The sequence below is a fragment of the Bombina bombina genome, chromosome 1 (assembly GCF_027579735.1).
Source record: "Bombina bombina isolate aBomBom1 chromosome 1, aBomBom1.pri, whole genome shotgun sequence".
NCBI lineage: Eukaryota > Metazoa > Chordata > Amphibia > Anura > Bombinatoridae > Bombina > Bombina bombina.
This window is the reverse complement of record NC_069499.1, coordinates 369323778-369395866: the sequence shown is the minus strand read 5'-3', so window position 1 is coordinate 369395866 and position 72089 is coordinate 369323778. Positions and strand designations below refer to the sequence as shown.

Sequence of the window (72089 nt, the reverse complement as noted above, 5' to 3'; positions counted from 1 at the left end):
CCTCTCCCTCGACTCCCCTTTAGATTCTCGGCAATGTGCAGCCTCAAAATACAGAAACGATGCCAAACTTTCTTACCGCTCTCAGGAAGATTCTCTCCGTGCCTCCATGGTATCTCTGATCACCGCTGTAGTAGGATGCCTAACCCGATCTCTTGCGGGACGTAGCTGGCTCTCTGCCTGCTCCTACCTCGTACAGCTCGTAGATCTGATACCGTCCACAGCACACTTCCGGTGGCGTCCTCGTTGGGGGAGGAGAGGGAGACAAATCAGTGTCTGGGTGGTACAACGGTCCTCCGTTGCATGATACGAATCTTGACTGGATCACGTAGACAAATAGGAAGAAGACGATTCGATCCTCTGATATAAAAACATCCTTTATTGAAAAATTTTCTTAAAAATATGGACAAAGCTTGCAAAGCAGACGTGTGGGGTTAGGCGCAGCACTGGCGGTTTACGCGTTTCGGCTATAGAGCCGTAATCATAGCCTGTTAGTGCTGTGCTAATAGCACCTATTTAAGACAGAAGTAATGTGCCAATTGGCTGTTTTAATTACCTCTCACCTGTGGGCTTTAAAAACAAAGCAATAAACGCCTAACACACTTTGTAGTAGGACTTCCTGACAAAACTTAATGCCGTTGTTCAACTACTATAATTAATGCTACTTACATAAAATTCTAAATTCAGCCTAAATTGTAGAACTAAAGTTTTATACAAATCAATAATAGTTGTAAAAACAAAATTTATGCTTACCTGATAAATCTCTTTCTCTTGTGGTGTATCCAGTCCACGGGTTCATCTATTACTTGTGGGTATTCTCCTTCCCAACAGGAAGTTGCAAGAGGACACCTACAGCAGAGCTGTCTATATATCTCCTCCCCTAACCCCCACCTCCAGTCATTCGACCGAAGACAAGTAAGAAAAAGGAGAAACTATAGGGTACAGTGGTGACTGTAGTTTAAAAAATAAAAACACCTGACAGGGCGGGCCGTGGACTGGATACACCACAAGAGAAAGAAATTTATCAGGTAAGCATAAATTTTGTATTCTCTTGTAAGGTGTATCCAGTCCACGAGTTCATCCATTACTTGTGGGATACCAATACCAAAGCTTTAGGACACGGATGAAGGGAGGGACAAGGCAGGCACTTAAACGGAAGGCACCACTGCCTGTAAGACCTTTCTCCCAAAAATAGCCTCCGAGGAAGCAAAAGTATCAAATTTGTAGAATTTAGAAAAAGTATGAAGCGAAGACCAAGTCGCCGCCTTACAAATCTGTTCAACAGAGGCCTCATGTTTAAAAGCCCATGTGGAAGCTACCGCTCTAGTAGAATGAGCTGTAATTCTTTCAGGAGGCTGCTGGCCAGCAGTCTCATAAGCTAAACAGATTATGCTTCTCAGCCAAAAAGAAAGAGAAGTTGCCGAAGCCTTTTGGCCCATCCTCTTTCCAGAGTAGACAACAAACAATGCAGATGTTTGACAAAAATCCTTAGTAGCTTGCAAATAAAACTTTAAAGCATGAACCATGTCAAGATTGTGTAACAGACGTTCCTTCTTTGAAGACGGATTAGGACACAGTGACGGAACAACAATTTCCTGATTGATATTCCTATTAGATACTACCATAGGAAGAAACCCAGGTTTGGTACGCAAAACTACCTTATCTGCATGGAAGATCAGATAAAGGGAATCACACTGTAAGGCAGATAACTCTGAAACTCTTCAGCTGAAGAGATAGCTACTAAAAACAGAACTTTCCAAGATAAAAGCTTGATATCTATGGAATGCAAGGGTTCAAATGGAACCCCTTGAAGAACTTTAAGAACTAAATTTAAACTCCATGGCGGAGAAACAGGTTTAAACACAGGCCTGATTCTAACCAAAGCCTGACAAAATGACTGAACGTCTGGAACATCAGCCAGACGCTTGTGCAAAAGAATAAACAGAGCAGAAATCTGTCCCTTTAAGGAACTAGCCCCTTTTCCAATCCTTCTTGGAGAAAGGATAGTATCCTAGGAATCCTGACCTTACGCCACGAGTAACCCTTGGATTCACACCAATGAAGATATTTACACCATATCTTATGATAGATTTTCCTGGTGACGGAGAAACTCCGTTTTGATAAAATCAAGCGTTCAATCTCCAAGCAGTCAGACGCAGAGAAACTAGATTTGGATGATTGAATGGACCTTGGAGTAGAAGGTCCTGCCTCAGCAGCAGAGTCCATGGTGGAAAGGATGACATGTCCACCAGATCTGCAAACCAAGTCCTGCGTGGCCACGCAGGTGCTATCAAAATCACAGAAGCTCTCTCCTGCTTGATCTTGGCAATCAGACGAGGGAGGAGAGGAAATGGTGGAAACACATAAGCCAGGCTGAAGGACCAGGGCACTGCTAGAGCATCTATCAGCATTGCCTGGGGATCCCTTGACCTGGACCCATAACGAGGAAGCTTGGCATTCTGACAAGATGCCATCAGATCCAGTTCTGGTTTGCCCCATAGTTGAATCAGCTGGGCAAATACCTCCGGAGGAGCTCCCACTCTCCCGGATTGAAAAGTATGCCGACTTAGAAAGTCCGCCTCCCAGTTCTCTACTCCTGGGATATGGATAGCTGAGAGATGGCAAGAGTGAACCTCTGCCCATAGGATTATCTTGGAAACCTCCATCATTGCCAGGGGACTCCTTATTTCCCCCTTATGGTTGATATAGGCTACAGTCGTGATATTGTCCGACTGAAATCTGATGAATCTGACCGCAGCTAGTTGAGGCCAAGCCTGAAGAGCATTGAATATCGCTCTTAGCTCCAGAATGTTTATCGGAAGGAGGGCCTCCTCCTGAGTCCACGGACCCTGAGCCTTCAGCGAATTCCAGACTGTGCCCCAGCCCAGAAGGCTGGCATCTGTCATCACTATAGTCCACTCTGGCCTGCAGAAACTCATTCCCCTGGACAGATGTACTCGAGATAACCACCAGAGAAGAGAATCCCTGGTCTCTTGATCCAGATTTAACAGAGGAGACAAATCTGTGTAGTCTCCAACCCACTGATTGAGCATGCAAAGTTGAAGTGGTCTGAGATGTAGGTGGGCAAACGGAACTATGTCCATTGCCGCTACCATTAGGTCTATCATTTCCATACACCAAGCTACTGACGGCCGAGAAGTGGAATGAAGAGCATGGCAAGAAGTTAGAAGCTTTGATATCCTGACCTCTGTCAGAATTTTTTTTATTTCTACCGAATCTATCAGAGTTCCTAGGATGGAAACTCTTGTGAGAGGAGAGAGTGAACTCTTTTCTCGGTTCACCTTCCACCCGTGAGACCTCAGAAAGGCCAGAACAATGTCCGTATGGGACTTGGCGATTTGAAAAGTCGACGCCTGGATCAGGATGTTGTCTAGGTAAGGAGCCACCGCTATGCCTGCGGCATTAGAACCGCCAGTAGAGACCCTAGAACCTTCGTAAAGTTTCTTGGCGCCGTGGTTAATCCGAAGGGAAGAGCCACAAACTGGTAATGCCTGTCTAGGAAGGCGAACCTGAGGAACTGATGATGATCTCTGTGAATAGGAATGTGGAGATAAGCATCCTTTAAGTCCACGGTAGTCATATATTGACCCTCCTGGATCATAGGGAGGATGGTTCGGATTGTCTCCATCTTGAAAGATGGGACCCTGAGAAATTTGTTTAGGATCTTGAGATCCAAGATTGGTCTGAACGTTCCCTCTTTTTTGGGAACTATAAACAGGTTTGAATAGAAACCCTGCCCCTGTTCCTCCCTTGAAACTGGGTGGATCACTCCCATAACCAGTAGGTCTTGAACGCAACTTAAGAATGCCTCTCTCTTTATCTGGTTTGCAGATAGTTGTGAGAGGTAAAATCTCCCCTTTGGAGATGAACCTTTGAATTCCAGTAGATATCCCTGGGAAACAATCTCTAGTGCCCAGGGATCCTGGACGTCTCTTGCCCAAGCCTGAGCGAAGAGAGAAAGTCTCTTCATGCTGTCTTAGAGGCAGCAGCAGGTGTTTTGGCCTGCTTCCCCTTGTTCCAAACCTGGTTAGGTCTCCAGACTGGTTTGAACTGGGCAAAATTTCCCTCTTGTTTTGTATTAGAGGAAGCTGAAGCTGCGCCACTCTTGAAGTTTCGAAAGGAACGAAAATTATTCTGTTTGGTCCTTAACTTATTGGACCTATCCTGAGGAAGGGCGTGACCTTTTCCTCCAGTAATATCAGAAATGATCTCCTTCAGATCAGGCCCGAATAGGGTCTGTCCCTTGAAGGGGATGTTAAGAAGCTTAGACTTTGAAGTAACGTCTGCTGACCAGGACTTAAGCCATAGCGCCCTATGCGCCAGAATGGCAAAACCTGAATTCTTAGCCGTTAGCTTGGTTAAATGAAAAACGGCGTCAGAAATAAAGGAATTAGCTAACTTAAGAGCTTTAATCCTGTCTAAAATATCATCTAATGGGGTCTCCACCTGTAGAGCCTCCTCAAAAGACTCAAACCAAAAAAACGCTGCAGCAGTAACTGGGGCAATGCATGCAAGAGGCTGGAGAATAAAACCTTGATGTATAAAAATTTTCTTAAGGAGACCGTCCAATTTTTTATCCATAGGATCTAGGAAAGCACAACTATCCTCGACGGGGATAGTTGTACGCTTAGCTAGGGTAGAGACTGCTCCCTTCACATTAGGGACCGTCTGCCACGAGTCCTGTATGGCGGCATCTATGGGAAACATCTTTTTTAAAAGCAGGAGGGGGAGAGAACGGCACACCTGGTCTATCCCATTCCTTAGTAATAATTTCCGAAAACCTTTTAAGGAATGGAAAAACATCAGTGTAAACAGGCACTGCAAAGTATTTGTCCATCTTACACAATTTCTCTGGAACTACAATGGGTTCACAGTCGTCCAGAGTTGCTAAAACCTCCCTAAGCAATAAGCGGAGGTGTTCGAGCTTAAATTTAATTGCTGTCATTTCAGAATCAGACTGAAGCAACGCCTTCCCTGAATCTGAAATGTCACCCACAGATAGAAGCTCACCTGCCTCGGCTTCTGAGTATTGTGAGGGTATATCGGACACAGGTATTAAAGCGTCAGAAAGCTCTGTATTAGTTCTAGCCCCAGAGCTGTCTCGATTTCCTTGTAACCCTGGCAGTTTGGACAATACCTCTGAGAGAGTAGCATTCATAACTTCCTGTAAGGTAAAAGAATTAGACGTGCTAGATGTACTTGGCGTCACTTGAGCGGGAGTTATAGGTTCTGACACAATGGCTTCCAAACATATTGAACAAGTAGTTTCCTCTATGTCAAACATGTTTAATAGACTAGTAATGAGACAAGCAAGCTTGGAAAACACTTTAATAAAGGTGAAACAGCAATTAAACAAAAACGTTACTGTGCCTTTAAGAGAAAAAAACTAACACTTAAACTGCAAAACAGTGTAAAAATATAGTAAAGCCGGGGGGCGTGTCCGGGCTTGGGCTGAAGATGGCCGCAAAACTGAGAGCTCTGGCAGATTAAACTACATTCCGTCATGTAATTAATATATAATGCCATATTAATATTTGATGCCATCCAGCATAGAAATTTGGATTATATGAAAGAGGATAGTTTGCTGGTTAAGGCAATATCTTTATTGTGTAATTAAGGGTCTCTCAGACCGGACTGCTGCAGTTTATTCTTGGTGGCCTCCACGGAGGGAATTTCTCAGCACCCCCCCCCCCCCCCCCCGGGGAACCGGGTATGCGGAGATATTTCTTAAATCTCCTGTTCTACTATCTATAAGTTTGATAATGGAAGATCTACTTGAGGCTATCCAGGGCTGGATGGCTGATTTCGACCGTACAATGCATGCAAGATGCGACCGCCTCTTATCCCACATGGCTGACTTTCATACTAAGATGGAGGTATCTGGGAGCGGGAGAGAGGCGAACAAGGAACACCCTAAGTCATGCAGCATTTGGATAAAGGACACAAACCGACATACTGCAAAGGATATGCCTGCCTGCGTGCAGCCGGGCCCTCGTGTAAGCTCCTTACCTACATCGGTCCCTAGCCAGGGAGAAGTGGCCAGCTCTCTGAGGTGGGACAGAGGTGAGGTGCGAGCAGAGTGGACGACGGAGGAAAGGCTGCATACAACGCTTGAGCTGCTGGCACTGGGACTTCACTATTTACTAGATATGGGGCTTTTGGTGCAGAGAGAAGGAGGGGGCTGGATTCGCTCACCGCCCGTTGTTTTCACATTACTAGTGGGAGCTGTTTTCTGGCTGCTCGCACAGGGCCAAGACATGTGTGTACATCGTGCCTCCCGGACCGGCATTGGGTAACCGGACATAGTCTCTGCCAGCATAGAGGGACAGCGGGGCAACTCTAGGTATCTGGTCTGGACTTAAACAAGAACTGCTTACACTGGGTCACTGTGTCCCGCTTATGGGGTTTAATGACAACTTACTGATCTGATGTTCTTCGTAGAGTTATTTTCCTTCAGTTTGTCTGACAGATCAGTGAAGAATGTTTGATGTTTTTAATATTATACTACATAGAAGGATATGTATTTACATATAAGTACTGCTGGATGTCCTCTCACAGGAAGTGTTTAATAACTGTGCATACATAAACTATTGCGGTTCTATTTCTAGACTGTATGATGTATGTTGTAGTGCATTTCTAGCATTATACCCCTTAATAGGCTACCACACAGACTCCTCTAGTGTATAGATTTAGCAATTTATCTAGACTTACTGGTCACAATAATTCCATAGTAACCTTATTTTACATAGGAGCTGTAGACAAGTTTTATAGAAGCACAAGCCAAAGAATATACAGTTTGAGATCTGGCAGAAGTGTATGATACTTTAGTAATCTAGAAAGTACTCTAAGAGATTAAGCACATCAGCTTGTAATTATATCCCTTACCTTAAGTGGGGTATGCTCTAAGGCCTAGATTTAGAGTTCGGCGGTAGCCGTCAAAACCAGCGTTAGAGGCTCCTAACGCTGGTTTTGGCCGCCCGCTGGTATTTGGAGTCAGTGATTAAAGGGTCTAACGCTCACTTTTCAGCCGCGACTTTTCCATACCGCAGATCCCCCTACGCCATTTGCGTAGCCTATATTTTCAATGGGATCTTTCTAACGCTGGTATTTAGAGTCGTTTCTGCAGTGAGCGTTAGAGCTCTAACGACAAGATTCCAGCCGCCTGAAAAAAGCAGGAGTTAAGAGCTTTCTGGCTAACGCCGGTTTCTAAAGCTCTTAACTACTGTACCCTAAAGTACACTAACACCCATAAACTACCTATGTACCCCTAAACCGAGGTCCCCCCACATCGCCGCCACTCGATTAAAATTTTTAACCCCTAATCTGCCGACCGCCACCTACGTTATACTTATGTACCCCTAATCGGCTGCCCCTAACCCCGCCGACCCCTATATTATATTTATTAACCCCTAACTTGCCCCCCACAACGTCGCCGCAAGCTACTTAAAATAATTAACCCCTAATCTTCCGACCGCAAATCGCCGCCACCTACGTTATCCCTATGTACCCCTAATCTGCTGCCCCTAACATCGCCGACCCCTATGTTATATTTATTAACCCCTAATCTGCCCCCCACAACGTCGCCGACACCTGCCTACACTTATTAACCCCTAATCTGCCGAGCGGACCTGAGCGCTACTATAATAAATGTATTAACCCCTAATCCGCCTCACTAACCCTATCATAAATAGTATTAACCCCTAATCTGCCCTCCCTAACATCGCCGACACCTAACTTCAATTATTAACCCCTAATCTGACGACCGGAGCTCACCGCTATTCTAATAAATTGATTAACCCCTAAAGCTAAGTCTAACCCTAACACTAACACCCCCCTAACTTAAATATAATTTTTATCTAACGAAATAAATTAACTCTTCTTAAATAAATAATTCCTATTTAAAGCTAAATACTTACCTGTAAAATAAATCCTAATATAGCTACAATATAAATTATAATTATATTATAGCTATTTTAGGATTAATATTTATTTTACAGGTAACTTTGTATTTATTTTAACCAGGTACAATAGCTATTAAATAGTTAAGAACTATTTAATAGTTACCTAGTTAAAATAATTACAAATTTACCTGTAAAATAAATCCTAACCTAAGATATAATTAAACCTAACACTACCCTATCAATAAAATAATTAAATAAACTACCTACAATTACCTACAATTAACCTAACACTACACTATCAATAAATTAATTAAACACAATTGCTAAAAATAAATACAATTAAATAAACTATCTAAAGTACAAAAAATAAAAAAGAGCTAAGTTACAGAAAATAAAAAAATATTTACAAACATAAGAAAAATATTACAACAATTTTAAACTAATTACACCTACTCTAAGCCCCCTAATAAAATAACAAAGCCCCCCAAAATAAAAAATTCCCTACCCTATTCTAAAATACAAAAATTACAAGCTCTTTTACCTTACCAGCCCTGAACAGGGCCCTTTGCGGGGCATGCCCCAAGAAGTTCAGCTCTTTTGCCTGTAAAAAAATACATACAATACCCCCCCCCCAACATTACAACCCACCACCCACATACCCCTAATCTAACCCAAACCCCCCTTAAATAAACCTAACACTAATCCCCTGAAGATCTTCCTACCTTGTCTTCACCATCCAGGTATCACCGATCCGTCCTGGCTCCAAGATCTTCATCCAACCCAAGCGGGGGTTGGCGATCCATAATCCGGTGCTCCAAAGTCTTCCTCCTATCCGGCAAGAAGAGGACATCCGGACCGGCAAACATCTTCTCCAAGCGGCATCTTCTATGTTCTTCCATCCGATGACGACCGGCTCCATCTTGAAGACCTCCAGCGCGGATCCATCCTCTTCTTCCGACGACTAGACGACGAATGACGGTTCCTTTAAGGGACGTCATCCAAGATGGCGTCCCTCGAATTCCGATTGGCTGATAGGATTCTATCAGCCAATCGGAATTAAGGTAGGAATTTTCTGATTGGCTGATGGAATCAGCCAATCAGAATCAAGTTCAATCCGATTGGCTGATCCAATCAGCCAATCAGATTGAGCTCGCATTCTATTGGCTGTTCCGATCAGCCAATAGAATGCGAGCTCAATCTGATTGGCTGATTGGATCGGCCAATCGGATTGAACTATATTCTGATTGGCTGATTCCATCAGCCAATCAGAAAATTCCTACCTTAATTCCGATTGGCTGATAGAATCCTATCAGCCAATCGGAATTCGAGGGACGCCATCTTGGATGACGTCCCTTAAAGGAACCGTCATTCGTCGTCTAGTCGTCGGAAGAAGAGGATGGATCCGCGCTGGAGGTCTTCAAGATGGAGCCGGTCGTCATCGGATGGAAGAACATAGAAGATGCCGCTTGGAGAAGATGTTTGCCGGTCCGGATGTCCTCTTCTTGCCGGATAGGAGGAAGACTTTGGAGCACCGGATTATGGATCGCCAACCCCCGCTTGGGTTGGATGAAGATCTTGGAGCCAGGACGGATCGGTGATACCTGGATGGTGAAGACAAGGTAGGAAGATCTTCAGGGGATTAGTGTTTATTTAAGGGGGGTTTGGGTTAGATTAGGGGTATGTGGGTGGTGGGTTGTAATGTTGGGGGGGGGGTATTGTATGTATTTTTTTACAGGCAAAAGAGCTGAACTTCTTGGGGCATGCCCCGCAAAGGGCCCTGTTCAGGGCTGGTAAGGTAAAAGAGCTTGTAATTTTTGTATTTTAGAATAGGGTAGGGAATTTTTTATTTTGGGGGGCTTTGTTATTTTATTAGGGGGCTTAGAGTAGGTGTAATTAGTTTAAAATTGTTGTAATATTTTTCTTATGTTTGTAAATATTTTTTTATTTTCTGTAACTTAGATCTTTTTTATTTTTTGTACTTTAGATAGTTTATTTAATTGTATTTATTTTTAGCAATTGTGTTTAATTAATTTATTGATAGTGTAGTGTTAGGTTAATTGTAGGTAATTGTAGGTAGTTTATTTAATTATTTTATTGATAGGGTAGTGTTAGGTTTAATTATATCTTAGGTTAGGATTTATTTTACAGGTAAATTTGTAATTATTTTAACTAGGTAACTATTAAATAGTTCTTAACTATTTAATAGCTATTGTACCTGGTTAAAATAAATACAAAGTTACCTGTAAAATAAATATTAATCCTAAAATAGCTATAATATAATTATAATTTATATTGTAGCTATATTAGGATGTATTTTACAGGTAAGTATTTAGCTTTAAATAGGAATAAGTTATTTAATAAGAGTTAATTAAGTTCGTTAGATGTAAATTATATTTAACTTAGGGGGGTGTTAGTGTTAGGGTTAGACTTAGCTTTAGGGGTTAATACATTTATTAGAATAGCGGTGAGCTCCGGTCGGCAGATTAGGGGTTAATAATTGAAGGTAGGTGTCGGCGATGTTAGGGAGGGCAGATTAGGGGTTAATACTATTTATGATAGGGTTAGTGAGGCGGATTAGGGGTTAATAACTTTATTATAGTAGCGCTCAGGTCCGCTCGGCAGATTAGGGGTTAATAAGTGTAGGTAGGTGTCGGCGACGTTGTGGGGGGCAGATTAGGGGTTAATAAATATAACATAGGGGTCGGCGATGTTAGGGCAGCAGATTAGGGGTACATAGGGATAACGTAGGTGGCGGCGGTTTACGGAGCGGCAGATTAGGGGTTAAAAGTGTAATGCAGGGGTCAGCGATAGCGGGGGCGGCAGATTAGGGGTTAATAAGTGTAAGGCTAGGGGTGTTTAGACTCGGGGTACATGTTAGAGTGTTAGGTGCAGACGTAGGAAGTGTTTCCCCATAGGAAACAATGGGGCTGCGTTAGGAGCTGAACGCTGCTTTTTTGCAGGTGTTAGGTTTTTTTTCAGCTCAAACAGCCCCATTGTTTCCTATGGGAGAATCGTGCACGAGCACGTTTTTGAGGCCGGCCGCGTCCGTAAGCACCGCTGGTATCGAGAGTTGCATTTGCGGTAAAAATGCCCTACGCTCCTTTTTTGGAGCCTAACGCAGCATTTGTTTGAACTCTCGATACCAGAGTTAAATTTATGGTGCGGCCAGAAAAAAGCCCGCGGAGCGTTAACAGCCCTTTTACCGCCGAACTCTAAATCTAGGCCTATGTTAATAGTCATAGACCCGGGGTGTTCCGAGTTCCTAATTACTATTATTAGTACTCTATACAAGTTTGGGCCCAAGAGTGGCCATATTATGCCTATTTCTGGTGCATATTACATACCAAGCTACGCAAATGTGGATTATCACACTCATAGGCTGCTATCTCTTATTACTATATTTAATGCTGTTATATTGCAGTTGGGGGTCCTCTGAGCCCTTGCTAAATACAATATTGACTCACTTGGAGGAGGTATTCTAGTTTACTTTATTTCATTTACCTATTGGTAACACAGAACCTAAATTCAAATGCGGTTGGGGGAGTAAGCTCAATTCAGGTGACTTGATCTAACTAGAATTCTATATACATACTCTACATGTGTCATTTTATTTAGTCATGAGCTATGATGAATGTATTATGGACAAGCTTAAGCCCGCATATACTAAGAATCTGCTACCGAAATCTAGGCTTAAGACTGGTTATTGGTTATATTATATGTTTTATGTCCGATAGAAAATGCAATTTTGGAAAAAGAGGTAATATTCATGGCTAGACAGTATATTCTCAGGTTGAGTCCTGAATAGGATATTTCGTCTTGAGGACATGTCTGTTTTATTGGATGTATAATCTTTACTGTATGTCATACAGGCATGTTGCCATGCTGTTTTTCCAAGAATTTGTTTATGTATGTTGTCTTACCTCAATAAAAACTATTTTAAAAAAAAATATATAGTAAAGCCTTCAAAATTTTTACAGTGTGTGTAAGGGACTAAAGCAACATTGCACCCACTTGCAAATGGATGATTAACCCCTTTAGCCCCCAAACCGGATTTTAAAAAACGTCAAGCACTGGTAAAAGACAGTTGAGCACCTTGCCACAGCTCTGCTGAGGCTCCTACCTGCCCTCAAATATGATTTAGAGAAGAAATAAAGCCTTTATAATGGTCCTCAAATGCCAGAGGACTCCTCTAGGGAAGCTGGATGTCTCAGTCTGAAGGAAACTGCGCATCTAGAGCGTGAAAATAGGCCCCTCCCACCATGTACTGGATGTCAGAGGGGCCTTAAGAAAATACTCCTAGGAGTATCTGACTAGCCATGTGGAAAACTAGGCCCCAAATAAAGACTTATCTCCCTCAGAGAAAAAACGTCCTATTTATGAAACATGTAAACGTTTTGTCACTAAGTAATATGAGTATTAACATGAGTATTACCCTGTTTTGTAAGCATAATCCCAGTCGTTGTTAAATCACTGCATCTAGCTTACCTCAAATACACAAGGCTCTGTCAGAATTTTCTAGAACTTATTCATCTCTCTAGAAATAAAAATACTGAACATACCTCAAAGCAAGTAATCTGCAGACCGTTCCCCCAACTGAAGTTTTCCCATACTCTTCAGTTATGTGTGAGAACAGCAATGGACCTTAGTTACAAACCGCTAAGATCATCCATCTCCAGGCAGAATTCTTCTTCTAATTTCTGCCTGAGAGTAAAACAGTACAACGCCGGTACCGTTTAAAAATAACAAACTCTTGATTGAAGGTAACACTACACTAAGTCACCACATATCTCTTGATACTTCCTATCTTGTCGAGAGTTGCAAGAGAATGACTGGAGGTGGGGGTTAGGGGAGGATCTATATAGACAGCTCTGCTGTGGGTGTCCTCTTGCAACTTCCTGTTGGGAAGGAGAATATCCCACAAGTAATGGATGCACCCGTGGACTGGATACACCTTACAAGAGAAATCTATATACAAATATATCCTTATATATGCTCAGAGTGTAATAAGTAGACATGATTTATATTAGGCAGTATTTACAAAATTCAAGTTATTAGGATATTCATCCACACATCTATAGGATTTTCAGTGAGAAATTAAATATGAAATACCTAAAATCCTACTTTAAAAATCTAGAGCAAATGTACAACTGCATATCAATATATAGAAAATTAATACAATATAATTTATTAAAGTTAAATTTGAATAAAAACCCAAATATAGCTCTGTATTTATTAACTATAGGTGCAAAGAGAAACTACTTGTGTTAACAGTAAATGTCATATTCACATATCTTCCAAACATTTTAACACTCTGGCAATTCTGCTGTGACCTTAACCATAAGAAGCCCATAAGAAACATTATATTTTTATTTGAAAGAATAATACATTAGAAGGTATTGAAAAAGGTAAGGAGCAGTCAGTTCCCTAATGTAAGCTAATGTTCAATAGTGTCACTGATGTCTAATCCGTGGTAACCTATTTCTTGATACATTATTCCCAAAAATTAATCATATCATATTTCGAGTTGAGCCCTCGGGGCACTCTGGTGTCTAGCGTAAAAATCCAAAAAATCTCTCTTTTGGCCAAGAGTTGGTCAATGTCCCCTCCCCTCTTGGGGAGTACAACTTTTTCAATGGTACACCACTTAAAAGAATTAAGGTTACTGTTATGTTTTGACACAAAATTTTGGACCAATGGGGTGGTAGCTTTGGCAACCTTAAAGGTGGACAAATGTTCTCTAATCCTTGACCGCATGTCTCTCGACATGAGGCCTACATATTGCAAATTGCAATATGTGCAAGTTATTAAATAAATTACATAACAAGCTGTACAATTGAGGCATGTTTTAATGTCAAAGCGTTTGCCATTTGATGTTGAAACAAACTCATCTGTAATTTGAACATAGTCACATGGCCTGCATCTGTTACTACCACACTTAAACATTCCCAAATGCCTCAACCAGGAACTCCTGTTACTAGATACACTTTTCAGTTGGGTAGGTGCCAATATACTTCCTAAGCTCCTAGTTTTCTTATATGAGCATTTGACTCCCTGCTCAACTGTGTTGACCAATAGGTCATCTGCAGCCAATAGGTGAAAATGTTTTTGGACTATTTTACAAATCTGGGCATACTGTGAACTGTACTTTGTCGCAAAATAAACCCCATTGAAACTGTTCTCAGTAGTTTTTTGTTTTTCCCTTAGGAGATCATTCCTTGGGATAAGCTCCACTGCTTTTCTTGCCCTAATTAAATCATGATTAGAATACTGTCTTTCCCTGAGCTTGTGTGACAATATACAGGCTTCTTTGTCATAGTCACGTTCATCTGTGCAATTCCTGCGCAATCTCGTGAATTGCCCTTTTGCCACTGCAAACCTAGTCTCTTTAGGGTGACAGCTATTCCCATGCAAAAGGGTATTACCTGTTATTGGTTTATGGTATACTATTGTCGATACCTCAGTGCCATCAACCCACCTTAGGGTGAGATCTAAAAAATTAAATTTCAGTAGTATTTGTTTCAAATGTGAATTTCAAATTCATATTGTTGGCGTTGAGGTATGCAACAAATGATGGTATAGCACCACGATCTCCTCTCCAAATGAAGAGGAGGTAATTAATGTATCTCCTGTAAGCCAAAATATAATTTCGGAATGGATTTTCTTCCCCAAAGATACGGCCCAGCTCCCACCAACCTAGGTAGAGATTTGCATATGATGGGGCAAATTTTGCTCCCATCGCTGTGCCGCATCTTTGGAGAAAAAATCCCCTTCAAATCTGAAAAAATTGTGAGTTAGTAAGAATTGTATAATCATCACAACATAAGCTTGCAATTCCTCAGAAAGATTGCTAAATAATCTCAAACAATTAGAGACTGCCTCAATACCCTTATCATGTGGTATACTGGAGTACAGGGCCACTGCATCCACAGTTAGCCTAGTAAAATCCGTTCTCCACTTTATGTCCTTCAACACATTGATAATGTGCTTAGTATCCCTGATGTATGAGCTTAATGCTGGCACCAGGGGTTGGAGAATGAAGTCAACCCATTGTGAGAGATGTTCCAAGAGAGAATCTACCACACTCACAATGGGTCTCCCTTGGACATTGTCCAGAGATTTATGGACCTTTGGCAGATGGTGGAACCAGGGGGTCTTGGGGAATTTAACATCCAAATATTCAACTGTTGTGGTCATCCAAGAACCCCTGGTCCCTACCATCATCCAAAAGTTGTCTCAATTCATACCTATAATTTTCCGTAGGATCTCTATCCAAAACCTGATAGTCATTAGGATTCAACAACTTGCAGTGTGCCTCAGCTACATATGTTGTTTTATCCATTACTACAACCGCACCTCCTTTATCCGCTGAGCGCACTACCAGCTGTTGATTCTCCTGTAGTTCCTTCAATGCTACCTGCTGTTTTCTGGACAAATTACAATTCACCCTAATTGAAAGTTGTTTCAAGTCTTTGAGATCTTTCTCTATTCTTTGTTGAAAAACTTCCAACACATTCCCCTTACTGTGAATGGGATAGAATTTAGATTTATTTTTGAATGTTTTGGTCCTGTTCATTCTATCTGAAGCAACAAGTGACTCCCTTTCTAATGTTTGCAATGAGACTAAATCACATCGTTCCTCGAAACTGTGTTGATTAGCTGAAGCAGTAACCCTTTCACCCACTGTGGTATGAACTGCACTGGAATTGCCAAAGTGTTTTCTTAATGTAAGGTTCCTAATCAAGCGGTTAACATCTAAAAGGGTCTGGAATATGTTAAAATTAGTCGTGGGTGAAAACCCTAATCCAAGTGCCAATACACTATGTTGTTCCTTTGTGAACTGATGAAAGATTAATGACATTATTTGTAACTACTTGTACTTTGTTTGTGGATGACTGCCCCTGAGGGTATATCTCCCTTGAGTATTCTAATTCTCCTTGTCTTTGTCCTTGGGACCTGGGGCCTGTGGAAAAACCTGTTCCAGGTCCATATTAGACATACCAGCATTACTCTGAATCATAGTAGATAAGGGGGTATTAGACACGGGTTGTGGTAACTGATAGGTGCTCTGTTCCCATGTAACTCTAGCTTTTGGTCTAACCACTAAGTCACTGTTCCCTGTGTCATTGCTTTTCAAAATACCTGTGGGGGCGACAGTAGACGCAGAGGCTTGTACCTTACTCCCTGTGTTATCATCTGAGGAATATTCAGTATTGCTTTCTGTAAAAGATACATTTTCAGAGGAAGATCTACGTCCTCTGCGTCCACGTCCCCCCCTTTTTCTGTTATCTGAAAATTGTTTCTTTATAAATTCACCTTGCTGTTTTCGGTTCCAGATATATACTGAACTGGTTTGGTAGTCTGACCTATCCCTCAGGAATTTGGAGTGTTTGTTTTTCATAATTAACCCCTTAATGACCGCAGCACTTTTCCATTTTCTGTCCGTTTGGGACCAAGGCTATTTTTACATTTTTGAGGTGTTTGTGTTTAGCTGTAATTTTCCTCTTACTCATTTACTGTACCCACACATATTATATACCGTTTTTCTCGCCATTAAATGGACTTTCTAAAGATACCATTATTTTCATCATATCTTATAATTTACTATAAAAACAATTATAAAATATGAGGAAAAAATGGAAAAAAACACACTTTTTCTAACTTTGACCCCCAAAATCTGTTACACATCTACAACCACCAAAAAACACCCATGCTAAATAGTTTCTAAATTTTGTCCTGAGTTTAGAAATACCCAATGTTTACATGTTCTTTGCTTTTTTTGCAAGTTATAGGGCCATAAATACAAGTAGCACTTTGCTATTTCAAAACCACTTTTTTTCAAAATTAGCGCTAGTTACATTGGAACACTAATATCTTTCAGGAATCCCTGAATATCCCTTGACATGTATATATTTTTTTTTAGAAGACATCCCAAAGTATTGATCTAGGCCCATTTTGGTATATTTCATGCCACCATTTCACCGCCAAATGCGATCAAATAAAGAAAATTGTTCACTTTTTCACAATTTTTTTCACAAACTTTAGGTTTCTCACTGAAATTATTTACAAACAACTTATGTAATTATAGCATAAATGGTTGTAAATGCTTCTCTGGGATCCCCTTTGTTCAGAAATAGCAGACATATATGGCTTTGGCTTTGCTTTTTGGTAATTAGAAGGCTGCTAAATGCCACTGCGCACAATACGTGTATTATGCCCAGCAGTGAAGGGGTTAATTAGGGAGCATGTAGGGAGCTTCTAGGGTTAATTTTAGCTTTAGTGTAGTGTAGTAGACAACCCCAAGTATTGATCTAGGCCCATTTTGGTATATTTCATGCCACCATTTCACCGCCAAATAAAAAAAAACGTTAATTTTTTCACAATTTTAGGTTTCTCACTGAAATTATTTACAAACAGCTTGTGCAATTATGGCACAAATGGTTGTAAATGCTTCTCTGGGATGTCCTTTGTTCAGAAATAGCAGACATATATGACTTTGGTGTTGCTTTTTGGTAATTAGAAAGTCGCTAAATGCTGCTGCGCATCACACGTGTATTATGGCTAGCAGTGAAGGGGTTAATTAGGTAGTTTGTAGGGAGCTTGCAGGGTTAATTTTAGCTTTAGTGTAGATATCAGCCTCCCACCTGACACATCCCACCACCTGATCCCTCCCAAACAGCTCCCTTCCCTCCCCCACCCCACAATTGTCCCCACCATCTTAAGTACTGGCAGAAAGTCTGCCAGTACTAAAATAAAAGTTTTTTTTTTGTTTTTTTCTAAAAGAAAAAAAAAAGCATATTTACATATGCTGTGTTTAGGATCCCCCCTTAGCCCCCAACCTCCCTGATCCCCCCAAAACAGCTCTCTAAGCCTCCCCCTCTGCCTTATTGGGGGCCATCTTGGGTACTGGCAGCTGTCTGCCAGTACCCAGTTTGCACACAAACAAATGTTTATTTTTTTTTTTTTTTTTTTTGCAGGGCACCCCACAGTCCCCCACGGACCAACCCCCACCACCTAAATGACTCCTAAGGTTTTTTTTTACATTCTAAGTCCCACTTTTATTTTGTTTTGGGACACATTTTTCTGTAGTGTAGCGGTTCCCACCCGCTCCCTCCCCGTGCACGCGCCCGCCCCCTCGTGCACGTGCGCGCGCCCGCCCCCGGACTCCCCCGCCCACGATCCCGCCCCCCTCCACATGACCAAGGCCATCTATGGCCGCCACCCACCTCCCAGACCGGCTCCCACCCACCAACGATACCGGCCATCGATGTCCGGTGCAGAGAGGGCCACAGAGTGGCTCTCTCTTCATCGGAAGGCCGTAGAAGGTTATTGCAGGATGCCTCCATATCGAGGCATCACTGCAATAACCGGAAAGCAGCTGGAAGCGAGCAGGATCGCTTCCAGCTGCTTTCCACACCGAGGACGTGCAGGGTACGTCCTCAGGCGTTAACTGCCTTTTTTCTGAGAACGTACCCTGCACGTCCTCAGTCATTAAGGGGTTAAACTTTTCCCCCTAGCTATTGTACCTCTGAGGATAGTGTCAAACCTCCCAAATTGGGGTTCACTGATTCTCTTATCCATTTCTATTTGCAAATCTATGATCTCTTTCATAGATTTATAAGCTTATAATCTGTTAACATTATCATCAATCTAGACGAACATTCTGATAAAAAAAAAACATTCTGATACAAAAGTAGGAAATTTATAGACCTTTAGGCCTCTGGGAATAATTTTCTCTTCCATGTATTTGTCAAATGACCAAATGTTCCAATATACTTGTATTCTCTCATGAGTTAAGCTGAATTTAGAATATTATGTAAGTAGCATTAATTATTGTAGTTGAACAACGGCATTAAGTTTTGTCAGGAAGTCCTACTGCAATGTGTGTTAGGCGTTTATTTCTTTGTTTTTAAAGCCCACAGGTGAGAGGTAATTAAAACAGCCAATTGGCACATTACTTCTGTCTTAAATAGGTGCTATTAGCACAGCACTAACAGGCTATGATTACGGCTCTATAGCCGAAACGCGTAAACCGCCAGTGCTGCGCCTAACACCACACGTCTGCTTTGCAAGTTTTGTCCATATTTTTAAGAAAATTTGTTCAATAAAGGATGTTTTTATATCAGAGGATCGAATCGTTTCCTTCCTATTTAAATACATATATAAACATATAAATACATATGTACTCACATATACATATTTAGACATGTATGTATCTCTATGTTAAAGCCCTTTGCAGCCCCTTTTTTTTTATAACACCAGAGACCTTATATCTTTTGAGTCCTTAACTCTTTTATGCAATATTTTTTTTTTAAATAATTTTTAATAGATAGTGTTATTATGAGGGTAACTATACTTTAAAATATAATTTTGATGTGTTTTGTGCAACGTTTTAGTCAAGCATAACAGTTTACTAAAGCTCTGAAGTTGCGCTATCCCAGCACGCGTTAAATTGAGTTGTGCTCAAGCTAACACATTTACTTTCAACTTGAAATATGATCGCTACTTCCAATGCGCGCAAAAAGCCCTGATAAACCGCTTTTTCTTTGCACGCAACTCATAGAGTGCCACTCGTAATCTAGTCCAATATCTCATAGCACATTTAAATAATATTTGTTTTTATTTTGGTGGTTAAATGCTTTATACCTACAATCAGACATGTGCATTCGATTCTTCTTTAAGATCCGAATGCGAAATAAGGTGGTCGCTCGTGGCATTCAGCTCTTTTCAGGGGCGGGATTTCTTCATGTTTAAGTTTAACACACTAAGATCTGTATAAATCCAGATCTACCAAAATATATTCTAAGCCAGTGCTTCCCAATAAATGTTGCTTTGAGACAACCATGTCATATTACTGAAATTCATGTGACACTCCTATTAATTATTTTCCTCTTCTGATTAAACAACGACTCAATTTGAATACAATTATAGGCAATACTACCCAACGTAATAATTAAAAACCTTTCCAAATTAAAATGAAGGGACCATAGTACTAAATTTTTTTATCAAGTACAATAAATTACAGTAGTTAAATATGTTAAATGTATTTTCTCTGAAAAAAAAATCGTTAAGTAAAAGCTGTTTAATATTGATGTGATGCTAATAAATACAAAAGCATATAGCACAGGGACATCTATTAAAAAAAATAATAATAATATATATGAAACATTCTATTTTAGATAGTAGAAAAAGTATCATGTCCCTTTTAATGTTTATGCTCAAAGAAAAATATCATAAGCAATTCAGGATCATTTCTCTGCCGTATGACATTGCAAACTTAATTCTGACACCTTGCTTGAAAATCATTGCTGTAGATTTTAGGTATTATGACTGGTAAGAAGAATGATAATGTACTACAATGTAGGAATACCTGATAGAAAAGTGTTAGGAGAAAATAGTTTTTAGCATATTTGAGCGAACAACAAATACAAATGTGTAAGTTGACGCCATGAATATTAATCTTTACTAACCTTCCCATCATGAATTTCAGATATTTTGTAAAATTAGAAATGGGCTCTTTTGCTATAAATACTAAACACAGTTTAAATATCAAGTGAGCACGTTTCCAAAGCATGTTAAAAATTCAAACATAAACATGACCTTCTTGAATATTTAACAAAAAAAGGACTAAGCAAAGTACTAAATACGTGGGTGATTTTAATTAATAATATTAGTAGGTAAGCAGAAACCACTACATTTCACATAAAAAATCTTCTAAAAAGTAACCTGAATACTGTAATCAAGTTAGACATGCGTATTATTTCTATATATATTGTTCAATGGCATTAAATTAATTTCGGAATGTTTCTATCTGATTATTTGAAAGTCACCATCTTCACAACGTACTATTCATTCTCAACAACTATAACACTGAGGTTGTTATTAAAAATGACCCTTCCATCTTTTTTCGCACTGCATTGAGGAGTTTGCAGATCATTTATTATTTGATGTCTGAGATCATATGGGGCAGTGTTTTTAAAGTCGTTGGTTTCAGTTAAAAAGTCCAATAGCAACTCCCCATTTCTATTCCCCTCAATAAAACATTCTGTGATGTCCATGTCAGATTGAAGTTCAAAGGTTTGATATTGTGCTCCCATTGAATGCAGCATGCCTGTGATATCTCCAGCTGTGATGTATAAGCAGAGGTCATTAAGTGGCAAGCACTGTCCATATTTCTTCCACAAATAAGACCAACCACTGCTTCCTGTGAATATAGCAGATAGAAAATAAAGGTTAAAATGCAAGAGTTCAAACAGATATATTTTTGTAGAACAGATCTCTTAACAGGCATTGGTTTAGCAGTGTTAAAAATGGGTTTGTTTCTGATCTGTTATTTTATATTGTGAAAGAGGAGTTCAAATAGCTGTCATGTTAAATAAATGATTTCTGCAGCTTATACACAATTTCTTCTAAATGTACTAACACAGTATATGCCTTGAAGGGACAGTAAAGTCAAAATTAAACTTTCATGATTCAGATAGAGCATGCAATTTTAACCCCTTAACGACCACGACGTACGCTATTAAAAACACTTCCATAGAAAGACTGGTCTTTAAGGGGTTAAACAACTTTCCAATGTACTTTTGTTTTTAAATTTGCTTTGTTCTCTTGGTATCTTTTATTAAAGAGTAAAAAAGGTAGGCTCATAAGAGCTCGGGAGTGTGCACGTGTCTTTAGTACTCTATGGCAGCAGTGTTTTGCAACAGTGTATAACAAAGTTACAAGTTACAAAACACTGCTGCCATATAGTACTAAAGATATGTGCACACTCCTGAGCTCTAATGGGCCTAACTAGTGTTACTCTTCAGTAAAAGATACCAACAGAACAAAGCAAATTTTATAACAGAAGTAAATTGGAAAGTTGTTTAAAAGTGCATGCTCTATTCGACTAATGAAATATTCATTTTGACTTTACTGTTCCTTTAAGCCTTCAAGCACTGCTAATTATATTGTAAGCTCTTTGCACCAGGTAGACATTTGTACTGCATACTGTATTATAAACTTTGCATCTATCAGAGCTGTAAAATGTTGTAAACTTTGTCAAAACTAGTCAAGTAATATTGCATACATACTGTCTCATATACACAAAATCTCTATGGAAAAGAATATATGCCTAATGTGTATAGTGGGTATGTGAGTCGATTGAATTCAGGTTATATACCCATGCCAGAGGAAAGCACTGTAGATACTCACTGCCCTCCTAGCTGCAGCACTATATAGACTACTATCTGGGACTACAACTCCCACAAACCTCTGCTGCCAAACTGGTACTGAGCATGTTTACAAAAGGTTAGACTAAGCGCACACCCACAAAAAGCACTAAACTCAGCAGTTAAAATAAAAAAAACTCCTTACTCACAGTCTCAAAAAAAAAAAAAAAAAAGAAGAAACTAAATGGTAGTGCTAACAATTTAGGGGACATAAGACCTAAAATGTATCTTTCATGATTAAGAGAGCACACAATTTTAAGCAACTTTCCAATTTACTTCTATTATCAAATTTTCTTTGTTTCCTTGGTATCCTTTGTTTAAAAGCTGGAACATAAGTTTGGGAGTGTGGAGGTGTCTATAGCACTATATGGCAGCAGCTCTGCAAGAATGTTATACATTAGAAAGAGCACTAGATGGTAGCACTTTTTCCTGTCATATAGTGCTCCAGACATGTACACGCTACCTATCTCTTTAACAAAGAATAACATGAGAACAAAGTAAATTTTATAATAGAAGTAAATTGGAAACATTTTTAAAATTGTTTGCTCTGTCTGAATCATAAAATACAAATAGTGGGGTTCATGTCCCTTTAAATGCTATAACAATAGTTAAAAAATTCATATCATTAACACACAGTTAATTACAATTTATTAATATTCTACAAACAATCCCCTATACTGGATCCGGATTCCAAAATGTTAAGAAGTTACTTGCAATAGATAAGAACATATACAGATAATGAACACAATTGTAAGTACAAAAATAAAAACTAAATCCTAAATAACAAAAAAAGAAATATATAAAAAAAGGAACATATGAAAAAGTAAAATATAGAAACGTTCAGTCCAAAATAAATGTAGATTCCTCAGCAAACAGAATGCTACAGCAACATGAATTTGGTCACAAAATCTTCCTTATCTACACTTCAGTCAAGTTTCTATAACAAACAACAGAACCCGGCACAGATAGGAAAAAGAGTCTTGAGAAAGACCTAATACTGGGCTGAAAGGCATCCAGTTCTGTTTTTCGGTAATCAGATATTAACCCCTTAACGACCGAGGACGTGCAGGGTACGTCCTCAGAAAAAAGGCAGTTAACGCCTGAGGACGTACCCTGCACGTCCTCGGTGTGGAAAGCAGCTGGAAGCAATCCTGCTCGCTTCCAGCTGCTTTCCGGTTATTGCAGTGATGCCTCGATATGGAGGCATCCTGCAATAACCTTTTACGGCCATCCGATGCAGAGAGAGCCACTCTGTGGCCCTCTCTGCACCGGACATCGATGGCCGGTATCGTTGGTGGGTGGGAGCCGGTGTGGGAGGTGGGTGGCGGCCATCGATGGCCCTGGTCATGTGGAGGGGGGCGGGATCGTGGGCGGGTAAGTCCGGGGGCGCGTGCACAAGGGGGCGGGGGCGGGCGCACAGGGAGGGAGCGGGTGGGAACCGCTACACTACGGAAAAAATGTGTCCCAAAATAAAAGTGGGACAAAATTTAAATATATAAAAAAAACCTTAGGTGTCATTTAGGTGGTGGGGGTTGGTCCGTGGGGGGGGGGGGGGGGTTGGGGGATTGAGCTACACTACAGAAAAAAAAATAAAAAAATAAAAATAAACATTTGATTGTTCAAACTGGGTAGGTAACAGCTGCCAGTACCCAAGATGGCCCCCAATAAGGCTGAGAGGGAGGCTTAGAGAGCTGTTTTGGGGGGGATCAGGGAGGTTGGGGGTTAAGGGGGGATCCTAAACACAGCATATGTAAATATGCTTCTTTTTTTTTTCTTAAAAAAAAAAAAAAAAACTTTTATTTTAGTACTGGCAGACTTTCTGCCAGTACTTAAGATGGCGGTGACAATTGTGGGGTGGGGGAGAGAAGGGAGCTGTTTGGGAGGGATCAGGGGGTGGGATGTGTCAGGTGGGAGGCTGATCTCTACACTAAAGCTAAAATTAACCCTGCAAGCTCCCTACAAACTACCTAATTAACCCCTTCACTGCTAGCCATAATACACGTGTGATGCGCAGCAGCATTTAGCGACTTTCTAATTACCATAAAGCAACGCCAAAGTCATATATGTCTGCTATTTCTGAACAAAGGGCATCCCAGAGAAGCATTTACAACCATTTGTGCCATAATTGCACAAGCTGTTTGTAAATAATTTCAGTGAGAAACCTAAAATTGTGAAAAAAATTAACGTTTTTTTTACTTTGATCGCATTTGGCGGTGAAATGGGGGCATGAAATATATTAAAATGGGCCTAGATCAATACTTGGGGTTGTCTACTACACTACACTAAAGCTAAAATTAACCCTAGAAGCTGCCTACATGCTCCCTAATTAACCCCTTCAATGCTGGGCATAATACACGTATTGTGCGCAGTGGCATTTAGTAGCCTTCTAATTACCAAGAAGCAAAGCCAAAGCCATATATGTCTGCTATTTCTGAACAAAGGGGATCCCAGAGAAGCATTTACAACCATTTATTCTATAATTGCATAGTTGTTTGTAAATAATTTCAGTGAGAAACCTAAAGTTTGTGAAAAAATTTGTGAAAAAGTGAACAATTTTTTTTATTTGATCGCATTTGGCAGTGAAATAGTGGAATGAAATATACCAAAATGGGCCTAGATCAATACTTTGGGATGTCTTTGAAAAAAAAATATATACATGTCAATGGATATTCAGGGATTCCTGAAAGATATTAGTGTCCCAATGTAACTAGCGCTAATTTTGAAAAAAAAGTGGTTTGGAAATAGCAAAGTGCTACTTGTATTTATGGCCCTATAACTTGCAAAAAAAAGCAAAGAAGATGTAAACATTGGGTATTTCTAAACTCAGGACAAAATTTAGAAATTATTTAGCATGGGTGTTTTTTGGTGGTTGTAGATGTGTAACAGATTTTGGGGGTCAAAGTTAGAAAAAGTGTGTTTTTTTCCATTTTTTCTTCATATTTTATAATGTTTTTTATAGTAAATTATAAGATATGATGAAAATAATGGTATCTTTTGTTCTGAAGTTCTGAAGCATTATGTTTGCTGAGAAATCTACATTTTTTTAGACTGAACCCTTTTTTGTATTCAGGAATTTTTATTATTTAGATTTTTTTTTTTTAATTGAGGTGTTAAATTAAAGAAATTATACACAAAAAAAGGCAGATCAATATTCACATTCTACTGTCATTACTGATACATACATGGATTTTGAAGACATTATGACCTCTCTAGTCCTGCAAAAAGACCCAAAAAGTGTACACCTCAATTTTCTTCCTCCTGAACCCAAATGAGACTACTCTTGGCTACTCCTTAAACATGTTAAGCAATATCTGAGTAACAGGAGGATATTATATAAGCGATAAGATATTTATTGTCATTCTATGAATCACAAGGTTACTCTTGGACCTATAGTGACCCATTAATCTTACAGTAGTGGAGGGATTGGAGCAAGTATAGGGGCCACTTAGGCACATTGGTAAAATAAATAGTTAATATTTTAAATATCTTACAAAACAAATAATTCAACCATTGGCACAAACATATCTAGGAAAAAAATGTATTGTTATGGTGCATCAAAAATCGTAACAAAATTCTTGACCAAAAAATCATACAAAAAAAAAAAGAGGTCAAATCTGTATGTAAATTACTTAGGAATAAATTGTATTAAATATCCACAGTGTAATTCCTAATTTCAATGTAAATTAAACTAAAAATGTTTCTTTCATGATTCAGATATAAGCGATTTTAAACAACTTTGGGCTAGTTTACGAGTGATTACAGTACCATAATATATGAGCATTTTTATTTTTAACAAAATAACTGCACAAAGCAGTTATAAGGGTTTAAAGTGAGGGGATGTGGAGTGTTAGAGAAAAAATGGCAGCTGAAGTGCCTTTACATAGGAGTCAATTGGGGATTGTCTTTTCACCCATAAATATATATGTATATGCTTTTATACATATAGATTTGTTTGTTTATAGATGTATATAAACACATAAATATATATGTATATGCTTTTATACATATAGATTTGTTTGTTTATAGATGTATATAAACACATAAATATATATGTATATGCTTTTATACATATAGATTTGTTTGTTTATAGATGTATATAAACACATAAATATATATGTGCCCAATGCTGTGCAAGGTGTTTGTGTGCAGCTGCCGGCATGAAGCCTATGGAAGAGTGCTTCCTTGAGCACTTGGATTCCAGCAATGATTGTGTCTTACTTGTAATACCAGCGCACATTTACATACTCTGGTATTGCCAAGTGAAGCGCAAATATCGCGCAAACGCTAATTTGTGTTTAACTTGTAATCTGGCCCTTTGTGATTTACTTCAATTATCAATTTTTCTTTCTATCTTATGTTGCACTATTTCCTGCTATGTTGTGCTCCAGATGACTACCTAGGTATCTCTTCAGCACAGAATATCATGGGAAATAATCAAATTTGATAATAGCAGTGAATTGGAAACATTTTTTAAAATGGTAAACTCTGTCTGAATCACAAAAGAAAATATTTAGGTTTAATAACCCTTTAAGTACACTGGATGTGCAAAACTCACTTTGTATTTTATACTTATAAGTAGGAATTTCTAAGTGAAATTGTTGTTTTTTCATAAAATAGGGTGAAAACGGCCATTCTATGGGTGAACATAAAATTTTCTCTCTAATCTCAGCGTAATTCTGTAAAGATTTTCACACTACAGATCTCCGTTTTTTTCTCTCAAACTAAAAGGTGGCAAGCTTTTCTCAAAACACTCAAAATGCTTATAACGCTAATAGCAAAACACACGCATATGAAAATATAAGAGCAGCAGCCCCATAACATTGTTAACACTCTCTAGTTAACTTGTAAAAATACTTTAAAATGAGATAAAATTCTATCGGCCAGATTACGAGTTTTGCGTTAGGAGCTGTGCGGTGCTAACGAGCAGTTTTTTCTCACCGCTCACTTACCTGCAGCGCTGGTATTACGGGTTTTTACTAACCCGGCGTTAAAAGGCAAGAAGTGAGCGTAGAGCAAAATTGTGCTCCATACCGCACTCCAATACCAGTGCTGCTTAAGTCAGCGGTGAGCTGGTCTTACGTGCTTGTGCACGATTTCCCCATACACATCAATGGGGAGAGCCAGCTGAGAAAAAGTCTAACACCTGCCAAAAAGCAGCGTAAATCTCAGTAACGCAGCCCCATTGATTCCTATGGGGAAACACCCTAACATGAACCCCAAGTCTAGACACCCCTAATCTTACACTTATTAATCCCTAATCTGCCGCTCCGGACACCCCCGCCACCTACATTATATTTATTAACCCCTAATCTGCTGCCCCCAACATCGCCGCCACCTACATTATATTTATTAACCCCTAATCTGCCGCCCCCAATGTCGCCGCAACCTACCTACACTTATTAACCCCTAATCTGCCACCCCAAAGTCGTCGCCACTATATTAAATTTATTAACCCCTAAACCCTAACCCCCCCTAATTTGAATATAATTTACATAAATATAAATAAAATTACTATCATTAACTACATTATTCCTATTTAAAACTAAATACTTACCTATAAAAGAAACCCTAAAATAGCTACAATATAACTAATAGTTACATTGTAGCTAACTTAGGGTTTATTTTTATTTTACAGGCAAGTTTGTATTTATTTTAACTAGGTAGAATAGTTATTAAATAGTTATTAATTATTTAATAACTACCTAGCTAAAATAAATACAAATTTACCTGTAAAATAAAACCTAACCTAAGTTACAATGACACCTAACACTACACTATACTTACATCAATTCCCTACATTAAATACAATTAAATTAATTTAATTAAATTAGCTAAATCAAACAAAAAAAATTAATTACAGAAAATAAAAAACAAATTACAGATCTTTAAACTAATTACACCTAATCTAATAGCCCTATCAAAATAAAAAAAGCCCCCCCAAAATAAAAAAAAACCTAGCCTAAACTAAACTACCAATAGCCCTTAAAAGGGCCTTTTGCGGGGCATTGCCCCAAAGAAATCAGCTCTTTTTCCTGTAAAAATAAAATAAAAACACCCCCCCAACAGTAAAACCCACCACCCACACAACGAACCCCCCAAATAAAATACTAACTGAAAAAAACTATGCTCCCCATTGCCCTGAAAAGGGCATTTGTATAGGCATTGCCCTTAAAAGGGCATTTAGCTCTATTGCAGGCCCAAAGCCCTAACCTAAAAAATAAACCCACCCAATACACCCTTAAAAAATCCTAACACTAACCTCCGAAGATTCACTTACCGGGAGAAATCTTCATCCAAGCAGCAAGATGTCCTCAACGAAACCGGCAGAAGTGGTCCTCCAGACGGGCAGAAGTGGTTCTCCAGACGGGCAGAAGTGGTTCTCCAGACGGGCAGGAGTCTTCATCCAGACGGCATCTTCTATCTTCATCCTTCCGGCGCGGAGCGGGTCCATCTTCAAGACAGCCGACGCGGTGCATCCTCTTCTTCCGACGGACTAACGACAAATGAAGGTACCTTTAAATGACGTCATCCAAGATGGCGTCCCTTAGATTCCGATTGGCTGATAGAATTCAGCCAATCGGAATTAAGGTATAAAAAATACTATTGGCTGATTGGATCAGCCAATAGGATTGAACTTCAATCCTATTGGCTGATCCAATCAGCCAATAGGATTGAGCTTGCATTCTATTGGCTGTTCCAATCAGCCAATGGAATGCAAGCTCAATCCTATTGGCTGATCCGATACCGCTGCACATCGATAAATGCTGACCACATACACTCTCGGCATTTATCATTGCACCAGCAGTTCTGGTGAACTGCTGGTGCAATACCGCCCCCTGCAGATATGCAGCCAATCGGCCGCTAGCAGGGGGTGTCAATCAACTAGATCGTATTCGATCGAGTTGATTTCTGTCAATTTCTGTCCGCCGCCTCAGAGCAGGTGGATTGGTTATGGAGCTTGATAAATATGCCCCTTAGGCTCAACAGAACAGTATAATAACCATGTTAAAGACACACTAAAATCAAAATTTAAACTTTCATGTTCAGATAGAGCATACAAAAGTAAACAACTTTCTATTCACTTCCATTAACAAAATGTACACAGTCTTTTCATATGCACACATTGAGGTAGCTCCTACTGAGAATGTGCAATATTCCACAGTATATATGATTTGCAATCTGTGATTGGCTGATGGCTGTCACATGATGCATATGGAAAAAATGTAACTAACTTTAAAATTTGACAGAAAAAAATGTATTACTCATTTGAAGTTCAGACTGAGAGCCTAATATTCAAAAGATTTAAGACATCTCATCAGGAGAGGTCCCTAAATAAATGTTAGAAACACACATTTTTGTTTTAAAGATGTTTATCTCACTATGCAGGGTTCTTGATGTAAAGGAGAGACTCCTACATTATTATATAAGGTCTAAAAAAAAATCTCAAAGATTTTGCATGATTTCTCTCCATGCCGGCGAGTTTTTGAATATCAGGCCCTAAGTGGTTTTGTATTATCTTTTTATTCTATCTTTGTTAATTATGCAATTCTACTGTATTTGACGGTCCTTTAAAACATGTGTGTGTAACTATTTGTTATTTATCTCTGACATTCTATATAAAAATACATTTCTACAACTCTAAGGGCCAGATTACAAGTGGAGTGCCAACGTTTGTGTGCAAGCGCTAAGGGGTTTATCGAGGGTGTCTGTTCTCGTTGAGCTTACCGCTGGTATTACGAGTTGAGAGTAAATGCAATCAATTGGGTGCATTCGCGATTTACACTAGAATGATTACTGTGACTTTAGAGCTCTGGTTAACTGTTTCATGAAATAAAAAAGTTGCACTAAACACATCAAAAATACATTACAAAGTACACTTATACTCATAATAACACTAATAGAAATTATTCACAAAAAATATTTAACACAAGTTATAAAGGCTCAAAGATAGGAGGCCTTAGATTTTTGGGGAAAAAAAGGCAGTCAAAGGGCTTTAACATTGAGATACATACAAATACATGTCTAAAGATGTATGTATATTTATATGTCTATGTATGTATACTTATGTATTTATATGCGTATATATGTAATTATAGACATATATATACACATATAAATGCGTAAATACATTTGTACACACGATATATATATATTTATGTGTGTGCATTGGAGCCCTTTGCAGTTAAAGGGACACTAAACCCAATTTTTTTTTCTTTCATGATTCAGGTAGAGAATACAATTTTAAACAACATTCCAATTTACTTCAATTATCTAATTTGCTTCAATATTTAGATATATTTTGCTGAAGAAATAGCAATGCACATAGGTGAGCCAATCACATGAGTAATCTATATACAACCACCAATCAGCAACTACTGAGCCTATCTCAATATGCTTTTCAGTTAAGGATATCAAGAGAATGAAGCAAATGAGATATTAGAAGTAAAGTAGAAAGTTGTTTAGAATTGTACGCTCTTTCTAAATCATGAAAGAAAAAAAACAGAATTTATGCTTACCTGATAAATTACTTTCTCCAACGGTGTGTCCGGTCCACGGCGTCATCCTTACTTGTGGGATATTCTCTTCCCCAACAGGAAATGGCAAAGAGCCCAGCAAAGCTGGTCATATGATCCCTCCTAGGCTCCGCCTACCCCAGTCATTCGACCGACGTACAGGAGGAAATATGCATAGGAGAAACCATATGATACCGTGGTGACTGTAGTTAGAGAAAATAATTCATCAGACCTGATTAAAAAAACCAGGGCGGGCCGTGGACCGGACACACCGTTGGAGAAAGTAATTTATCAGGTAAGCATAAATTCTGTTTTCGCCAACATAGGTGTGTCCGGTCCACGGCGTCATCCTTACTTGTGGGAACCAATACCAAAGCTTTAGGACACGGATGAAGGGAGGGAGCAAATCAGGTCACCTAAATGGAAGGCACCACGGCTTGCAAAACCTTTCTCCCAAAAATAGCCTCTGAAGAAGCAAAAGTATAAAATTTGTAAAATTTGGCAAAAGTGTGCAGTGAAGACCAAGTCGCTGCCTTACATATCTGGTCAACAGAAGCCTCGTTCTTGAAGGCCCATGTGGAAGCCACAGCCCTAGTGGAGTGAGCTGTGATTCTTTCAGGAGGCTGCCGTCCGGCAGTCTCATAAGCCAAACGGATAATGCTTTTAAGCCAAAAAGAAAGAGAGGTAGAAGTTGTTTTTTGACCTCTCCTTTTACCAGAATAAACAACAAACAAAGAAGAAGTTTGTCTGAAATCTTTAGTGGCCTCTAAATAGAATTTTAGAGCACGGACTACGTCCAAATTGTGTAACAAACGTTCCTTCTTTGAAACTGGATTCGGGTACAAAGAAGGTACAACTATCTCCTGGTTAATATTCTTGTTGGAAACAACTTTCGGAAGAAAACCAGGCTTAGTACGCAAAATCACCTTATCTGCATGGAACACCAGATAGGGCGGAGAACACTGCAGAGCAGATAACTCAGAAACTCTTCTAGCAGAAGAAATTGCAACCAAAAACAAAACTTTCCAAGATAATAACTTAATATCTACGGAATGTAAGGGTTCAAACGGAACCCCTTGAAGAACTGAAAGAACTAGATTAAGGTCTGTAAACAGGCTTGATTCTAACCAGAGCCTGAACAAACGCTTGAACGTCTGGCACAGCTGCCAGCCTCTTGTGAAGTAAAACAGATAACGCAGAAATCTGCCCCTTCAGAGAACTTGCAGATAATCCCTTCTCCAAACCCTCTTGTAGAAAGGATAAAATCCTAGGGATTTTTATCTTGTTCCATGGGAATCCTTTAGATTCACACCAATAGATATATTTTTTCCATATCTTATGGTAAATTTTTCTAGTTACAGGCTTTCTAGCCTGAATCAGAGTATCTATTACAGAATCTGAAAACCCACGCTTTGATAAAATCAAGCGTTCAATCTCCAAGCAGTCAGTTGGAGAGAAACCAGATTCGGATGTTCGAATGGACCTTGAACAAGAAGGTCCTGTCTCAAAGGTAGCTTCCATGGTGGAGCCGATGACATATTCACCAGGTCTGCATACCAAGTCCTGCGTGGCCACGCAGGAGCTATCAAGATCACCGAAGCCCTCTCCTGGTTGATCCTGGCTACCAGCCTGGGAATGAGAGGAAACGGTGGGAAAACATAAGCTAGGTTGAAGGTCCAAGGTGCTACTAGTGCATCTACTAGAGTCGCCTTGGGATCCCTGGATCTGGACCCGTAACAAGGAACCTTGAAGTTCTGACGAGACGCCATCAGATCCATGTCTGGAATGCCCCATAATTGAGTTATTTGGGCAAAGATTTCCGGGTGGAGTTCCCACTCCCCCGGATGGAATGTCTGACGACTCAGAAAATCCGCTTCCTAATTTTTCACCCCTGGGATGTGGAATGCAGACAAGTGGCAGGAGTGATCCTCCGCCCATTGAATTATCTTGGTCACTTCCTCCATCGCCAGGGAACTCCTTGTTCCCCCCTGATGGTTGATATATGCAACTGTCGTCATGTTGTCTGATTGAAACCTTATGAATTTGGCCTTTGCTAGATGAGGCCAAGCTTTGAGAGCATTGAATATCGCTCTTAGTTCCAGAATGTTTATCGGGAGAAGAGATTCTTCCCGAGACCATAGACCCTGAGCTTTCAGGGGTTCCCAGACCGCGCCCCAGCCCACCAGACTGGCGTTGGTCGTGACAATGACCCACTCTGGTCTGCGGAAGCTCATTCCCTGTGACAGATTGTCCGGGGTCAGCCACCAACGGAGTGAATCTCTGGTCCTTTGATCTACTTGAATCGTCGGAGACAAGTCTGTATAATCCCCATTCCACTGTCTTAGCATGCACAGTTGTAATGGTCTTAGATGAATTCGTGCAAAAGGAACTATGTCCATTGCTGCAACCATCAATCCTATTACTTCCATGCACTGCGCTATGGAAGGACGAAGAACAGAATGAAGAACTTGACAAGAGCTTAGAAGTTTTGATTTTCTGACCTCTGTCAGAAAAATTCTCATTTCTAAGGAGTCTATTATTGTTCCCAAGAAGGGAACTCTTGTTGACGGGGAAAGAGAGCTTTTTTCTATGTTTACTTTCCATCCGTGAGATCTGAGAAAGGCTAGGACGATGTCCGTATGAGCCTTTGCTTTTGACAGAGACGACGCTTGAATCAGGATGTCGTCCAAGTACGGTACTACTGCAATGCCCCTTGGTCTTAGAACCGCTAGAAGGGACCCTAGTACCTTTGTGAAAATTCTCGGAGCAGTGGCTAATCCGAAAGGAAGTGCCACAAACTGGTAATGCTTGTCCAGAAAAGCGAACCTTAGGAACTGATGATGTTCCTTGTGGATAGGAATATGGAGGTACGCATCCTTTAAATCCACCGTGGTCATAAATTGACCTTCCTGGATGGTAGGAAGGATCGTTCGAATGGTTTCCATTTTGAATGATGGAACCCTGAGAAATTTGTTTAGGATCTTGAGATCTAGAATTGGTCTGAACGTTCCCTCTTTTTTGGGAACTATGAACAGGTTGGAATAAAACCCCATCCCTTGTTCTCTTATTGGAACTGGATGAATTACTCCCATCCTTAACAGGTCTTCTACACAATGTAAGAATGCCTGTCTTTTTATTTGGTTTGAAGATAATTGAGACCTGTGGAACCTTCCCCTTGGGGGTAGTTCCTTGAATTCCAGGAGATAACCTTGAGAAACTATTTCTAGTGCCCAAGGATCCTGAACATCTCTTGCCCAGGCCTGAGCAAAGAGAGAAAGTCTGCCCCCCACCAGATCCGGTCCCGGATCGGGGGCCATCCCTTCATGCTGTTTTGGTAGCAGTGGCAGGCTTCTTGGCCTGCTTACCCTTGTTCCAGCCTTGCATCGGTCTCCAGGCTGGTTTGGGTTGAGAAGTATTACCCTCTTGCTTAGAGGATGTAGAAGTAGAGGCTGGTCCATTTCTGCGAAAGGGACGGAAATTAGGCTTATTTCTAGCCTTAAAAGACCTATCCTGAGGAAGGGCGTGGCCCTTTCCTCCGGTGATGTCTGAAATAATCTCTTTCAAATCAGGACCAAACAGTGTTTTGCCCTTGAAAGGGATGTTAAGCAATTTTGTCTTGGAAGACACATCCGCTGACCAAGACTTTAGCCAGAGCGCTCTGCGCGCCACGATAGCAAACCCTGAATTTTTCGCCGCTAATCTCGCTAATTGCAAAGCGGCATCTAGAATAAAAGAGTTAGCCAATTTAAGTGCATGAACTCTGTCCATAATCTCCTCATACGAAGATTCCTTATCGAGCGACTTTTCTAGTTCTTCGAACCAGAAACACGCTGCCGTAGTGACAGGAACAATGCATGAAATTGGTTGAAGAAGGTAACCTTGCTGAACTAACATTCTTTTAAGCAAACCCTCTAATCTTTTATCCATAGGATCTTTAAAAGCACAACTATCTTCTATGGGAATAGTAGTGCGTTTGTTTAGAGTAGAGACCGCCCCCTCGACCTTAGGGACTGTCTGCCATAAGTCCTTTCTGGGGTCGACTATAGGAAATAATTTCTTAAATATAGGGGGAGGCACAAAAGGTATGCCGGGCCTTTCCCATTCCTTGTTTACTATGTCCGCCACCCGCTTGGGTATAGGAAAAACATTGGGGGCACCGGAACCTCTAGGAACTTGTCCATCTTACATAATTTCTCTGGAATGACCAAATTGTCACAATCATCCAGAGTAGATAATACCTCCTTAAGCAGTGCGCGGAGATGTTCTAATTTAAATTTAAATGTTACAACATCAGGTTCAGCTTGTTGAGAAATTTTCCCTGAATCTGAAATTTCTCCCTCAGACAAAACCTCCCTCCTGGCCCCTTCAGATTGGTGTGAGGGTATGTCAGAAGCGTTATCATCAGCGTCCTCTTGCTCTTCAGTGTTTAAAACAGAGCAATCGCGTTTTCTTTGATAAGTAGGCATTTTAGATAAAATATTTTTAATAGAATTATCCATAACAGCCGTTAATTGTTGCATAGTAATAAGTATTGGCGCACTAGATGTACTAGGAGCCTCTTGTGTGGGCAAAACTGGTGTAGACACAGAAGGGGGTGATGCAGTACCATGCTTACTCCCCTCATCTGAAGAATCATCTTTGGCACTATTATTATCTGTGGCATCATTGTCCCTACTTTGTTTGGACACCATGTCACAATTATCACATATATTTAAATGGGGAGACACATTGGCTTTCATACATATAGAACATCGTTTATCTGATGGTTCAGACATGTTAAACAGGCTTAAACTTGTCAACAAAGCACAAAAAAAGTTTTAAAATAAAACCGTTACTGTCACTTTAAATTTTAAACAGAACACACTTTATTACTGAATATGCGAAAAAGTATGAAGCAATTGTTCAAAATTCACCAAAATTTCACCACAGTGTCTTAAAGCCTTAAAAGTATTGCACACCAAATTTGAAAGCTTTAACCCTTAAAATAACGGAACCGTTACATTTAACCCCTATACAGTCCCAGGAATCTGCTTTGCTGAGACCCAACCAAGCCCAGAGGGGAATACGATACCAAATGACGCCTTCTATAAGCTTTTTCAGTGGATCTTAGCTCCTCACACATGCATCTGCATGCCTTGCCTTCCAAAAACAACTGCGCATTAGTGGCGCGAAAATGAGGCTCTGCCTATGACTAGAGAAGGCCCCCATCTGAAAAAGGTGTCCATACAGTGCCTGCCGTTTTTTAACAACAATCCCCAAGATTATAATAACTATAAAGCGCTATAATCTGTTAAATATGCTTAGCAAGTAATCGTTTTAGCCCAGAAAAATGTCTACCAGTTTTTTAAGCCCTTATAAAGCCTTTATTCTTATACTTAATCTAAGAAAATGGCTTACCGGTCCCCATAGGGAAAATGACAGCCTTCCAGCATTAACACGTCGTGTTAGAAATGTGGCCATCATACCTCAGGCAGAAAAGTCTGCCAACTGCTTCCCCCAACTGAAGTTACTTCATCTCAACAGTCCTGTGTGGAAACAGCAATCGATTTTAGTAACGTCTGCTAAAATCATCTTCCTCTCACAAACAGAAATCTTCTTCTCTTTTCTGTTTCAGAGTAAATAGTACATACCAGCACTATTTTAAAATAACAAACACTTGATTGAAGAATAAAACTACATTTAAACACCAAAAAACTCTTAGCCATCTCCATGGAGATGTTGCCTGTGCAACGGCAAAGAGAATGACTGGGGTAGGCGGAGCCTAGGAGGGATCATATGACCAGCTTTGCTGGGCTCTTTGCCATTTCCTGTTGGGGAAGAGAATATCCCACAAGTAAGGATGACGCCGTGGACCGGACACACCTATGTTGGAGAAATTGGGTTCCATGTCCCTTTAAGTAGATAAAACATGTAAAAGCATATTTGTCCAATATTCATATTTAATAAAGGTTTTAACTATGTATTTAGTGTAAATATATCATATTACAATGTTCTGCAAAATATGTTCTAAGTATTTTAAATAGATATTCATATATATATATATATATATATATATATATATATATATATATATATATATATATATATACCTATATGTCATCATCTATAGATAGATATATAGATATATATTGATATTGCAACAAAAAAATACCATCAGGTATATGTAGAAATTTTTATTTATGAATAAATAGAAGATATTCTTGTATGTGAAGAACATTGGAACGTGAAATATTCATATTTTCATGTCGGGTTTGCATGAGAATGGGGTGTTTTTTTCCACTTTTTTTCCCTCCATTTTCTTCTATGGGGGAATACGTGAACGCATAAGTTCAGCATTTTGACGTGTGTTAAAAGCAGGAGCGTTAATTAGCATTCCACTTATAATCTGCCCCTAAATATTTAAAATTGTAATGTTAAAATTACAATTATTTTTTTTTCTTTTTTCCTTACCAGAAACAAGAATAATCATGAGTTTTCCATTAGGTGCCAGGCAGCTTCTAGCAAACGATAATGTGACAGGTATATCTTTTACATAATAAAGCATCTGTAAATTTAAAAAAAAAATAAAATTCATTATTTCAACAAACTGTACGAGAGAGAAAAAGAGAGAAAACGAGAGAGAGACAGAACTGTGGGCTCTTCAGTACAGACAGTGGCTAACATGGCGCTTCCCCATTTTTATATGCACACAAACATTATATATATATATATACACACACACATACACAGTATATATACAGGTCGCCCTCGGTTTACGCTGGTTCAATTTGCGCCGTTTCAGAATAACAACCTTTTTTTTCAGTCAGCTATTGAAAAGCATTGAAAAGCAGTGCACTCATTAAAATAGCCAGTAGGTGGAGCTGTCCGCTTGTGTTGCAGCAAAGATATGCAATTTAGCAGACTGAAATTAATCTGTGTACACAGAGCAGACCAGACCTATTGAGCAACAAGATCTAGCAGCCACTTCCCTATTATCTTCCTGTCCAGCTGCTTGAGGTGAGGGTGCCTAACTGCCTATTAATCACTGCAGATTGAAATGCATAGAACAGGTTCAGACCCAATATTATCTAACATTCTAACAATGCAGAGAACTGTTTGCAGAAAAATGCAAGTAAAAAAATGTAATTTCAAAGCTTTAAAAATAATGTATTAGGTGTTACTTATGATAATTTTGAGAGGGGCCTGGAATCTAACTCCCTCACTTCCCATTGACTTACATTATAAACTGTGTTTCAATTTACAACAGTTTAGATTTACAACCATTCCTTCTGGAACCTAACCCTGGCGTAAACCGAGAGCTACCTGTGTATATATGTGTATGTATATATATATATATATATATATATATATATATATACTCACATACACATAGATAGATAATAGATAGATAGATAGATAGATAGATAGATAGATAGATAGGGTTTTGAATTATTTAACAAGCTCTTATAGCCCAGCCACAATATTTGGGCTAATTAATAGCAAATAATACTTCTGTACCCTCAAAATATGACAATATGAAATGTTTTTAATAGCTCTATACTTTACAGAGGTGCATTAACCATGGTGGAGGTGATTGTTTTATTAACCCAGTATAAGAGGACTATGTGAACATTTCCAGAAAATATTTAAAATATTAAATGGACATTCAATTGCTGTAATAGCAGGGCTAATACTCAACATTTTCCTCCTGTACCTACAGCAATCTTTAAAGTGACATTAAACACTAAATAAGTGAGAATTATGCATTCAAAGAAAATATTAGTCTGAGAATAGCACGTAGATGTATTTTTTAAAGTTCCATTAGTTGTTTAAATATTGACAAAATAAGTGTAAAGTTTTAGTGTCTATAAAACAATGGGAGCTGCCATGTTGTAACTTAGGTTACCTTCTCTGCTGTGGCCAATGAGGGACAGTTATCAATAGGGCACTAGAGTGTGCAGCCAATGGCTGTGTGGAATATAACAGTGTTCTGCATTTCCATTTCTAACAGGAACTGAAAAGCTCACAATTTCACAATGGAATTACAGGAAAAGGGGACAAAATAAATAATGAAAGTATATTGCAGACTTATTTTCTATATATGATTTATCATTTTATATTACCATCTGAAAGTTTTTAATGTCCCTTTAATGCTGCTCTCTTATTTTATGCCATTACATGTGCTGGTTGGTAAATCTTTGCATCTATATACTGGGTATGCATGTATTCTTGCACTCTATGGGGTAGATTTAACAAGCAGCAGATGCTGCAATCTTCCCCCGAAGTTTCCAGCTCGCTGGAAACTTAAGTTATCAATCAGCGGTCGTAAGACCGCTGCTCCTTAAGTGACCCGCCACCTCTGAAGTGGCGGACAGCAATCATGATTGACACCCCCTGCTAGCGGCCAATTGGCCACGATTGGGCAGGGGACAGCATTGCACAAGCATTTTACTAGAAATGCTTGTGCATTGATAAATGACGATAGTGTATGCTTTCGGGTTGACATGATTCCTCACAGTGAATTATGTCCACTCGCCGTTTAATAATTCGGCCCTTATAACAGAAGCAGTGTACATTCCCAGATCAGGGGCGTTACTGGCTTTTTGACAGGTGTATCTTGCCCTTTAGTTAAGCGCACACAACAGAAAATGAAAGCTTTACACTTTTGCAATTTTTGTTTCTTCACAGTTTAGTTATTTAAATATAAAAATTCTCAGGAATAATATAGAGCAATGCAGCCACTGTTCAGCTCCTGCTCTCTATTGTGCATGTTAAACTGATGTGCACAATATAGCTTGATAAAAATACAACAATGCCATTTATCTGTGAATGTGCACTGAACCTGTCATAGGATGTGATACTAGGCATTTGTTCAGGTTGTTATCTGTGACAAAGTGCTATAAAGAGTGATAAACAGGGTGTGTTTAGAACCTAGGATTCTTCACAGCACTACACTGATATTTGGGATAAGTCATATGTACTAGGAATGGTTATGTTTCAGTTAAGTTTCTAGTCTGTTGTGCGTTAAACTTATCAATACCTTAAAAAAGTATTGAGACTATTTTCAACCCCATAGCCGCCACAGAGGAAGCATCTATACTATAATTGTGTTTGTAACACGTCCGTCGCCGTTGCCAGTTGTGCATGCATCCTCAAAGGAATGTTGGCTGCGCAACTGACAAATGCTGGATGCAGGTGGAATTTTTCACCACCCTGACATTTTTGGACTCCACCGGGATGCAGCAAAGGCAAACGGAGCATTAAAAAAAAATAATAACCGCCCGCAATAAGTATTGAAATAAAACTAACCGCCCGCAATAAGTATTAAAAAAAAAACTAACCGCCCGCAATAAATATTACAAAAAAAAATAACCGTCCACAATAAGTATTAAAAAGAAAACATACCGCCCGCACGAAATATTCAGAAGAAAAAACAACAAACTACTTAATTAAATTGTTCCCAGATGTGGGGATCCTCGGCGGCGGTGGTCCTCGGCGGAGTGGAGGCTCCTTTTCATGCAATTGCCTGCCGCACACTGAAGATTGAATGCAAGGTACCCCATATTTAATACCCAAAATTGATTGCGGTATCTTGCATTCAATCTTCAGTTCTGCGACGGACATAGGGTAAAGAGGAGCCTCAATGTCGCTGAGCAATGCCGCCACCGAGGACCCCCGCCGCCGAGGACTGCCGTCAAGGACTGCCGCCATTGAGGACTGCCGCTGAGGATCCAGGCATCGGGGAACACAGCTCGGCACCTCCGCACCACGCCGCCTTCACTCTGGATGAAGATTGAAGATGATGGATCCGTCTGAAAGAAGACCTTCTCCGCCGGACTTCAGGAACAGTGAGTACCTATTTGGGGCTTAAGTTTAGGTTTTTTTATTTTAATTTTTGTTTTTTAGATTAGGGTTTTTTTAGGCTAGAAAAAGAGCTGATTGCCCTTTTAAGGGCAGTAAAAGAGCTGAATGCCCTTAAAAGGGCAATGCTCATACAAATGCCCCTTTAGGGGCAATAGGTAATTTATGGGTTTTTTAGTGTTAGGTTTTTTTTACTTTGGGGGGTTTGGTGGGTGGGGGGATTTTACTGTTAGGGGGGAACTTAGTATTTTTTAGAGGTAAAAGAGCTGTTTAACTTAGGGCAATGCCCAAAAAAAGGCCATTTAAAGGGCTATTGGTAGTTTAGTATTAAATTAGGTTTTTTTTTATTTTTATAGGGGTATTAGTTTAGGTTTAATTTTTTTATTTTGGATAGCTTTGTTTATTTATTTATTTTTTGGATAGCATTGTTTATTTTTTCTGTCATTTTACTTTTGTTATTTTTTGTAAATTTAGCTTGGGGGTTTGTATTTTTTCAACATAGACTGCCCTCACTATGGTATCCGAGTTGTAAAAAATGTTGAACATATGTTTTTAATTCAAATAATGTTCTCTATAAACAACCATATATGAATAAATGTATTGTCTCAAGGTCATGGCTTATGACTAAGCAGAAAGAAAGATTAATTTCTCTAGTGTGCTCATAACACATATTAGCATGACAGATTTCATTGGTTGAAGCAAAATTATCATTTTAGGTAAAAAATAAAGAGTTAAAAGGAAACTGTTTTTGCTTGCATGCTAATCCGACATGCTTAAAAAGCCGAACTTAGAATATTGCTGGACGAGAACCTATTCCCCCCCCATAGAAGCCAATGGAACAAGTGGAAAAAAACCTAAAAGAAACACGATTGCATATTCTCAAGTTCGCTAACCCAACATGAAAATATGAATATTTCATATTCCAATTTTCTGAACATAGAAGAATATGTTCTGTTTATTCTTAAATACATATTTCTATACATACCTGATGGTTTTTGCACAGATATATATCTATATCTATCTATCATCTATCTATATATATATATATATATATATATATATATATATATATATATATATATATATATATATACACACACATGATTATATATAGATATAGATATATGCAGATATATATATAGGAATATATATTACAAATACATAGAACATATTATTCTGTGTGCAGAACATTGAAATGTGAAATATTTACGGTAAATACACAGTATAACACATATTAAATATGAATATTGCATAGATATGATTTTACATGTTTTCATCAACTTAATTGCAAAGGGATCCAATTCACACACTATATATATATATATATATATATATATATATATATATATATATATATATATATATATATATATATATACACACACACATATATGTCTATAAGTAGGCTGACCATATTGCCGCTTTAAAAAGGGACACATATGAAAAATACATATGTCAGGGCTGTTTTCAGGGCTGTTTAAAGAAATGGTTTTGTATAAGAACCCTCACATATGTATTTTTCATATGTGTTCCTTCTTAAAGCGGCAATATGGTCAGCCTATCTATAAGTATAACGAAAGCAAACACTGCACGGGCAATCAAAGTGCCTTTTATAGTCAAGGAGGTTTTATTAATCCACAAGTTTAGACAAAGTCAGAAATCAGAACACCTGACATGTTTCGCGCAGGCGTACCTGCGCTTCATCAGAGGTATATGTCTATATATGTATACATATGTATGTGTATATATGTCTGTAAATACATATGTACACATATAAATAGAACATATAAACATATATATATATATATACACATACATATACATCTTTAGACATGTATATGTATGTATCTCTATTTTAAAGCCCTTTGCCTGAGACCTCATGTCTATGAGCCCTTACAGTTAACCAGAGCTCTGAGGATGCGCTAACCCGGCGCGCAATGCATTTACTTTCAACTTGAGATACGAGTTAAAAAAAAAAAACAAGCACAAACACCCATGATAAACCCCTTATCGCTCACGCGCAACTGTTAGCGCTCCACTCGTAATCTGGCCCAGAGGCATGAAAAGGTAACATGGCTCCTAACTGGTTAAGAAAGAATAACGATAAACCAATACATCAGTGTCCCAGGTTAGCTGATAAGATTCCGCTTCTTTGTAGAAAAACAAATGTACTTTATCAGTATCTATAAAGTAATAATTACCTGAATCATATGTATAAAGTCAAATTTCTTTTGCTCTTTCATCACACTCAGCTCACGTTCATATTCACAGGACGTTTTTTTGTGCCAGCTAAAAGTTATATCATTGAGATTTGGAGCCTTTGCAACACGTTCTGAAACACACAGAGTATCATTTATTTACAGCCATAAAACCAAAGGTCAGATCTCAGTGTTTTCAACATCCAGTGAAAGGGAATAATTTACAAGATACTAACATGAGAATAAAGTATTGAAGGCTAAAAAGAAAAAAATAGATTAAACATACTGAGTACAGCTCATTTGTTTTGTTTTTAATGATATAAAGAAAAGCTGTAGATCAAAACGTAAAGATGCAGATCATCTCATTGTATGGTGGTAAAAATCTGTGGAAAGTTTCAAAATAGGGTGCTATGTATTGACATAATTTCAATACAAATGCCTTGAAATATGTACACACAAAAAGTAGTAACACAATAACCATCTTTCTTTGTTGTCACTGGAAACTCAGACTGTGAAAACAAAGTGCCAATTTAATAGCATCTCAGAGCCCTTCATACAACATTACAGATTAAAGGCACCACCTACAATTTTTACTTCATATTTTAGTGGTAGTATGTAGTATATTAAACTTTTAGACCAATCATTTTTATATGGTTTTAATGCTTAGCAAGCTCACCATGATATATAGGAGGAACCATTCAACACAGCCCAAACTAAATGAAAGGTAAAAATGACAGCTAATATGATGGAAACAATTGTGATAACAATTTGCAGTATTGACCTCCAAGCAGACCTAGGAAGAGTGCTAAGTAAGGGCTAAGGAGATAAGCCAATAGAGGTTATACAGGTGACAAGTAGCTGGAAAAAGCTTCCACCTTCCCTCCTATGCTATGGTAACTTGTCACAGCTGAGTGGCAGGGGTTCTTGTCCATGGCGGCAATTATCTTTTGAAGTTACGTTAACCCATGTTAAGGTTGACAGGGAAGAAAAGCTTGTGAGAGGTGTATCAAGTTGAAGTAGATACTTAGGAGCCGATTTCTCAAATGGCGGGCGGACCTGATTCACTGTAGTGAATCAAGTCCGCCCGTCATCGATAAATTTTTAGTTCTGAGAATTAGAAAAGGCTCAATTTGCAGATCTAAATTACATGAAATGGGGGCAAAGTAAACTATAATAGTATGTTGCAAAGTATGTTTACTATGCATAACTAAACATTTTATATTACATTATCAAGGTGTTTACTGTCCTATTGAGGCTGCTGGTCTCACTTACCCTTGTAGCCCAATATTTGTTCTGCACTGGGCTCAATGATATTGTTATTAATCACAGCTCCTGGATATCTTGCTCGTATTTTAGACAACATTTGCAGGTCAATTTCACCTAAAATTAGGTTTTAAAATAATAGTTAATAAAATATATTAATAAAATGCACTTGATAAGAAATCTGCAACTAGATTCGACCCTCAATATAAACACAGTTTGTGTAATAATTAAAAATGTATAACAGACTTGTTTTACAGAAGTTCCTGTTTTGTCTTACACCATACTAATACTACTTATACTTTATATTTTTTCATAGAGAAAATTTGGGTTGCATTATAATCTATCTGAAAATATTACAGGTGCTAATTCTCAAATCCGGAATTCCAAAATCCAAACATATTCTGAAATATTGCATGAGTTCAAAGAGAAAGAATAAATCCTGGAAAAAATGAATACCAGGATAAAAGACAGGGAATACAGTACTCTTTTTTAAAAAAGTTTTTATTTAGCTCAAGAAAATATATTTAAGGTGTATACAAAATTTAAAGCTTAAGTAGCTACAAGAGAGATTCATCTCTGGCACCTATAACTTCAAGACTAGTTTATCTCAGGTACCTTCTAACAATAGGTTAATACACAAGTAACCAAACAATGTATATAGCGAAATAAATTACATAGAAATAACAATATGCAAACCTGACCGGTCAGGGGTTAGTGTTCATCCTTGAACAGAAAAAAATTCACATGCTAAGTAGTTAGATGATATGACAATTTAGCAGCGGATAAAGTAACCTACTGTCCTCTTATATCATAACGAACATTGATATCTCAATATACATACTAAGATGTAAATGGGGTATTTTTCGTGGGAAACCTTAGTCAGACTACTACACCCTGCTGCATACGGCACCTTAATATGTAAGGCTTAATGCCGGGCAGGTATAGTGATGGGATCTAAGTAGTTTCTGATAATGTACCCCAAAATATGTACATTTGTCTTACAGTTAGCAAGCAAAAGTATAAAGCAATGTTATGGTAAAGTAGCTCAGCAAAATTTATGATAAGCAGGTAATAGCATTAGTACTGTAGGTCGCTGTATGAGTTGTTAGAGTCCCTTTCAGTTAGTCATACATGCATGAAATATATAAGCCATATATATTTCATGCATGTATGACTAACTGAAAGGGACTCTAACAACTCATACAGCGACCTACAGTACTAATGCTATTACCTGCTTATCATAAATTTTGCTGAGCTACTTTACCTTAACATTGCTTTATACTTTTGCTTGCTAACTGTAAGACAAATGTACATATTTTGGGGTACATTATCAGAAACTACTTAGATCCCATCACTATACCTGCCCGGCATTAAGCCTTACATATTAACCCCTTAACGACCGAGGACGTGCAGGGTACGTCCTCAAAAAAGAAGGCAGTTAACGCCTGAGAACGTACCCTGCACGTCCTCGGTGTGGAAAGCAGCTGGAAGCGATCCTGCTCACTTCCAGCTGCTTTCCGGTTATTGCAGTGATGCCTCGATATGGAGGCATCCTGCAATAACCGTTTTAAGCCATCCGGTGCAGAGAGAGCCACTCTGTGGCCCTCTCTGCACTGGAGATCGGTGGCTTATAGCGTTGGTGGGTGGGAGCCGGACCGGGAGGCGGGTGGCGGCCATCGATGGCCCTTCGTGATATGGAGGGGGGCGGGATCGTGGGCGGGGAGGCCAGGGGGCGCACACTGACGCGTGCACGTGCACAGGAGGGCGGGGGCGGGCGCGTGCACGGGGAGGGAGCGGGTGGGAACCGCTACACTACAGAAAAAAATTGTAGGAAAATGATAAAAAAATTGCATAAAATAAATAAATCAAATGAAAAAAATAAATCAGTTAGGTGGTGGGTGTTGGGCTGTGGGGAGGGGGAAGCTACACTACAGAAAAACCGGGTAAAAAATAAAATAAAACATATTTTTTTGCAAACTGGGTACTGGCAGACAGCTGCCAGTACCCAAGATGGCCCCCAATAAGGCAGAGGGGAGGGTTAGAGAGCGGTTTTGGGGGGATCAGGGAAGTTGGGGGCCAAGGGGGGGATCCTACACAGTAGCATATGTAAATATGCTAAAAAAAAAAATTTTTTTATTTTAGTACTGGCAGACTTTCTGCCAGTACTTAAGATGGTCGGGGACAATTGTGGGGTGGGGGAGGGAAGGGAGCTGTTTGGGAGGGATCAGGGGGTGGGATGTGTCAGGTGGGAGGCTGATCTCTACACTAAAGCTAAAATTAACCCTGCAAGCTCCCTACAAACTCCCTAATTAACCCCTTCACTGCTAGGCATAATACACGTGTGAGGCGCAGCAGCATTTAGCGGTCTTCTAATTACCAGAAAGCAACACCAAAGTCATATATGTCTGCTATTTCTGAACAAGGGAGATCCCAGAGAAGCATTTACAACCATTTGTACCATAATTGCACAAACTGTTTGTAAATGTTTTCAGTGAGAAACCTAAAATTGTGAAAAAACAGAATTTATGTTTACCTGATAAATTACTTTCTCCAACGGTGTGTCCGGTCCACGGCGTCATCCTTACTTGTGGGATATTCTCTTCCCCAACAGGAAATGGCAAAGAGCCCAGCAAAGCTGGTCACATGATCCCTCCTAGGCTCCGCCTTCCCCAGTCATTCGACCGACGTAAAGGAGGAATATTTGCATAGGAGAAATCATATGATACCGTGGTGACTGTAGTTAGAGAAAATAAATCATCAGACCTGATTAAAAAACCAGGGCGGGCCGTGGACCGGACACACCGTTGGAGAAAGTAATTTATCAGGTAAACATAAATTCTGTTTTCTCCAACATAGGTGTGTCCGGTCCACGGCATCATCCTTACTTGTGGGAACCAATACCAAAGCTTTAGGACACGGATGATGGGAGGGAGCAAATCAGGTCACCTAGATGGAAGGCACCACGGTTTGCAAAACCTTTCTCCCAAAAATAGCCTCAGAAGAAGCAAAAGTATCAAATTTGTAAAATTTGGTAAAAGTGTGCAGTGAAGACCAAGTCGCTGCCTTACATATCTGATCAACAGAAGCCTCGTTCTTGAAGGCCCATGTGGAAGCCACAGCCCTAGTGGAATGAGCTGTGATTCTTTCAGGAGGCTGCCGTCCGGCAGTCTCATAAGCCAATCGGATGATGCTTTTAAGCCAAAAAGAGAGAGAGGTAGAAGTTGCTTTTTGACCTCTCCTTTTACCAGAATAAACAACAAACAAGGAAGACGTTTGTCTGAAATCCTTTGTAGCCTCTAAATAGAATTTTAGAGCACAAACTACATCCAAATTGTGCAACAAACGTTCCTTCTTTGAAACTGGATTCGGACACAAAGAAGGCACAACTATCTCCTGGTTAATATTTTTGTTAGAAACAACTTTCGGAAGAAAACCAGGTTTAGTACGCAAAACCACCTTATCTGCATGGAACACCAGATAAGGAGGAGAACACTGCAGAGCAGATAACTCTGAAACTCTTCTAGCAGAAGAAATTGCAACCAAAAACAAAACTTTCCTAGATAATAACTTAATATCTACGGAATGTAAGGGTTCAAACGGAACCCCTTGAAGAACTGAAAGAACTAAATTGAGACTCCAAGGAGGAGTCAAAGGTTTGTAAACAGGCTTGATTCTAACCAGAGCCTGAACAAAAGCCTGAACATCTGGCACAGCCGCCAGCTTTTTGTGAAGTAAAACAGATAAAGCAGAAATCTGTCCCTTCAAGGAACTTGCAGATAATCCTTTCTCCAAACCCTCTTGTAGAAAGGATAGAATCTTAGGAATTTTTACCCTGTTCCATGGGAATCCTTTCGATTCGCACCAACAGATATATTTCTTCCATACTTTATGGTAAATTTTTCTAGTTACAGGCTTTCTAGCCTGAATAAGAGTATCAATGACAGAATCTGAGAAACCACGCTTTGATAAAATCAAGCGTTCAATCTCCAAGCAGTCAGTTGGAGTGAGACCAGATTCGGATGTTCGAACGGACCTTGAACAAGAAGGTCCCGTCTCAAAGGTAGCTTCCATGGTGGAGCCGATGACATATTCACCAGGTCTGCATACCAAGTTCTGCGTGGCCACGCTGGAGCTATCAAGATCACCGAAGCCCTCTCCTGATTGATCCTGGCTACCAGCCTGGGGATGAGAGGAAACGGTGGGAACACATAAGCTAGGTTGAAGGTCCAGGGCGCTACTAGTGCATCTACTAGAGTCGCCTTGGGATCCCTGGATCTGGACCCGTAGCAAGGAACCTTGAAGTTCTGACGAGACGCCATCAGATCCATGTCTGGAATGCCCCATAATTGAGTTATGTGGGCAAAGATTTCCGAATGGAGTTCCCACTCCCCCGGATGAAATGTCTGACGACTCAGAAAATCCGCTTCCCAATTTTCCACTCCTGGGATGTGGATTGCAGACAAGTGGCAGGAGTGGATCTCCGCCCATTGAATTACTTTGGTCACTTCTTCCATCGCCAGGGAACTCCTTGTTCCCCCCTGATGGTTGATATATGCAACAGTCGTCATGTTGTCTGATTGAAACCTTATGAATTTGGCCTTTGCTAGTTGAGGCCAAGCCATGAGAGCATTGAATATCGCTCTCAGTTCCAGAATGTTTATCGGGAGAAGAGATTCTTCCCGAGACCATAGACCCTGAGCTTTCAGGTGTTTCCAGACCGCGCCCCAGCCCACCAGACTGGCGTCGGTCGTTACAATGACCCACTCTGGTCTTCTGAAGCTCATCCCTTGGGACAGGTTGTCCAGGGTCAGCCACCAACGGAGTGAATCTCTGGTCCTCTGATCTACTTGGATCGTCGGGGACAAGTCTGTATAATCCCCATTCCACTGTCTGAGCATGCACAGTTGTAATGGTCTTAGATGAATTCGCGCAAAAGGAACTATGTCCATTGCCGCAACCATCAAACCTATTACTTCCATGCACTGCGCTATGGAAGGAAGAAGAACAGAATGAAGTACTTGACAAGAGCTTAGAAGTTTTGATTTTCTGGCTTCTGTCAGAAAAATCTTCATTTCTAAGGAGTCTATTATTGTTCCCAAGAAGGGAACTCTTGTTGACGGGAATAGAGAACTTTTTTCTACGTTCACTTTCCACCCGTGAGATCTGAGAAAGGCTAGGACAATGTCCGTATGAGCCTTTGCTTGTGGCAGAGACGACGCTTGAATCAGTATGTCGTCCAAGTAGGGTACTACTGCAATGCCCCTTGGCCTTAGCACCGCTAGAAGGGACCCTAGTACCTTTGTGAAAATTCTTGGAGCAGTGGCTAAACCGAATGGAAGTGCCACAAACTGGTAATGCTTGTCCAGAAAGGCGAATCTTAGGAACCGATGATGTTCCTTGTGGATAGGAATATGTAGATACGCATCCTTTAAATCCACCGTGGTCATGAATTGACCTTCCTGGATGGTAGGAAGAATTGTCCGAATGGTTTCCATTTTGAACGATGGAACCCTGAGAAATTTGTTTAGGATCTTGAGATCCAAAATTGGCCTGAATGTTCCCTCTTTTTTGGGAACTATGAACAGATTGGAGTAAAACCCCATCCCTTGTTCTCCTAATGGAACAGGATGAATCACTCCCATTTTTAACAGGTCTTCTACACAATGTAAGAATGCCTGTCTTTTTATTTGGTCTGAAGACAATTGAGACCTGTGGAACCTTCCCCTTGGGGGTAGTTCCTTGAATTCCAGGAGATAACCTTGAGAAACTATTTCTAGTGCCCAAGGATCCTGAACATCTCTTGCCCAAGCCTGAGCGAAGAGAGAGAGTCTGCCCCCCACCAGATCCGGTCCCGGATCGGGGGCCAGCATCTCATGCTGTCTTGGTAGCGGTAGCGGGCTTCTTGGCCTGCTTACCTTTGTTCCAGCCTTGCATCGGTCTCCAGGCTGGCTTGGTTTGAGAAGAATTACCCTCTTGCTTAGAGGATGTAGAATTTGAGGCTGGTCCGTTTCTGCGAAAGGGACGAAAATTTGTTTTATTTTTAGCCTTAAAAGACCTATCCTGAGGAAGGGCGTGGCCCTTTCTCCCAGTGATGTCTGAAATAATCTCTTTCAAGTCAGGGCCAAACAGCGTCTTCCCCTTGAAAGGGATGTTAAGCAATTTGTTCTTGGAGGACACATCCGCTGACCAAGACTTCAGCCAAAGCGCTCTGCGCGCCACAATAGCAAAACCTGAATTTTTCGCCGCTAATCTAGCTAATTGCAAAGTGGCGTATAAGGTAAAAGAGTTAGCCAACTTAAGTGCATGAACTCTGTCCATAACCTCCTCATAAGAAGATGCTTTATTGAGCGACTTTTCTAGTTCCTCGAACCAGAAACACGCTGCTGTAGTGACAGGAACAATGCATGAAATTGGTTGTAGAAGGTAACCTTGCTGAACAAACATCTTTTTAAGCAAACCCTCTAATTTTTTATCCATAGGATCTTTGAAAGCACAACTATCTTCTATAGGGATAGTGGTGCGTTTGTTTAGAGTAGAAACCGCCCCCTCGACCTTGGGGACTGTCTGCCATAAGTCCTTCCTGGGGTCGACCATAGGAAATAATTTCTTAAATATAGGGGGAGGGACAAAAGGTATGCCGGGCCTTTCCCATTCTTTATTTACAATGTCCGCCACCCGCTTGGGTATAGGAAAAGCTTCGGGGGGCACCGGGACCTCTAGGAACCTGTCCATCTTACATAATTTCTCTGGAATGACCAAATTGTCACAATCATCCAGAGTAGATAACACCTCCTTAAGCAGAGCGCGGAGATGTTCCAATTTAAATTTGAATGTAATAACGTCAGGTTCAGCTTGTTGAGAAATTTTTCCTGAATCTGAAATTTCTCCCTCAGACAAAACCTCCCTAGCCCCTTCAGACAGGTGTAAGGGCATGTCAGAACCATTATCATCAGCGTCCTCATGCTCTTCAGTATCTAAAACAGAGCAGTCGCGCTTTCGCTGATAAGTGGGCATTTTGGCTAAAATGTTTTTAATAGAATTATCCATTACAGCCGTTAATTGTTGCATAGTAAGGAGGATTGGCGCACTAGATGCACTAGGGACCTCCTGAGTGGGCAAGACTGGTGTCGACATAGAAGGAGATGATGCAGTACCATGCTTACTCCCCTCACTTAAGGAATCATTTTGGGCAACATTATTATCAGTGGCATCATTGTCCCTACTTTGTTTGTCACATTCATCACATATATTTAAATGGAGAGGAACCTTGGCTTCCGAACATACAGAACATCGTCTATCTGATAGTTCAGACATGTTAATAGGCATAAACTTGATAACAAAGCACAAAAAACGTTTTAAAATAAAACCGTTACTGTCTCTTTAAATTTTAAACTGAACACACTTTTTTACTGAATATACGCAAAAGTATGAAGGAACTGTTCAAAATTCACCAAAATTTCACCACAGTGTCATAAAGCCTTAAAAGTATTGAAAGCTTTAACTCTTAAAATAACGGAACCGGAGCCGTTTTTACATTTAACCCCTATACAGTCCCTGGTATCTGCTTTGCTGAGACCCAACCAAGCCCAGAGGGGAATACGATACCAAATGACGCCTTCAATAAGCTTTTTCAGTGGATCTGAGCTCCTCACACATGCATCTGCATGCCTTGCTTCTCAAAAACAACTGCGCATTAGTGGCGCGAAAATGAGGCTCTGCCTATGACTAGAAAAGGCCCCCAGTGAAAAAGGTGTCCAATACAGTGCCTGCCGTTTTTTTAACAGAATTCCCAAGATTAAAATAACTCTCCAAAGTTATAAACCATTAAATATGCTTATAAAGTAATCGTTTTGGCCCAGAAAAATGTCTACCAGTCTTTAAAGCCCTTGTGAAGCCCTTTATTCTTATATTGAAAATTAAGAAAATGGCTTACCGGATCCCATAGGGAAAATGACAGCTTCCAGCATTACCAAGTCTTGTTAGAAATGTGTCATACCTCAAGCAGCCAAAGTCTGCTCACTGTTTCCCCCAACTGAAGTTAATTCCTCTCAACAGTCCTGTGTGGAAACAGCCATCGATTTTAGTAACGGTTGCTAAAATCATTTTCCTCTTACAAACAGAAATCTTCATCTCTTTTCTGTTTCAGAGTAAATAGTACATACCAGCAATATTTTAAAATAACAAACTCTTGATTGAAGAATAAAAACTACATTTAAACACCAAAAAACTCTGAGCCATCTCCGTGGAGATGTTGCCTGTGCAACGGCAAAGAGAATGACTAGGGAAGGCGAAGCCTAGGAGGGATCATGTGACCAGCTTTGCTGGGCTCTTTGCCATTTCCTGTTGGGGAAGAGAATATCCCACAAGTAAGGATGACGCCGTGGACCGGACACACCTATGTTGGAGAAATGTAACTTTTTTTAAAAAATTTGATCGCATTTGGCGGTAAAATGGTGGCATGAAATATACCAAAATGGGCCTAGATCAATACTTTGGGTTGTGTACTACACTATACTAAAGCTAAAATTAACCATACAAGCTCCCTAATTAACCCCTTAACTGCTGGGCATAATACACGTGTGGTGCGCAGTGGCATTTAGCGACCTTCTAATTACCAAAAAGCAACGCCAAAGCCATATATGTCTGCTATTTCTGAACAAAGGGGATCCCAGAGAAGAATTTACAACCATTTATGCCATAATTGCACAAGCTGTTTGTAAATAATTTCAGTGAGACACCGAAGGTTTGTGAAAAAATTTGTGAAAAAGTGAATGATTTTTTGTATTTGATCGCATTTGGCGGGGGAATGGTGGAATGAAATATACCAAAATGGGCCTAGATCAATACTTTGGGATGTCTACTAAAAAAAAATATATACATGTCAATGGATATTCAGGGATTCCTGAAAGATATTAGTGTTCTAATGTAATTAGCGCTAATTTTGAAAAAAAATGGTTTGGAAATAGCAAACTGCTACTTGTATTTATTGCCCTATAACTTGCAAAAAAAGCAAAGAACATGTAAACATTGGGTATTTCTAAACTCAGGACAAAATTTAGAAACTATTTAGCATGGGTGTTTTTTGGTGGTTGTAGATATGTAACAGATTTTTGGGGTCAAAGTTAGAAAAAGTGTGTTTTTTCCATTTTTCCTCATATTTTATAATTTTTTTTATAGTAAATTATAAGATATGATGAAAATAATGGTATCTTTAGAAAGACCATTTAATGGCGAGAAAAACGGTATATAATATGTGTGGGTACAGTAAATGAGTAAGAGGAAAATTACAGCTAAACACAAACACCGCAAAAATGTAAAAATAGCCTTGGTCCCAAACGGACAGAAAATGGAAAAGTGCTGTGGTCATTAAGGGGTTTAAAGGGCCATAATACCCAAATGTTTAAACACTTGAAAGTGATGCAGCATAGCTGTAAAAAGCTGATTAGAAAATATCACCTGAACATCTCTATGTAAAAAAGAAAGATATTTTACCTCAAAAGTTCCTCAGTAGCCACCTCCCATTGTAAATGATTTCTAAGCAGCATTTTAGTGTGTTTGTCCTGGGACATCTGAAGGGACTAGCATTGTGCACTCTCATATTATTTCACCAATCAGGTAAAGGAAGCTTACTATGAAATCTCATGAGAGTTAAGTCAAATCTCATGAGATCATAGTAAGAGTTCATGACCTCAGCACTGCTGATGCTGATTGGCTGCTGTTCATTTCTTCATTTTTTTAAATTTGTTTACCTGCAGCTGGGAGCAGCTGAGTATAACTTTTTACACAGAACTTACTCTGGTGAGCTGAGGAGATTGTGAGGTAAAATATCTTCCTTTTTTACATAGAGATACTCAGGTGATATTTTCCTGTCAGCTTTTTACAGTTATACTGCATCAGTTTCAAGTGATTTAGCATATGAGTATTATGTCCCTTTTAAGGTGCCGTATGCAGCAGGGTGTAGTAGTCTGACTAAGGTTTCCCACGAAAAATACCCCATTTACATCTTAGTATGTTTATTGAGATATCAATGTTCGTTATGATATAAGAGGACAGTAGGTTACTTTATCTGCTGCTAAATTGTCATATCATCTAACTACTTAGCATGTGAATTTTTTTCTGTTCAAGCATGAACACTAACCCCTGACCGGTCAGGTTTGCATATTGTTATTTCTATGTAATTTATTTCGCTATATACATTGTTTGGTTACTTGTGTATTAACCTATTGTTAGAAGGTACCTGAGATAAACTAGTCTTGAAGTTATAGGTGCCAGAGATTAATCTCTCTTGTAGCTACTTAAAGGGCCATAATACCCAAATGTTTAAACACTTGAAAGTGATGCAGCATAGCTGTAAAAAGCTGATTAGAAAATATCTCCTGAACATCTCTATGTAAAAAAGAAAGATATTTTACTTCAAAAGTTCCTCAGTAGCCACCTCCCATTGTAAAGGATTTCTAAGCAGCATTTTAGTGTGTCTGTCCTGGGACATCTGAAGGGATGAGCATCATGCACTCATATTATTTCACCAATCAGGTAAAGGAAGCTTACTATGAAATCTCATGAGAGTTAAGTCAAATCTCATGAGATCACAGTAAGCGTTAATGACCTCAGCACTGCTGATGCTGATTGGCTGCTGTTCATTTCTTCATTTTTTTAATTTTTTTTACCTGCAGCTGGGAGCAGCTGAGTATAACTTTTTACACAGAACTAACTTTGCTGAGCTAAGGAGATTGTGAGGTAAAATATCTTCCTTTTTTACATAGAGATGCTCAGGTGATATTTTCCTGTCAGCTTTTTACAGTTATACTGCATCAGTTTCAAGTGATTTAGCATATGAGTATTATGTCCCTTTAAGCTTTAAATTTTGGATACACCTTAAATATATTTTCTTGAGCTAAATAAAAACTTTTTAAAAAAAAGAGTGCTGTATTCTCTGTCTTTTATCCTGGTATTCTTTCTCTTTGAACTCATTCAATTTATTTCAAGGGTCTGCACCATACATTTGATTTATTCATGACCAAACCAGTATTTGTTTAGGAACTGTCTGGTTGTTTTCTACTAGCTCACAGCAGCTGCGTCCCCTCTTTTCCTATATTCTGAAATATGTCTATATTTATTTAAAACAACAAATATTACCTTTCTGATTACATTACTTTACTATCTTTCGGAGGGTACTATGTATACAAAAGTATTAAAAATGATATACAAATAAATAGTGAAATGAAATGAAAATTCTGGACTGAAACCGAATCCGAAAATCCGGGATGCACGAAACTAATACTGAAAATGTATTTTTTCAAATTAATCTTTTTTATTTTATTTTTTTGCATAATTAGATCCAATAAAAAAAGAATAAAAAAAAAACCTTTTATTGAAAGTAACACACTAAAATTGGACAAAAATATCTTAAAACAATAATATGCTACACAATAATTTTACCAAGAAAAAAAAAACAGGCAAAAAATAATGCCATTTTTGCCAAAATGTTTCTGCGACCAAAATTTTGGTGCATCCCTACTTAAAACAATTATAAATATCAATATACTGTATTATTCTTCATTTAGTTCTATGTAACCATATTTAACAGGTTTTTTTTACCAATTATCCAAACAAAGTATAGTCCTAGAAAACTCATTATATGCAAAACAGTAAGTCAAGTAATAAACTTAAACAGCAGCTCTAGGCTAGCATCAAATTTGAAACATGCTATACAATAATTTTACTGAAAATAACAGGCAAAAAAAACGAAAAACTAAATAGCCAAAAATGCCATTTTCGGCCGAAACTTTCTGCGGCTGAAATTTCGGTGCATCCCTACAAATAAATATTGCCTAAATTACATAAGATAGTGTTGTTTACAGTCCCATTTTAAAGATGCAAATATTCCAAAATCCAAAGGGTTTTCTACCTGTATAATATTTTTTCTACAATGTTTTCTATTAAAATCTGGTCAATAGTTTCAGTGATAGCCTTTTAAAAAAAATGTAAATAAGTCCAAAATCCAAATACCCGTCATTGCTATTAAACTATGGTTTGGTAGGGGCATTATAGTGCACTCCGCTAATGTTTAACAGGGTAGGCGGTGCAGATTTTTATTGCATTGCTGCCAGAAGACTTTTAAAATCAATACGGTATGCTAGATTGCACAACTTTTCTAGCCAGAATTTCCCCTAATCTACCATCCAAATTAATTCCACTTACCTAATTTAACTCTGTATTAACATCATTCTCACTCTTGCAGTCCTCACCTCTTGTTTCTCATTAACCATAGCAAAATACCCCTTAACAGCTAACCCCCTAAATTACAATTTAAAAAAATACCATTTGAAAAAATAAAAATAAAAACCCAACCAGTAAGACATATCCTAAAACTAAACTGCCCTTACAAAAAAACACCTTTAAAAAAACCCTAAAATACCACTAAAATCGCCACTAAAAATGCCCTGAAAAGGGGATCAGTGACATAGCTCTTTTGCTTAAAAAATAAATAAATACCCCATACTAAAAAAGATGCCCTGAAAGCTGCCCACCTAAGGAGCTGGATTAAAGTTGTTGAGTACAAGCTTTTTGGGGTTTAGCATTAGGGATTTTTTTTGGGGGGGGTAGCTTAGTGAAAAAATAGCAAAATCACTTATGCCCTTTTCAGGGTATCTTTCTTTAGCTTAAGGGGCCCAATCCAATATGCAGCGTCGCCTGGAAAAGCCGGCGACGCCGAATTTTGCACGGGTTTGGTATCACATATACGGCATAATCTAGAAGTTACGCTTGTATATTTCTGCCTTCGCCTGTAGTTTTTTGGGCAATAGGCAGGTATACCAAACCCGCGCAGTTTGGTATCCAATATACAGCGTAAGGACTTACGTGGCGAAAATGGAGAATCTTACTCCATTTTAACCTCGCCACAAAATGCAGCCGTAGTAAGCCTTATGCTGTCTATTGGAGCCCCGTAACTCCCTAAACTACCTGCTAAATAAAACCTAACACCTAACGCATGCGCAATGTCTATCTACCTGTCAACCGCGATCCCCCGCCGCAATCCCTAATAAAGTGTTTAACCCCTATAACCCCCTAATGTGATCCCCCTACACCATCGCCAGCTACATTACATACCCCCTAATTTTAGCCCCTTACACTGCAGCCATCTACCTTACCTACCCCCTAAAGTGAGCCCCTACCTCGCCGCCATCTACCTAAAGTGAGCCCCTAAACCCGCCGCCATCTACCTTACCTACCCCCTAAAGTGAGCTCCTACCCCGCCGCCATCTATTTTAAAAATATTAACCCCTAATTTAATCCCCCTACACCGCCGCCAGCTATATTAACTATATTAACCCTAATTATATTAGGGTTAATATAGTTAATATAGTTATTATATTATATATATTAACTATATTAACCCTAATTATTGTTGCAAAGCAATATGCGGTGGGGGGTGGCAGTTTAGGGGTGTAGCAGGGTAGTTTGCGATGAGGTGTGTGGAGGTTTAGGGGTTAATCGTATTGCGGGGTAGTTTGCAATGGGGTATGTTGCAGTTTAGGTGTTAATAGTATAGTGCAACTTTTTCCTCTGCCCACAATCTTTACACAAATTTTTTAAAAGTTTGAGCTTAAAAAGCGATTGCATTTGACCGATCGCATTTACTTTCAACCTGTAATACAAGCACACTTTTGCACTTGACGGGGTCCATTGATAGTATAGGGAAAGCAGTTAATTGTGAATTCACACAAACAAACTTGCGGTAATTTTAAACAACGGAACACTAATACAGAGTCGATCGCAAGAAACACCTGGATCTCGCCCTAGCTAACAATTGTGCTTCCCTCATAATCTAGCCCTTAGTCAGTTATAAATGTGTTATGTTTTAATAAACAGAACTGGTATCTGGTCTTTTCTTCCACTATGGTGTGTCTATGTTTTTTCCTTAAGGTTGGTAAGTTTATGGGTTTGTGCTAAGGTATTGGAGTGGCCACACTAGGCCTTTAATCCCTTATCAAAAAGCAGCCAACAATGGGGGGTATAAAAAAATTAAAATAAGCTTCATTAACCCCTTAACGACTGAGGACGGGCAGGGTACGTCCTCTAAGGCATCCTGCAATAACAAATTTTACCCCTCCGGTGCAGAGAGAGCCACTCTGTGGCCCTCTCTGCACCCGACATCGATGACCGCATTCATTGGTGGGTGGGAGCTGAAGTGGGAGGCGGGTGGGTGGCCATCGATGAGGTCTAAGTGAGAGAGGGGGGCAGGATCGCCGGGGGCGCGCACGGGCGCGCGCGCATGCACAGAAGGAGGCAGGCGCGTGCACTGGGAGGGAGCAGGTGGGAACTGCTACACTACAGAAAAATTGTTTTTGAAAGAGGGAGAAAGGGGGGTAAATATATATAAAAAAATAAATCTAAGGGATCTGGGAACGGGTGGGAGATTGGACTTGAGTGGGGGGGAAGCTACACTACAGAAAAAAGGGAAAAAAATTAAAAATAAGCATTTTATTTGCAAACTGGGTACTGGCAGACAGCTGCCAGTACCCAAGATGGCCCCGAATAAGGCAGAGGGGGAGGGTTAGAGAGCTGTTTTGGGGGTTATCAGGGAGGTTGGGGGCTAAGGGGGAATCCTAAACAACAGCATATGTAAATATGCTAAAAAAAAGATTTAAAAAAAAAAAAGATACCTTTTTTTTTAGTACTGGCAGACTTTTGTGGGGTGGGGGAGGGAAGAGAGCTCTTTGGGAGGCATCAGGGGGTCTGATGTGTGAGGTGGGAAGCTGATCTCTATACTAAAGCTAAAATTTACCCTGCAAGCTCCCTACAAGCTACCTAATTAACCCCTTCACTGCTGGGCATAATTCACGTGTTGTGCGCAGTGGCATTTAGCGGATTTCTAATTACTAAAAAGCAACACCAAAGCACAAAATGTTTGTAAAGGATTTCAGTGAGAAACCTAAAATTGTGGAAAAATTTAAAGTTTTTTTTTATTTGATCATATTTGGCGGTGATATGGTGACATGAAATATACCAAAATGGGCCTAGATCAATACTTTGTGTTGTCTACTACATTACACTAAAGCTAAAATTACCCCAAAAAGCTCCCTACATGCTCCCTAATTAACCCCTTCCCTGCTGGGCATAATACACGTGTGGTGCACAGTGGCATTTAGCGGCCTTCTAATTACCAAAAAGCAACGCCAAAGCCATATATGCCTGCTATATCTGAACAAAGGGGATCCCAGAGAAAAATTTACAACCAATTATGCCATAATTGCAAAAGCTGCTTGTAAATGATTTCAGTGAGAAACCTAAAATTGTGGAAAAATGTAAAAAAATGTTTTATTTGATCGCATTTGGCGGTGAAATGGTGGCATGCAATATACCAAAATGGGTCTAGATCAATACTTTGGGATGTCTTCTAAAAAAAAATATATACATGTCAATGGATATTCAGGGATTCCTGACAGATATCAGTGTTCCAATGTAACTAGCGCTAATTGTGAAAAAAAGTGGTTTGGAAATAGCAAAGTGCTACTTGTATTTATGGCCCTATAACTTGCAAAAAAAGCAAAGAACATGTAAACATTGGGTATTTATAAACTCAGGACAAAATTTAGAAACTATTTAGCATGGGTGTTTTTGGTGGTTGTAGATGTGTAACAGATTTTGGGGGTCAAAGTTAAAAAAAGTGTTTTTTTCCATTTTTTCCTCATATTTTATAATTTTTTTATAGTAAATTATAAGATATGATAAAAATAATGGTATCTTTAGAAAGTCCATTTAATGGCGAGACAAACAATATATAATATGTGTGGGTACAGTAAACGAGTAAGAGGAAAATCACAGCTAAACACAAACACTGCAGAAATGTAAAAATAGCCCTGGTCCCAAACGGACAGAAAATGGAAAAGTGCTGTGGTCATTAAGGGGTTAAAAATAGAGGATTTACTAAGAACTTTTACAAAACACAGTAAATTTTGTTATGTGAAAATATGTTTAGGTTTAATTCCTTTTTACTGAAGCAAGGAAATTATAGTATATGTTAAAATGTGAAAGGAGAGCATTTCTTATTTTTTATTTTTACAAAATACTATAATTACATACCTCCCAAAGTTGTGTAGGAATTTAAAACTAATCCAGCCCATCTAAATGCATAATATTGCATTACTATCATTTTATTAAAATTAAGAAAAAAGCAAAATAGTGCAGAATAACAGAATTTTAAACAAAATCATATAGCATATACATGTTTTCCTTGATATCTTGTACGGTCTCTTGGTGTCATGTGACATCATTACATTATGCATGATGACATCACACAAAATAATGACGTGGCTATGGAATAGAGGTACTTCCTCACTGCTAGCAGGGGAGGAGGATTTTATGAAACCCATATCTTAGCCTGCTTATATGGACATGAGGTCAATGGAGGTGATGGACTTAAAATTGATCATGACCAGAAGCACAAAAAAATAATTTCGGCAATACGCTCTCCGTATTCAGCATTGCACCAGCAGCTCACAAAAGCTGCTGGTGCAACGCCGCACCCTGCAGACTCGCAGCCAATCGGCCGACAGCAGGGGGGTGTCAATCAACCCGATCATACTCGATCGGGTTGATTTCCGGCAATGTCTGTCTGCCTGCTCAGAGCAGGCGGACAGGTTATGGAGCAGTGGTCTTTGTGACCGCTGCTTCATAACTGCTGTTTCTGGCGAGCCTGCAGGCTCGCCAGAAACACGGGGCATCAAGCTCCATATGGAGGTTGATAGATAGGCCCCAGTAACTCTATAAAAAGTTTTGTTTAGTTCAAAAATGTATCAAATGTTTATTGTAAATTAAATTCCTACGTTTTCTGCACAACATTTTATTATAATGTTATATGTAACCCCAATATCCCTTAACTCTACAAAAGGTACATATGGTTTATAAGAATTGAATTGGGAATTAGATATCTGAACAGAAAATAAAGAGTACAATACCTGATCCACTGCCAATTCCCAAGACCTCAATTGTATTCTTCTCATCTCCTATACTAAAAACAAAAAACAGCACACCTTGTTTGACTTTTTGCATATGAACAGCTGTTTGCTAATGACATTACCTGTATATTTCATTCTAAAAAGTGCATTTTTTACTGATAATATATTTTTAAGATTACAAAGCTTGAAAAACAAACTGTTGAAAATGTGCATAAATACTATAAATAAGTTGTATTGCATAAAATGTGATCCTCTATTAAAGGGACTGTGTACCCTTTAATGTTTTCACAATGATCCATTTTACCTGCTTGTGTGTATTATTGTTTAAAAATATCTCCTTTACCTTTACTTTGCCATTTTAAATAGCTGTTTTTGCCTGCAAAAACTGCTAACTATACTGACAATTTCAGTACAGCAGTACTGGTTGTAAAAAAAAAAGCAATATAAACAGTAAAGTTTAGAGGAAATCACACTCCCAGTGGGGGGAGAGTGGTACTAAAATGTTTGTTTTCTACTGTGTCATCTAAGTATTGGTCTTTGTGTATACATTGAAAGATATGATATGACAGTTGTGTGTGTATATAGCAAGATAAAGTAATATGGTCTGCTTTCCCTGCATGTAAAGCTCTTCTGATTGGATTGTGGTTTTGAACAGCAAAAATAGCTATATCAAATGCATAAACAAACCTTAATGAGCAATGACTCATACATTTGCAGCTGGTATAACAAGTCATCGAAACATATTAAGGGCAAACTAGTTAAGGGACATAAAAGTTGAAAAATGACATGCTCTTATTCTTTACAGCATGCCATTTTATGACTATCAACCCGGCACTGCTGTTTGTTTAAAACTTACAAAGGGATTAACAACACAGTAGAAGTCCCGCTAGGGACCTGCGGAGCACTGCTGGTCCCAAGTTGAAAAAAGCTGCTAGTACTGCTAATTGCAGGGGTTAAACACACAGAAATGTAGGGTCAATAGTCTTATAATGATGTGCTCTAACAGAGTTAGAAACAGTGTTATACAGAAAAGTCTGCAGTTCTAAGTTCGCTCATAAGTAAATGTACAGAATATACATTTTAATTTAAAGTTCTCTCACATAGAACAGTCTGTATCTCACATAGAACAAATAACATGCATAATTCTCCAAAACCCACATAATGATAGTTCTTATTTCAAATTAGTTCTAAAATATCTATTCCTTATACATAACGTAAAAACTTTATTACATTTATTAATGAAATTGTATTAAAATTTATATTTTGTGAGCTCACAAAACTTTAATATGTCTTTGTCTGAGCTTTCTTATTGCCTTTTACACTCTACAAACTTTTATTAGATACACCAATGTATTTTACAAATCCATTGTGATAGCTAAATGGGAATCCAATATTAAGCTCTGTTAAATAACCAGAGTTATTCCGATCCACAATTTAAACTGTACATTTATCTTTAGAAAAAGATTGTGGTGACACTAGTACAGTTAAAAAAGAATTCTGTCCGTGGAACTTCTCCTCAGTTTCTTAGGTTTCCCAACTATGTCTCAACATAAACAAAAATCTCCTTACACTTATTTTTCTAGGCATTAAACTACCAATTCCCAGTTAATATAAAGATCTTACCCTGACCACATGGGATCAGGCTTGACCTTAAATTTCAATGGTAGGAACACCCATATAGTTATTTAAAGGGATATAAAGGTAACAATTGAAATGTGCACAAATGCATTTAAATTTGAAAGAGAAGATATTTCGCAATATACTTCCATTAGCAAAAATGCTTCTAGTAAAAGTTACCACTGTTTTTCTTCGGCATTTGCATATATCCTGTGAGGGCCACTTACACCAGTATTAAAGCTCAGAGAGTGGAATATGGTGTGTATTGCTTCTGTGAAGACTTCAGTTGTATCATAAAAGCCACCACTGACTCTCTGAGAAGGTGAAGTGTTTGTATACTAGAGCACGGGCCCTCACAGGATATGTGCATATACCACAAGTAATAACCTTTACTAGAAGCATTTTTGCTAATAGAAGGACTGTATATTGCAAAAATGCTTCTATTTCACATTGAAATGCACTCATGCACATTCAATTTTAACCTTTCTATCCCTTTAACAAAATTTGGGATCTATGGACTGATTATCATAACATCAATCTATAATGATGATAACAAGTATATCTATAATAATTTAGATTGCAGATTTCCAAACTGTCCCTATTTGAGCTCTATCCCCCTGTGCCTCTGACACAGCCATATGTCTGTTTTTGTACAATTCCCCTAGTCCTGCCCATAGACCACCAAAAAAAGCCTACAAACCACCAGACATGCCCACCATCCTCCACAAATGTTGGGTGGTATGAGATTGTGCTAAAAAAATAAATAAAAAAAAAATGAATAAAAAAATCACACAACACAGCTATCAAAAAGCTGTCAATGTCACTGATCTGACACCTTAGTCAGTCTTTTCTTAGATTAAGTTGCAAATAGCTCCAGTACCCTTTCTATATCATACAGCAGGAACAGTAAAAATGGAAGTGGAAGGCCCTCTAGTGGGCCTGTAGCAAAATTAAGGGATAGCTGACTTGAAGTCTGGAGGGTTCTAGAAGTGTGTGTATGTTACAATGTTGCAAATGTGTGGGAGGGTGTACCTCTTGCCTTTATAGGGTCCTGTTCCAGTGGATTTGGCCTCTTCCTGCCTCCAGACTTCGAGGAGAACTTTCCCCGCCCGCCCGTCCCTGGAAGAAGGTATGTGGTGGCACGTTAGGTTGAGGGTAAGTCCGTCCTCGGCGGGGGTAGGTTTAGTTGAACCAGCCCTGTAAGCCCGAGGTTGTAAGATAGTCATCCACCTCTCTCATTCGTGTTGGACGACTCGTTTGGAGAGGATGCCTTACTGGGTTGGTGAAATTGTGCCCTAGCTGGCGGTCAGGCAAGGCCCTGGGAGCGGGCGCAGTGTGAACAGAGTGACGGCCCGAACACAGGGAGAGGTGTCGCCCACTAAGTGCTGGCTTAGGGGTTCCTCTCTCCCTTTCTTAAAGAGCTGCAGGCCGAAGAGCTCTCCATAACAAAATCTCTCTCACTGTGCCAATGAGCGTGCGCAACCCCTGTGCCACGCTGCAGACATCGGAGGGGCCTTGTCTGTCAATAAGTAGGGGTTAGTTAGCCAGAAGAAGATGCCGCCACCAACTGGAATGAACTTGTTACAAGTTCAGTGATAGGTTGATTTGAGCTGCCTAATTATTGGCTAAGATTAGGCAGAATTAAATTGGTTTAATAAACGCGACCGTGATCGGCCTTTTCCCCAAGCAGTTGTGTTGTGTTTTTATTTAGAACGTAGGAAGTAATAGGAGGTTTATCCCTTAAAGATATTTTAAAATGAATATGGTTTCTGCCCACTTTGAAATGGCTGCCAAGCTCCACCCACTGATGACATCATGATCTTGGCTGCATTAAAGGCTTCACTAGTTACAAAAGCCTCTTGAATTGAATTCAACAGACTGTCAATTCTATTCAGCATAGAGTATAGATGCTGCCCAGATCGTGATGTCATCAGTGGGCTGAGCTTGGCAGCCATTTCAAAGTGGGCAGAAACAATATTCATTTTAAAATAACTTTTTGATTGTTACTGCTGCATGATATAGAAAGGGTGCAGGAGAATATTTGCAGCTTAATCTAAAGTAAGAGTTTAAGATGACTAAGGTGTAGGCTGTCCCTTAAAGGGATAGTCTAGTCAAACATAAACTGTCATGATTCAGATAGAGCATGCAATTTTAAGCAACTTTCTAATTTACTCCTATTATCAATTTTTCTTTATTCGCTTGGTATTTTTAATTAAAAAAGGTATAAAGTAAGCTTAAGAGCTAGGCCATTTTTGGCTCAGCACCTGGGTAGCGCTTGTTAATTGGATGGCTACATTTAGACACCAATCAGAAAGTGCTACCAGGATGCTGAACCAAAAATGGGCTGGCTTCTAAGCTTACATTCCAGCTTTTTTTTAAAATAAAGATACCAAGAGAACAAGGAAAAATTGATAATAGGAGTAAATTAGAAAGTTACTTAAAATGTCATGCTCTATCTGAATCATGAAAGTTTAATTTTGACTATACTATCCCTTTAACAGTGCAAGAATACCTACATTTCAAAATGAAACCGCCCAGTACAAAGCTGTTGAGAGTATTAACTATGCAATTGTAGTTGTAGTCTCCTTTTAAATGATCCGAGTATGGATATTTTAAATAGCCGCATTATTATTTCCTAAGATTTTAAAGAAACTAAGAATAAGTCCAGAATTCTCACTTTTAGAGAGAGTTAATTCTCATTCTCATAATGAACAAAGCTATAGGGGCCGATTTATCACGGTCCGAATGGGGCCGTACATACCTGTTTCTGTGGAAGCCTTCAGGCTCGCCGCTGCTCCTTAACTCGTCCGCAACCTCTGAGGCGTCGGACAGCAATCCGCCCAATCGCATATGATCGGTTGATTGACACCCCCTGCTAGCGGCCGATTGGCCGCGAATATGCAGGGAGCGGCATTGCACAAGCATTTCCCTAGAAATGCTTGTGCAATGATAAATGCTAACAGCGTATGCTGTCTGCATTTATCGATGTGCGGCCGACATGATCCACTACAGAGGATCATGTCCGCTGCACTTTGATAAATCGGCCCCATATTCTTTTTGAAAATATCCTCAATTCTCATGCATACCATCATATCTTTCCCTAAGGTTCTCCCCCACCAATCACCTTTCTCACGTCCTCCATATTTAATTTTCTAAAAAGATCTCCATATCCTTTATCCCCTTAGGTTTCTATGTTATGCTCATGCCCAATGTCTCCTATATTGAATAAATGAAAACTGCCATATGAAACTTTCTTTATCATAAACTGTAAGAATGCTTATCAGCTTTTTTAAAAAAGCTTTGTGCAGAAATAATTTTAATGTCAATCATTATCATAAGTTAGCATTTTTTATCCCAGAAACTGCACCTCACCAGGTGCAATATCCTGTTTTACAAAAGATAGGGCCCACTGTTATTACTATTTTTATCAGTGTGTAATCAGCAGAAAAAGGTAATACAAATATTTTACCACAAGTCAAGGGGTCACTGTCTTGGCATTAAAATGCAGAGCTCACAACTGTTCCTATTACAAATGAGCAATTTAAAGGGACACTCCAGTCTAAATTTAAATGCACAGAGATGAATTACATATTTGAAAAGAAACATATTTATACAAAATATAAATGTATTGGCAAAAATGCTTCTAGTAAAAGTTATAACTGTTTTAGTGTTAACATTTTTCACTGCATGTGCATTTGAAGCATAGCTAGATATTGTCACTGCACCAGCATTTTAAATACTGCAGCTGCTCAGACTGCCAGTGGGGCTTTTTTTTATCATGTCAGCAATTAACAAATTGAGCCATTACCAGATGGTTCAAGCACCTTGGGCTATCTGAGCAAGTGCTGCGTTTATAATGCTGGTGCACGGTGCATACTTAAATACACTTTTGAAACATCTATAGCTTTTATAAGAAGCAGTTTTGCTAATACATGCATATTACAAAAATGCTTCTATTTAAAACTGAAATGCATTCATGTGGATTCCAATTAACAAGGCAGTAGATCTTACAATAAACTATAATAAAATTTTAAAATTCTATGTTAAATTTATAATCCTAGGAATGAAGCATTGATTTACCTGACAATAATCTCTGGCAGCTTTGTTTCAATGAACTGCTGCATACACTGGTGCTCTGTGGAATTCTTAAGGAAAATATTGAATGATTCTACATATCGGCTGTGTTCTGAGATCAAGCTTCTCATTGCAGAGTCTATTTTCCTGTTCTCCATTGAAGATGAAACTTGTGAATATATTTTCCTTCTGCCTTTTCTTTGGCCTTTGCAAAATGTACTGACTGCAAATTTATCGCTTCTCACAGAGATTGCTTCATTTCTGCAATAAAATGCCACACGCAGGGAAAGCAAACACTGTTATCTGCAAGGAGCTTCTCTGGAACTTGATCTGCACACTGCTGGCATAAAGGTCCAAAAACCATATGTGGTTATGTTTCTGTGCACTGCTTCCTTCCACTGTTTAATTTCCTATACTTCTCTGCACGTTCTCTGTGAAACATGGAGAATGTCAAATAAATTCAGAGTTTTTTATATTTAAGTATTTTATATACAAGCAATTAAACATGTTTTTGTAAAAAAAAATGCAAATTAATAAATCATTTAAATGCATTTAATACTCATCTAATTAAAGGGATACTAAACCGAAATTGTATATTTAATTATTCAGATAGAGCATGCAATTTTAAGCAACTTTCTTATTTACTCCTATTATACATTTGTCTTTGTTCTCTTGCTATCTTTATTTAAAAAGCAGGAATGTAAAGCTTAAGAGCCGGCCCATTTGTGGTTGAGAACCTGGGTTATGCTTGCTTATTGGTTTGCTAAATGTAGACACCAATAAGCAAGCGCTATCCAGGGTGCTGAACCTAAAATGGGCTGGCTCCTAAGCTTTAAATTCCTGCTTTTTAAATAAAGATAGCAAGAGAATCAAAAAAATTCATAATAGGAATAAATTAGAAACTTGCTTAAAATTGCATGCTCTATCTCAATCATGAAAGAAAAAAAATGGGTTTAGTATCCCTTTAACTTAATTTGCATTGATTTGCAATTTAGGAACATAGCTTCTGTATTATGTTTTTCCTTATCTGCTTTGATGTGTATATATGAGCTACTATGTTGGTCAAGCAATCACTGGGTCGCATGTTTAGGGTGAGAGTTCAGGACCCTGCAGAATCTACTCCAGCCTCTCAATTTTTAGGAAAAGAATGTTTAATAAATATTGAATAGATACACATCATATTTTTAATAAGCATAATAATATTTTATAACAAATTACATATTTGGTTTAAATTTCCCTTTAAAGGGACACAAACATTAAAATGCACATTTCAGTTTTGCTATAAATTTATATTATTAAAATTATTTCTAGTAAAATGTATTACTATTCAGGAGTATATGTAGATATGCTGCATATACCCATATTCAAAAACTCAGTAAGGACAAAAATGGCTCTCTCATACTCTGTCACACATACACACACTCTCTAATACTACCTCACACACAGACACAAACTTTCTCACACACACAAACTCTCTCTCACACACACACATTCACATTAACACTCTCACACACTTGCAAATAAGTGACAAGCAGATCTAACTGCAGACTGGTCGAGTATGTTGTTGTTCTCTATTTAAATAAAGCAGAAATAAACACACACTCTCCTACACAACAATAAGTAAAATACTAAAGTACATGAGTTTGTTCTGCTGTGCCTGCAGATTATACCTATGTACCATGATATGTGTTAATTATTTATTTATTCATACTACTACACAAAAGCACATAGTCCAAGAGAGGTTCACTGTTAATGGACCATTTATCCCTGATAGATTACAAGTGGCGCGGTAGGATTTTAATTTTTTAGCTTGTTTTGTTGCTTTCGTATTACAAAAACATATTTTGTGCTAGTGTTAACCTATGTTTTCGCATGCCCGTGCATGTATTCCCTTATAGAAATCAATGGAGAGAAAAAACAACCGAAATCAAGCAAACGCCATCGCCTTTTCACATTCCCCATAGAAGTCAATGGAAAAATAAATTATTGAAAAAAAAACACCCATCACTCAAACAGCATAGCGTATTAGCATTAGCTAATGTGAAATATTTACAGTAGATACAGTTAAAATCTTTATAGAATATAAACATTGTATAAATATGTTTTATCATGTTTTAGCTGCTTAATGGAAAAGGGCTATAATGCATAGGTTTGTATATGTGTACATATATATATATATATATGTTTTTATATGTGTATTTTTACTGTAAATACATATATACACATATAAATCTTTAGCAATGTATATGTATGTGTCTCAATGTTAAAGCCATTTGCCTGCCTTCTTTTTCTAACAAACAAGATCTCCAATCTTTGAGCCCTTATACATTTTTTGTGCAATATGTTTTTTAATTATTTTTTATTTGACTGCGCTAATATGAGTGTAACTGTACTTTGTAATATATTTTTTAAGTAGTTTTGTTTCGAAAAACAGATAACCACAGCTCTGAGATCTCGGTAAGGATTGAAACGTAAAGGGTGATTGCACTAGTGTAATCGCGATTTTACTCCATTTGTAATATCAGCGAAATTAAAATGGCTTGCAAAAACAAGATTGGGCTAGCGCAAAAAAAAAAAAACCCCATTTGCGCCTCACTTGTAATCTAGCCCTTATTGTCTTTTTGTGATGGGACCACCTAAGCAGTTAGATATGATAGACATAAACATGTTGCAGAATTCTGAGCCTTGGTGAATACATGGGAAGAGAATAAAAAAATAAGATGTGTTACTGTAATCTGAAGAACAGTTAGTGCTGTTGTGCATACTGTTTTCATTAGGGATATTTATTCATAGGGTTCTCTTTGCAGTAAGATCCTTGCCTTTTAATACAGTAAAAACAACCAATATTAACAGCAATGCACAGTTACAAGCAATACAAGTGAAACATAAATACTGTCTGTATCCAGCCTTAGAAACTGCTAAGATCAATGTAAGAAAACAGGAAGTATAGAGCTCAACAGACTAGCGCTGCCTAGCTAGAACATAAAGAATGTACTAATTATATGCAACACTTGTGATTTAATGCTTTGTTATTAATATTCCATCAAAGCATTCACTCAGATAATGTCGTTCTACTTACTGCTCTTTTGCTCAGTTTGAAGATCAGCTGAGAGTTTAAAGCAGCTGCAGGAAATGGCCACAAATATAGAAAACGCAGCCTCTGTTTGTCCCCAGTCCCCACCCACCAAATTCTGTTACATGCCAATGCTAAGGAGGGGCTTCTGCTTTGTGAAAAGAACTGAAAAGTTTCCACCTCTGATTTTTTTTTTTTTTTTAAAGGAAGAAAGATGTTCTGAATCGAGTTGCTTAGTAAACACTTTAAATAATTTATTTTTTTTATTTACTGATATAAAAACTCATAGTTACTGGAATCACATAATATATGCAATATCACAAAATTATATAAAAAAAATGGTGAGCCAGTATGTGACAGTTCTGCACAGACATGGTGGAAATACTCATGACTGCAAGTTAAGATAACAAATGATGAGGGGGGGAGAAGAAAAGAAGAGATTAGTCAGAAAAGGGGAGATACAGAGAAGTGAGCTTAGAAGAATATTATTGAACAGTAAGAACCTAATATCATGAGGCTTTTTTGTTTTTTACACGTTTAACAAGTTTCTTATAGACTTGTGCGCGGCGAAAAAAAATTGTTTCGGTTAGTTTCGGATCGATTCGGATGTTTTCAGATTGATTCGAATGCATTCTTTCCGGATTTGTTCGGATTCATTCAGATTCTAATAAATTCGGATGTATTTGGTTCGGATTCGATTTGTAAATTCGGAAGTTCGGTATGTGTTACGTGGGATGTGCTGTGTATTAGACTAGTATTATGTACTGTAATATTAGGTGTAACCCATAGCAGAGTGATATAACCTAATATACAGTACAATACTTGTGTAATTGTGATTAGTCCATGGCCATCCGAATGTTACGAATAAATCCGAACTAATTCGGATTTATTCGTTAGATTCGGTGCTACGGTAATTCGGAAATTCAAATCGATCTGAATCTCCGAATTTGACAAATTTGTCCGAATTTAAATTCGGAACGAAACGCACATGTCTAGTTTCTTACTTAAAGGGATGCTAACCCAATTTTTTTTCTTTCAGAGCATGGAATTTTAAGCAACTTTCTAATTTACTCCTTTTATCAATTTTTCTTCACTCTCTTGGTATCTTTATTTGAAAAAGCAGTAATAAGCTTAACAGTAGTCCCATTTTGGGTTCAGCACCCTGGATAGCAATTGCTGATTGGTGGGTACATTTAGCCACCAATCAGCAAGTGCAACCCAGGTTCTGAACCAAAAATGGGCCTGCTCCTAAGCTTTCATTTCTGCTTTTCAAATAAAAATAACAAGAGACCGAGGAGAATTTGATAATAGGAGTAAATTAGAAAGTTGTTTAAAATTGCATGCTCTATCTGAATCATGAAAGAAAAAATGTGGGTTTTGTATCCCTTTAGGTAAGTATACATTTTAGAATCAAATTAACTAAATAAGGGATTAAAACTTTTTTTTATGTAAAAATGCACATGGCTACTCTGGTTTTCAGATATGGTGATGTTATTTGCTGTTAGTAGCAAGTGTCAGATGTGAGTTCACTCATCTTACGTGTGTATGATAGGGGACCTGCTTACATGAGGAATGTTACAGAGTATGTTGCAAAAATGCTGCTTGTCAAATGTTATATTGTGTCCTTTAAGGACAGCCAATCTCTAGGGTATATGATATGATTGGCATAAATCTTGTTAGGGAACATTTCATATGTGTGTAAACTCTTTTGCTTTCATTAACCTTTACATTTAAATTACATGTTTATTCCTACAGGGATATTTTATCATAGGTTCTATCAATTCATTTTTTTGGCATTTCAGTTATGTTTTATTCTATACTTAAGACTTTGTGATTCTTTTTAGAGTATAATTTTTAAAACAGAGGGCATGAGAGCATATTATAAGTAGGGATGGGAGAATGTGCTGAAAATCTATTAACATTCGTAATCAAATGTTATTTCCGGTTTTCAAATGTTACTTTAGTTTTCGAATGTTCATAATTAGATCGACTATCCAGATTCGAAATTTTGAATGTAACATTTGATTTAACAAATACTATTCAGAAGTTCAAAAGTTCAAGTAAAAGGGAATTTAGTGATGATACTAAATAGACACAAATATACTAATTTGAATGTTTCTATTTTGAATCTTGCATAATTTGAATATTACATTTAAAGAAAGCATTTGAAATTATATTACAAATATATAGATTCTATTTTTTTAATTTGAATATTGCATAATTTGCATTGAATTATTAGAAAAATTTGAATTATTATTATCGGGTATTTGTAGAGTGCCAACAGATTCCACAGCTCTATAAGCATAGGAGGTATACAAGATAACATTTACAGGGATCAAATGGGTAAAGGGCCATGCCGAGAGTTGCACTATTGTAGTCGGCTCTTATGAAGGTGATCTACAAACAGCTGGGCTCATAGGCTTA

General features: G+C 38.7%; 1 protein-coding gene across 1 annotated transcript; it reads right to left on the bottom strand.

Moving 5' to 3' along the window:
* Nucleotides 1-20553: 20553 nt before the first annotated feature.
* On the bottom strand, nucleotides 20554-69786 carry LOC128645337 (histamine N-methyltransferase A). Its single transcript, XM_053698259.1, has 7 exons — nucleotides 69672-69786; nucleotides 66599-67023; nucleotides 60902-60954; nucleotides 43950-44057; nucleotides 42681-42811; nucleotides 37090-37183; nucleotides 20554-21120 (listed from the first exon to the last, which is right to left on the bottom strand). The coding sequence occupies exons 2-7, from the start codon at nucleotides 66748-66750 to the stop codon at nucleotides 20762-20764; spliced, it is 897 nt and encodes a 298-aa protein (XP_053554234.1). The 5' UTR covers nucleotides 66751-67023; nucleotides 69672-69786; the 3' UTR covers nucleotides 20554-20761.
* Nucleotides 69787-72089: the final 2303 nt, after the last annotated feature.

Coding starts and splice junctions, on each gene's coding strand:
- LOC128645337 (XM_053698259.1), bottom strand. CDS start 66,750: ATGGAGAACAGGAAAATAGACTCTGCAATGAGAAGCTTGATCTCAGAA. Junction 42,812..43,949: donor ACAAATATTGGGCTACAAGG/GTAAGTGAGACC, acceptor TGTGTGTTTCAG/AACGTGTTGCAAAGGCTCCA. Junction 21,121..37,089: donor CATGATTATTCTTGTTTCTG/GTAAGGAAAAAA, acceptor CTATATTCACAG/GAAGCAGTGGTTGGTCTTAT.